At 50.3% G+C, this 70,761-nt stretch overlaps 3 long non-coding RNA genes and 3 pseudogenes across 4 annotated transcripts; 2 read left to right on the forward strand and 4 right to left on the reverse strand.

The window, feature by feature from the left end:
- Positions 1–5,403: 5,403 nt before the first annotated feature.
- Positions 5,404–10,702, reverse strand: LOC123629864. Of its 2 annotated transcripts, none has more exons than XR_006732334.1 (3): positions 10,603–10,702; positions 5,971–6,101; positions 5,404–5,500 (listed from the first exon to the last, which is right to left on the reverse strand). It is a non-coding gene; the product is annotated as an uncharacterized LOC123629864 (long non-coding RNA). The 2 variants fall into 2 exon arrangements; XR_006732333.1 differs by having other exon boundaries at positions 5,971–6,130.
- An 8,080-nt stretch (positions 10,703–18,782) lies between these two features.
- On the forward strand, positions 18,783–19,750 carry LOC123629860 (annotated as a pseudogene).
- Positions 19,751–26,352: 6,602 nt separating this feature from the next.
- Positions 26,353–27,023, reverse strand: LOC123629861 (annotated as a pseudogene).
- A 15,635-nt stretch (positions 27,024–42,658) lies between these two features.
- On the reverse strand, positions 42,659–43,206 carry LOC123629867. Its single transcript, XR_006732342.1, has 3 exons — positions 43,137–43,206; positions 42,912–42,986; positions 42,659–42,791 (listed from the first exon to the last, which is right to left on the reverse strand). It is a non-coding gene; the product is annotated as an uncharacterized LOC123629867 (long non-coding RNA).
- An 11,294-nt stretch (positions 43,207–54,500) lies between these two features.
- Positions 54,501–54,950, reverse strand: LOC123629875. Its single transcript, XR_006732351.1, has 2 exons — positions 54,821–54,950; positions 54,501–54,728 (listed from the first exon to the last, which is right to left on the reverse strand). It is a non-coding gene; the product is annotated as an uncharacterized LOC123629875 (long non-coding RNA).
- A 121-nt stretch (positions 54,951–55,071) lies between these two features.
- LOC123629862 lies at positions 55,072–57,862 on the forward strand (annotated as a pseudogene).
- The last annotated feature ends 12,899 nt before the right edge of the window (positions 57,863–70,761 follow it).

Consider the following 70,761-nt stretch of genomic DNA (forward strand, 5'->3'; position numbering starts at 1 on the left):
TGCTGGGCGCTAGACAGTGTTCTGTTCTCTGTACATTTTTCATCAACTTTTTACCTTTGGTTCTAAGTATGTGAGGATGTTCCCATAGCTGCATTTAGAGATGCACATTGTTCCTTTTTGTCAGCTCCATATGACTCCTTATGACACTGAAATTTACGAAGAGCTTTAACATTTATCATTTCATTTAATCCTCTGGGGAAAAAAGTCCTGTGAGTAGATGGTGTCATCTGCATTTTAGAAAAAAAGAAAAAAAACCCTCTTAATCTGGGCCTCAGATTAAGTTACTAACCCAGCAACACTGAGCTGGCCCGTGGTGGAGCTGGGAATCCCAACGTGACCTGACCCAGATCCCCGACTCGGGCTGCCTGGGCAGACGCTTTTGTAGACACGACCAAACTCTCTGCTCCTCCCCTCTCAGCTCTGTGCACTCACATCCATCTCTGCTATTTCGCCTCTGCAGGGGATGTGTGCACGCCTGTGTGAGCATGTGTGTACACATACGTGTGCATGTGCATGTGTTCAGAGTACGAGAAGATGTGAAATAAAGAACACAGGTGCCTGTGGCATAATTGCATGAGCATGTGTGTGCAAGTGTGTATGGGTGTGTGTTAGCTTGAGCATGTGTGCACAAGGATATGCTTACATGAGCATATGTGTACACACATGTGCTTGTGTGAGCATGTGTGTACACATGTATGTGTTTGTGTATGAAAAGACATGAAGCAGAGAACAGAAACAGTGCAAAGGAGGGCTGAGGCTGCCGTGGGCCATGGCCGCTCCCCACCTGCCTTCCTTCCCAGGCTTAGGGGGAAGGCTCAGAATCTTGGCACACGACGTAGAAGTTGCCACCGCCAAGGCTGTAAGAACAAAGTAACGTGTTCTTTGGGGAAACTTTGGTTTGCCTTTTCTAAAGTGAGTGCCTGAAAGACCCATGCAAAGGTGCAGCCTGGCTTCTGACTAGTAATGGGACTTTTCTTGGTGTGCATCAGGAACTGTTCCACGGAAGGTAAAACAGTCTCTGAAACGCCATCTCCTCCCCAAACCTCTGCCCAGCATAAAAACCTGAGAAATCGTTACATGGAGGACCACACACTGGCAGCTTTCAGCAGTGTTCCTGGCTAAATATTGTTGTAGCCTGTGTTAGTTTTGACAGGATTAGTCATGGAGTCCTGATATAAGACTCCCAGGATCCCTGTTGGCTGGACAGCCTGTTAAAATATTGTTTTATTTCCTTGCAGTTTGCAAGCTCACAGAGTCCTGCGAGACTTTTTTAAGTATATTGTTTCTTGGCCAATGTGTTTCAAAACATAGCAGCTCAGACGGGGAGAGAGGCAGCTGCTTTGCCTGAGAGTGTTTGAGGAGATACCCCACAAAGGTAGACGAGAGACTGCCATATGATGTGGGCAGGCCCAGGGGACACCCCACGGGAGCAGGAACTGGTCCTGTGGGTTGGCCTGGGTGTGGTGGCCACTCATTCCTCACGGTGCTAATGTTTATGCATGTGGAGAGCTCAGGACAGGCTCTGCTGGGCAGCCCAGATGGGACGCAGGCCTGTGGTGGAGGAAGGCTGTGAGCAGCCAGGCGGTAGGAGCTTTAGGGAGTGTGGCCCATGCATTTAAGGCAAGTGCCATGAAATGTGGGCCACGGAGCTATTCTGAAGGCTGGAAGCCAGGCTCCAGACATGAGAGTGGGCTCTTCCACCAGCCAGGAGCTACTGTCTCTGTTTCACTTTGTTTTAGCTTGGTCCAAGGACTGTAGGTGAAACTGGTAGGTGGCTGGACAGCTTGTTGGACCTATGGCTATTCTGGGTAATGTCACTTGTTTTGAACTGTACGGTGCCCAGGTTTTGGTGTCCAGGCCTTAGTGAATTTGGTGGAAAAATAATGCCTTTAATAAACTACTATTAGTGAATGGCTACCTCATCCCCTCTGTTTTTGATTTGTTTACTCTTTTAGAAATGGAGTATCCCAGGCTGGCCTCAAGGATCAAGTGATCCTCCCACCTCGGCCTCCGGAGTAGCTGGGACTGTCGCCTTGTGCTGCGGTGCCTGTCTTCTCTCTATTTTTCACACTTCAAATATTTTAGGCTAATTTAAAAGATCACAAAACAATGAGGCCAAAATTTTACAAGTTTTGTGTCATTTTTTTCCTAAATAAAAGTCTGCTAAATCTTGTTACTTTATGGACTTCAGCCTCTGTTATCCTATACACTTTCCTGTATGTTGTCCCAAAAACCTCTTTGTCCTAGGCTACTCTGATTGTGCCATTGCTTGGTTCCCGATTGTCAGAATTCACCGGAGTTCTCAGCGTGAATGAATGCCCGGGACCGCGGTAGAACAGGCAATGCAGGCCAGTTAAATGCAAGGACGCATGAAGGGTGTCATGGGAACAGCACGAGTGAGTCCTTCCTCCTGGTTCGTCTGCACCTCTCCCTTTCTCTCTCTGCTCCAGAGGCTGCAAACAGGCTGCTACCATGGGACACCCACCCCACAGCCACGCTGGAGGGCATGCCTTTCCTGACCATCGCTGCCTGTAGGGGCAGGGATGGACTCAGTACCCCACAAAGCTCTCCCGAGTCACCTGGTCTACGATGTTCAAATCCCATAACCCCCAGACTTGGGATATCATTCATCCCAGAGGAGTTTGTGTTTTCTAATGTACATGGTTACATACTGTCTTTTACGTGCATTTTACCTGTCTCTGTCTTAGCAGGTCGATTCCTCAGGGGCAGGAAGACAGTCCTTTGTTTCTTCCGTCCCTCCTCCTGGCTTTTACCAGTGATCTGCAGCTCAAAGGTCCCTGATAAACAGGGTGACTATAGCCTCTTGGGACATTTAGCGTTTTTGTTTGTTTTAAATTTACATCTTAATGGCTTTACTCTTGGAAACATAATTCTGCTTTCTGGAATCAATGGAGCACTTAGCAGTTCTGCTTCCTAGCCAGGCACAGTGGCTCACTCTTGCAATCCCAGCATTTTGAGAGGCCAGGGTGGGAGGATCACCTGAGGCCAGGAGTTCGAGACCAGCCTGGGGAGTAGAGTGAGACCCCTGCCACTACACAGCCTACATGCTAAGTGCAAATGGAAAGTAGTCCCCTACCCTCAGGAACTAAGAGGAATGTTGGTGGCCCTGCCCTGCTTTCTGCTTGCTGTCACCGGACAACCTGTGTCCCCAAAGCTTCCTTTCATCTCTTAAGTAGCTGGCTGTCAAATCTCCATGTCCTCCACACCTTCCCCACGTGAAGGAAGCTCTTAGAGGGATCCTGGGAAAGTGTCCCTGCCAGCGACCAGCCTTCCCCTCTGCTCACTCTCTTCCCGGCTGCTTGGCCTCCCCTGGGCCGTGGTCACTCGCGCTCCGCCCTGGTTTGCTGACGCAGCGTGTCAGGGGTGAGTCTGCCGAGGGCCTAAGCTCAGGCCAAATGTTTGAGCCCGGCTGTTCCCAAAGTCCCAGTCCCTGGAGTGAAAACAGAGCGGCAGTGGGGCAGACGGCAGCAGGAGGGAGGGAGGACGGCGCGGACCTTCCGGAAGGGCAGCGAGGGCGCAGGATGCACAAGGCCTCTGGCCGCCCCCCAGAGCCAGCTGAGACGCGGCCGCTGCCAGGGCAGCCTGCATTTCCGGGCAGGAAACAGCGGGGGTCACCTTCCAGCCTCGCCGCCGTGGAACACCAGCCTGTTCGGCCCGCACTGAGCCCAGGGAGGCGGACACCTGGCCAGGGAAGGAAAGGGGGCGCAGGTGTGTGTCTGCAGGTAGCTGCGCAGTGCTGGTTCCAGGATGCTCTTCCCCCCACTGCGCAGGAGCTAAGGGGTGGGGCGGGGCGAGGGGTGCTGGTGCTTAGTGTAGGGACAGGTACCGGGCACCACTCTGCCCCACAGCACGCCACGCACTGAGGCACGCAGTGGAGTTTGGGTCTTCAGTAAATGCCCGAATGGAAGGATTTCGCTTTTGCACCACCCCGCACGCGGTGTCAGTGCTCTAATGAGGTCAACCCGGCTGGGCCCCTTCCTGCAGGGGGTGGGGGTGGGGGGGCAGTCGTGTGTGGGGAGACGGGTTGCAGGCTTGGGGGCGGCGCGGACTGGGAGTGTTGGAGCAGGAGTCGGGAGGGACCGGCAGCCACACCCCCGAGCTCTGGCTTGAGCTCCTTCCTGGACTGTTAACTCAGGTATTGATCCGGTCCCCATTCCCTGGGGCCAGCCACTTTGTAGGCACCGAGGGCAACAGAATGAGCAGGAAAATGCCAGCCCTCTAACTCAGGGCTTGCAACTTTTTTGATCATAATCCACAGTAAAATGTAAAAAATACATTTTTCATGGTGATCCAGCACACACACACACACACACACAGTCACACACGGAGACACAAACACACACAGACTCACACAGACACAAACACACTCACACACACAGAAACACACATTCACACACAGAGACACACGGAGGAAACAAAAGTTATACAAAACAGGCCGATCCATACTATCAATATGTGCGATGCATCCTATTTTGTTCTATTCTCTTCTTTTTCTTTCCTTAAACGCTGACCACAGCTCACTGCAGCGATTTCCTGATGGACTAAGGGCCGAGGAGCAGTGCGAGGAGGCTGCGGAGCCGCACGGGGAGCCGGCTGAGAACCGGGCGGCCGCGTGTGCGGCTCTGAGCTCTGCGGCAGGGGTTTCTCCCGAGCCGGGAGCTGCGGCTGGGGGGCCTGGGGGGGGGGAACCTGGATCAGCCGGAGCAGGGGACGAAGGGTGGCCCGGGCCATTCGGCAGAGGAGGTCGGGCTGAGCCCGGAGAAGAGGCTGGAGGCGGCCGGGAAGACGCCGTGGCGGGAGCGCGTTTGAGAGCCGAGGGTGACGCTGTGTCGCTCCACGCTGTGTCGCTCCACGCTGTGACCCACGGCGCATCTTGGCCTTCTCCAGCCCTCGGCTTTGGCGTTTGTGGAGTGTTTCTTATTTGGGCTGCGTGTAGGAGGAGTGAATATTCACACACGGATCATTATATTGTACGTAACATGCACTGCGCATCGGCCCTCCAGCTGGTGTCCAGCTACACAGTCCCGCACCGCGTGAAAACATTCTGTCAAGGCAGACCACACATATGACAGTGGTCCCCAAGGTCAAAACGGAGATGAATGATTTCTGTGGCCTAGTGACGCAGTGGCGGTGGAGCGTGACACATTAGTCCAACACTGCCAGGGCTATGAAAGCAAAGCGCATGCAATACGCTCGGTGTGCGACACTTGATAAAAATAAACAACTAGGTTACTGGTTTGTATATTTATTAACCTTTTATTTTTTTTTAGAGTATGCTCATTTTACTTACATAAAAAAAGTAAATGTAAAACAGCCCCGGGCAGGTCCTCCAGGAAGCATCCAGAAGGCATTGCTGTCACAGGGCGGCAGCCTCAGGCCTGCTGTCGGCCCTGAAGACCTTCCGGAGGGACGAGGTGTGGAGTGGACGGCAGTGATATCGATGATCCTGACCCTGTGTAGGCCTACTGTGTGTTTGTGTCTTAGTTTTTAAACAAAAAGTTTAAAAAGTAAAAAAAAAAAGTTAAAAATAAAAAAGCTTATAGCGTAAGGATGTAAAGAAAGAAACTCTTTGTGTAGCTGTACAACGTGTGTTTTAAACTAAGTACTATTACAAAACAGTCAAAAGTTAAAAAAATTAAAACAAAATAAAAATGTTACAGTAAGCTAATGTTAATATATTATTGAAAAAATAAATTTTTTTTTTATAAATTTAGTGTAGCCTAAGTGTGCAGTGTTTCCATAAAGTCTACAGACTTTATAAACACTAGGAACGTCCTAGGCCTCCCCTTCACCCAACACTCACTCACTGGCTCAACCAGAGCGATTTCTAGTCTCGGGAGCTCCATTCATGGTCAGTGCCCTACACAAGTGTCCATTTTTCATCTTTAGTGCTGTATTTTCACCATATCTTTTCTAAGTTTAGATATGTTTAGATGCACAAATACTTACCATTGTGTTACAGTTGCCTACAGTGTTCAGTACAGTCACATGCTGTGCAGCTCTGCAGCCCGGGAGCAATCAGCTGTCCATGTAGCCTAGGTTTGGAGTAGGCTGCACCATCTGGGTTTGTGTAAGTAACTCTGTAATGTTTGCACAGCAATGAAATCACCTAAAAAAAAGCACTTCTCAGAACATAACCCCATCATTGCCCGATGCCTGACTGTGTCAAGCTGTACATGGAGTGGTTCGTGTTGTACACTGTGTGGTGCATTGTCCCTCACACTGCATATTGTAAGTTGTATAATGAGCGCATTGATTCGGATGTACTTGATCTGCTCAAATGCACTGATGTTATATAATAATCATACTATATTGATTTTGTTATCACCGTCACCATTAAAAAGTAGCTGAGGAAGAACCACCCCCCAAGCCATCCTGCCTGCTAAAACCATCTGTCCACCTTTGTCTTGGTGGACAGGGGTCTTGCGTGAGTTCCTGTTAGGGATGAGGGCCCATCTGCCCTGAGATCAGGATCAGGTGGGTTCTGAATGTGTCCTGAGGCCGTCCCAACCCTGGGAAAGGGGGCATTGCTCGCTCTGCAGGGGGTAGCCAGGCAAGGCAGCCTCCAAGTCCAGGGGAGCAAGCCACTCCTTCTCTGGGGGCTGCGGGGGAGAAGTAGGCGGTGCATCTGGAGAAGGCGACAGCAGGCACCCCCCGGGGTGACCCAGCTCTCCCCTAGCCCTGCCTGCTCTCCCTCTGGACTCCCTGTCTCAGGGATGGCTTCTCTCCCCTGCCCCCACCAGGCCATGGCTCCCTTGTCCTCACGGAGCACTCAATGTCTCCATGCCACTCATCTAGCACTGTTCATACTAACTATCCTCATTGACTGGATTGTCAGGTGCTTTAGGGCAGGGCAGTGAGGTTTGCACCTGTCTCTGTTCGAGTATGCGGCCCCAGCAGGAGGCAGCTCCTCACAGGCCCTCCTGTTTCAGTAAATTGGTAAATTAAAAACCGTGCACAAGGTGTGTTGTGCCAGTGGCTCCAAGCAAGGCAACAAACAGCAATGACATATGCCCATTATAGGCAAGACAGAGAGCACCAAGGAAGGGCACAGCGAAGGCTTGCCTTTCCCAGGTCAGGTGCTGTGGGAAGACAGCCGGTGCGAGGACCCAGCGGGGGTAGTTGGCGCTCACAAGACACGCTTGCTGTCCTCCAGGCAACGCATAACACAGGCAATGGCGTAGTTACTTCCTTTCTGATTTCCTTAAGCTGTTTTTGTTTTATTCCCAAACATGACATCTCTTGTCTCCCTTTCTCATGGAGTTAGTTAAAAACAACAACAGCAGCAATAGATAGTAAAGAGAATACTAAAGAGGTAGGTGTTTGCCCCAGGCTATGAAAATTAAGTTGGGAAGAAAGAGTAGTACTGTTAGTATCAGTAGTTGTCAGGGAGAGCTATCACTAGAACAGCTCTCACAAAATCTCCACTTCTCAAAACAGCCCTGCAGTGTAGACATTATCCCCATTTTAAAGGGGAGGAAGTGCCAGCTCAGAGAAACTACCCTCACAGGCTGGGAGACGTCCACACTGATCAAGGGGTGGGGGCTTAGCACACCCCCACGTGCCTACAAGCACACACTAGCTGACGTGGACTCTGGAAATGTAATTCAGTTTAAGGTTAGCATATGCAAAAAATTATCAAGATAGCAAAATGCTACCAGTGCTGCAAAAAAAAAAAAAAAAATACATTGGATGTAATACATGTTCAATCCGAATCAAAGCCACTTTTTCTTCATCTGCTGTTTTACAGGATCGGATTTAGCCAGGACTTCACCTTGGAGTGACCTGCTCCACTCATGAAGCAGAGCTGCGCTGCGGAGGCAGGGGGTGGGGAGTGGAGGGCCTGTCTCCTGTGTCAACGCACCTGCCACTCCAGGCCCTGAGGACAGGTGAGCCCAGCCTCTGTAAGATCTCACTGGCCTCCAGGATTTAAGAGCACCAAGGAGGGGCCAGGGGACCAGGGGGACTTTGGAAGTCTCAAGACAAAGAGACGCTCACAGCTCCGGCCAGGTGAGAGTGGAACCAGGCTCCCCTGCTGGGTTCAGGCCCCTCGTGCTCTGCTGAGGCGTGGGAGCACAGGTGACTCTGAGGCTGAGCGGAGAGGAGTGAAAGAAGGAAATGTGGCCCCCACGGATCCTGCCAGGGGGTGGGAGAGGCTTCTGTGCACAAGCCTAGGAAAGAAAGAATATGGGAAACAGGTTCCAACATGTGCTCTGATGGGGACTCAGCACTCAGCGTATGGTGCCACCAACATCTATTTGTCATCTACCACGTGCCAGGGCCTGCGCCAGCTGCTGGGAGCACAATGGTGTATAAGTTGGTCCCTGCTCTCCAATCAGAGAGACAGATACACGACTAAACATGATTTGCTATCTGCTAAGATAGCGCCACGCAGAAGGGGGTACAGGTGACCAGAAGAGGAATTCTTAGCCCAATCCAGAGGATTCTTAGAGGAAACGACTCATGAAGTGAATCTCAAAAGACTGGCAAAGGCCGACCGAGCAGAGACAGTGGACAGAGCACCCCAGGCGTGGGGCCGGGGTCTGAGCAAAGGCCCGGGCAGCACATGGGGAGAGGCGTCTCGGGCCGCTTGGGCTGCCACAGCAAAGAACCGCAGACTGGACGAGTCGCCCGCAGAGACACGTTGTCTCCCAGTCCTGGAGGCCGGCAGTCTGGGATCCAGGTGCCTGCAGGTTGGTCTCATCTGAGGCCTCTCTCTTTGGCTTACAGCTGTCATCCCTCTGTGTGTGTCTGTGTCCTCAGCGCCTCTTATAGGGACACCAGGCACACCGGATTAGGGCCCATCACCAAGGCCTCATTTTGACTTCATCACCTCCTCAAAGACCCTGTCTCCAAATACAGATCACATCCCGAGGTACTGAGAGTTAGGGCTACAACACACAAATTTTGGGGAGGGGGACACAATTTAGCCCACGACAGTGGGGAAGTACAGGCGGCCGGTGCCCCCAGGGGAGCTCAGGTCAGCAGCTCAAGGGACATGCAGAGAGCTCTGACTTTGCTCTGCGGATGGCAGGGCTTTGAGGGTCACAGAGCCGCAAACTCAGCTCTTGCACTGGGCAGCTGTTGAACTTGGGCGTGCTGCTTCACCTCGGAGCCATAGCTCTCCCGTTTGTAAAACTGGAGTAAAACTGTCTACCTCATTGGGTTTGCCGTAAAAATTAAAAGGAAATGTTTCTAAAGCCATCGCACAGCGTGTGACAAGCGATGGGCATGCCGGGTGGCAAATGTGAGGAGAGTGCAGGTTAACAGGCCCAGCATCCAGGGGGCTGTGCAGACGTGACAGCCACTCCCCAGGCGGAAGAGCGGACCTGCCCGGCCGAGCCAGGGTCCTTGTGTGCGGCGGCTCCGCCTGGGCGGCCCGCGTGGCCGCTCCAGAGCCGCCCTGTGACAGCGCAGACCCGGGACCCGCCGGGCGTGACTCGGCCCGCACCTGCGGGGAAGCGGCTTCCGGACGTGAAGGGCGGAAGCACGGAGGGAGGCGTGTGGCTCTCACTGTCCCTGCTTGTCACGCGAGTCAGGGAAGAAGGAGGACTCCCCAGGGGCGGAGCGGGTCGCCCTCGCTGTGCCGCCGTCTCCGCAACACCCGCAGTCCAGCGGGGCGAGAACCGAGAGTCCCCGCGACAGTCAGCCGTCCGCTGTCACCGGGCGGCGGCTCCCCGGGACCCGGCCGTGTGGAGAGTGTGCCACACGCCGCCTGATTATTTGGGGGATTGAGGGATTGTAAGGGACCAAGCTTGTCTCCTTCCAGAAATTTAATGAGAAAAATATTACAATTAGTCAAGCCTGCAGGGCCACCAGCTGACCCGGCCCCTGGGGGTCTTTAATTAAGCTACAGCGATGAGACCCCCCCCCACCAGGTGTCCCCCACAGAGTCGTGACCAGATGAGTTAATTCTCCTTGAGTCTTTAACCTGAGAGGGCCATTAGCTCTCCAGGAAACGATCTTAATGTGAACCGGTCGCCTTTCACTGGGAAAAGGGACGCTCCGTCCCGTTGCCACCCAGCTCGGGCGGGACAGCGGTCGTGAGTCCAGTGGCCGTTTCTCCAGGGTGGGCGGCACAGTGGGGGGAGTTCACAGGCAGCGTCAGTCCTTTCTTCTCTTCTCAAAAAATTCGGGGTCTCCCAGCCACGCCCCCACAGGGCTCCCCATGCGCGCGCGCACTCTGACCTTCTAGAGCTCACCTTCCCGGGGGAGGGGTCATGGGGCCTGTCGCTGCGATCACAGCCTCCCTGAGAAGTGGCGCCAGCCTAGCACCGGGGCCTCTGAAAGCAAAGGGCCTGCGGAGCCGGCTCCCTGCCGTTCGCCCTCGCGGCTCACAAGGACGACGGTCGCTAAAACGCGGATTCATAGTAGACGCGGGACCGGGCAGATTGACTGTGCGGGACCAGACGCCTGTGCCGCCGGTGTTGGCTGCAAACCACAGACGGATGCACACTTTTCATGTCACGCCCAGCGTGGTGCTGGCTTAGCGATGCTTCATAAGCATGAGTCCGGGAGCTTTTGTGTGGAAGGAACAAAATGGCCTTTTTTGAAAAATGATATTCTGCACCTCAGACTTACCAAATCTAGACTGTCCACCCCTCCCTCAGCTTGTCCTCGGTCGGGCATTTACTGCTTCCTGTTCCTGGCTCTGAAGAGGCCTTGCTGTGCCCGTCCAGAGTCCGGGCGGGCGGTGCTGAGGAGGGGCAGCCTCACGCCATCCAGTGTGGCCAAGAGCCATCAGAGACAGGGCGCCGCTGTCGCCAGGCGGTGAGGCGGCAAGGGAGGCTGCCCGGGGGAGCAGCCCTGGCTGCGCAGCCACACGGGCTGCTGAAGACTGGATCCACTCCAACTTCCTCACTCAAGCAGAACTGAAATATTTCCACAACATGCTCATGCTCCAAGGCCAAAACTGTGCCGGGCCCTGTGGAAATATAAAGATGAATCTAGTTTCTGATCTTCAGCCGAGAGACAGAGACACCAGATGTGGGCGGAGGACACAGAAGCAGCCGCAGCTGCCTGTGCTGGCCTTGCGGAAGGAGCCCGGGAAAGGGGAGCGCAGGGAGCTCTGTCCCGGGCAGGAGGCGGAAGCTTTGTCTGGAAGAGGCCAGGCAGTAGCTGTGTTCGGCTGTGCAGGCCACACGGTCTTTGTCCCAACTCAACTCTAACGCTGCACAGTCGGAAGGCATCGGGGGATCACGGCTGTGTTCTGATGAAACTTTATTTATACAAACGGGCGGGGGGCTGTAGGTTATAGGCTGCTGAGCCCCACACTGGGGGAGGGATTATTGTACGTGGTTCCAGTCTATTTCTAGGAAATTTTAGAGGAAAATTGTTATTACTATTTCTCTCTCTCTCTCTCTTTCTCTATCTTCTGATGGTATTAATCCACCAGAATGATAATTTCTTTTACAATGATCATATTTTTCCTTTTTAAAACATTATAAAAGAAATACATGGTCACTATAAAATCACCGGAAAACAGAGGTAAACAAACAAAACAGTCCAATTGCTGGGCTAGTCCTCGTCCTTTACCTTGCCTCTTCCTTTCTCTGTTCACAAAGGTCCCTTGCAGTCCCACGGCCACCCACTGGAGGGACGCTTGGCTGGCGGGAGGGGAGAGAGAGCTTGGTGACCTTAGTGGGTCACTCGGCTCATGGTGAGGCCGACGCGTGAGCACGGGGAGCTCACTGGTCTCTGCTGAAGTTCACTGTCACCTGCTCTGCCCACTGGGCTGGAGTTGTTAGTCTCTAAATGGTGGGAATTTCTACTGCGGTGACTTCGGAAGATAGAACCTGTCCAGCTCAACTCACCTCACTTCATTCCTTCGAGAAGTGTTTGTTAAGAGCCCACTGGTGCCAGCCGGGCAGACCTAGGGGCTTTCGTTCTTGTCGGGGAGGCTGATGATCAACTAACACCGTAACAATGATCACTTCCGCATTGGATGGTAATGGCCGCGAAGAATAAAAAGGCAAGCACGCGGTGGCGGGGGTGGGGTGGGGGACACTCCCTCATGGGGGTCAGGAAGCGATGAGAATGTCGAGGACAGACGTGAGCCCTGCAGGCTGCAGGAGCACAGGCGCCCGGGGCAGGAAGGACCGCAGTCCGGGAGGGACACAGGGCCCCGGGGCTGTGCCGGGCAGCTGGGGTCTGGCTGCAGAGCAGCGGGGAGCCGGGGGGTGCAGGCAGGAAGGCTGTGCGATGTCACCTACACTCACAGAGGATCGCCCTGCTGTGTTTGCAGAACACACTGCAGGCACGGAGGGCAACCAGGAGCCTTGTTGGCAGCCGCAGGGGAGGTGCTGATGGTTCCGATGCCCCCAGAGAGGGGGAGCTGGCAGGGCAAGATGCCAGGAACCCCTCTCCGCAATAGTGGGGAGGTGCCACTCACTGAGATGGAAACACAGAGGAGGTTGGAGCAGGCTGGGGCAGAAAGCAGGTGTGGGTCTGGATGGGACAAGCTGGCAGTGCCTGTTGACAGCAAGGGGGGGCGCTACGGCAAGAGGACGTTTTAACCAGTCCTGACTGGACATCCCCAGTATGCCAGGCACAGGCCGGGTCTGTCTGCAGCACTGCCCAGGCCCTCCTGTCCTCCTGTCTGGGTGCAGCCCGGCCCAGCAACACCTGTGGGCCTGTGACTGTCAGGCCAGGGACTTCATGCCTGCAGCCTCACCCCGTCAGCCCCAGGCAGGAGGTGGCCCATTCCCAGGTCAACAAGGGACAGAGGGGTATAGGGCTCGCCACTGGGCATCTGGGCCCCTGTGTGGCCATTACAGGCCCAACTGTCTCTCTGGAAAAATGCCTTGGACACTGTTGCTGGCAGTCATCACACCCACATGTCATTTCTCGTGTCAGTTAGTGGCAGAGTTGCTATAACACAGAGGCCTGAAAATGTGTGGCCCAGAGCTGGGTCATGCTGCTGCAGGGTGTCATCCAGGACCCAGTTCCTTTGCAGAGGCCTGGGGGGCTGTTCTCAGTCACATAAAGCAGGGGTCACTGAGGGGCAGGCGCCGTCCTTCTAATAATGGGCCTCAGGACTTGCCCAGGGTCCCTTCTACCTGCATCCTTCTCCCAGGCTTCACTCGATGGCCACACTGTGGTCAGGGAGGCTGAGAAATGTCATGTCTACACAAGCAGACGGGAGTCCTGCTAATGCCCAGGGATTCTGTCATCGAGAGCGAGGGGCGATGAATGTGGAAGGACAATTTTATAGTCATTATCTCACTTTCAGACAGTAGCTGACCAAATTTCGAAGTCCCTGGAGCTGTCCTCAAACACAGAGGTGACCCTCATAATAGAATCCAGACAGCAAAGGAAAAGATAGGGGTCGCTTTTGGAAAACTCAAAGAGATGGTCAAAGTTTTTTGGTGAAACGTCTCCAAAATATATACTATTCTTAGATTTTTTTTCATGCCATGAAAACTTCAATTCTCACTATAATCCAGTAGTTCCCAGGATCATGACCTTTTAAAATTTATCCTTTTTGGATTGAACTCTTGCATTTTGGATCTTAGTCTAGAAGGGATTCTTTTTTTAATACAGGAAGTTTGAACAAGTTCCATTTGGCAGATTCTAGAGCAGAGAAACAAAAATCTCTCTTATGTAACATATTTTGGGGTTTCTTTACGTTCAGTTAACTCAGAAGTCACCGAATTATTATGAACATTTGCGGCCTAGGGTAGGCATTGGAGTTCGGGGTTCATGTTATACAAACCACTGCTGCTAAGAATTCCCGAGCACAAGTCTCATCAGCCCCGGACACCTTTGGGCAGCCTTCCAAACAGTACACCTTGCTCTTTCGTTTAGCATATGAAGGGGCATGGAATGCCAGGAACGTAGGTCTGCAAGGCAGGCTAACTGCTGTGCTGCTGCCGGCCGCAGTCTGTCTGCACTTGGTTTTTCCCAGTCCTTTTGGGGCCTCAGTTTCTGACTCTGTGCAATGAGATTGGCAATAACTAGTGAGCATCTTGTAAACTTTGGCTGCCTTTTTCCCCTGGTGGATCTCATTTTTTTCTGTCCCATAGTATAACAGCGTCCTGCCACACCAGAGGGTGTCAGACTGTATTTCGAGGATCCGCAGAGCTCTGCCCAGGCCCCTCGGGTCTCTCTGGCTGGTTAGGGGAGGAGGAGCCCAGGCTCGCAGGAGCAGCTCTGCTTGTACCTGTCTGATAATCTGAGATGTGTGATTACAGTGGAAAAATAAAACATTTGATTCTTTAAAAAAGTTAGCAGGCTACTCTTCCAGAAATGATCTTCAAAGTCATTTCCAGTCCTGAAACTATGAGACTCTGAGAGGTCAGGGAAGGGAGCCTGGAAGATGATGTCTATGAATGGCCACCAAGTGCCCGGGTGGAGCCGGAAAGGCTGCAGAGCCAGGATGGAGGGGGAGGGCGGAGGAGGTGGGAGGGGGCGTTTGCAAGGAGCTGCCGGTGGGCGAGCCCTGCAGGGAGGCCCTCTGGGTTCACATCGAAAGAACCGGACCTCGGAGTTAGGAGGCAGAAGTTAAGAGCCCAGCTGGGCTTCTGTGAGCCAGGTGATCCCTAATGAGGGGCTTTTCCCCTGAGTCTTGGTTTCTTCTTCTTTGAAAGTTGAATTCGGAAGGTGAGGGTGGGAGAATTAGGCAAGTCTGTAACACCCTGTGTGTATTTCCAAAATCCCCCAACCCAAACAAGTCTTTATCCACTTGACACTAACTCATTTGGTGGCACAATCTGACCTGAACAAATATGAGGTTACATATATGCTTTATGTATCCTTTTTAGTGCAAATACGTATCTGTAGATATCTCCACACACATGTGGTTCTGTTTCATTTCAGAAGTGGCCGTGTGTTTAACTGTGGGTGCCCTGGCAGACGCACTCAGTGTGTTAGGTAACACATGGTGCATGCATGTATGATCTTCCCGAAATCTGAGGAATTCTGGAATCCAAGTACATTTGTCCCCAGTGGTTTTGGATAAGGGGCTGAAGCCCTGTAATAATTCCTGACCTGCCCTTCAGGCCTGCGGTGAGGATGCCAAGAGCCACCAGGCGTGAGCACCTGCTGTAAGTCATGACGCGTCCCCCGCTACAAAGGACAACGTTCCTCGAGCAATACTAGGGTCTCTGTGCTAGTCTGCCGGGGCTGCCATGGCGAAGTACCACAGACTGGGGGCCTTAAACAACAAACATTTATTTTCTCATGACTCTGGAGGCTGGAAGTGTGAGACCAAGGTGCCAGCAGGGTTGGGTTCCTCTGGGGCCTCTCTCCTGGGCTTGCAGACGCCGTCTTCTCTCTGCATCCTCACCTGGTCTCTCTATGTGTGTCTGTGTCCCAATCTCTTTTTATAGGGACACCAGTCAGATTGGGTTAGCCCACCCTGATGTCCTCATTTCAACTTAATTACCTCTTTAAAGACACTATCTCCAAATACATTCACATTCCTGTGGGGTTAGGAAGGCAACACGTGATTTTTAGGGGACATAACTCAGCCCATGGAGTCACCTTTTGCTGCAGTCAGTGCTCTTCTCCTGGCTGGGTGTCTAAACCCCTGGCCTTCTTCATTTTTCACGTGTTAACACACTTGAACCCGGACGGACCAGCCTCACCTTTCCTGCCTCCCAGCCGTCGTGTGACTCCCCTACAGCGGAGCATCTGGAAATTGGGGGTGTCCGTTGCAAGAGCACACTGAGGTCCTGACGAATGACCAGAAGCGCGTCTGCTAACTGTGAAATTTCACCCGGGCCCGCCAGGCTGGTGTGAAACTGGTGACCGATCCGCCCACACCAAGCAGGGTTTCCCTTTGTCCGCCCCACCTTGGGCAGGGGGAGGGCAGGAAGGAAAGCAGCAGCCTCCGGTCCCTGTGCCCGGCGGCCTGGCGGAGGCCACTCAGTCTGTGCCCAGTTTCAATGAAGGGCACAGCTGGCAGGAGAACGACCAAAGGGACGACAGCGTCGCTCCCCGACAGACCATCCGTCTGGGTTTACTGTCCTGTGTTTTCTGACGGGGCCACACTGGGGGCTGGCCGGCGGGGGCAGGCACCGTGTGTGTCTGCAATAAGACCAGCAGAGGGGTCTGTCCAGCAACGAGTACCTGCCGGCCTCCTGAGGTCGCAGAGCTCCGGCCGGACTCTCGGGAGCCGCTCCAGCTGCAGCGTCGTTAGTCGGGCAGGAGGAGGCCCGAGTCCTTCCTCTGCCCCCGTCTCTTCCCTGGGCTTTGCTGGAGCTGCGGATGAACCCGGCACGGAGCCCGCGGTCCCCGCAACGCGCGTCCCGCAGTCTGGCACGGACGCATCTCACGCAGCGGGGACGCGTCCCCGAGTGTCAGCTGGGCCCGCTCTCGGCCTCCAGCGGCCCCGCGGCCTCGTGTCACCAGGTGTTTCCGGTGCTACGTCCTCTCCGGGGGCACTTTGCCTTCTAACCGCGTCGGACTCCCGTGCTGCAGGGACTCGCACCGGAGCCTTCCGTGGCCTCCCGGGAGTCACCATGAGGGACGCTGTCCCCGGCAGGGGTTTGCGGCCCGAGCACAGCCTTACGGGAGCTCGCACGGGAGGCGCCGGGGCCATCACAGTGACATGGCTTCTCTTTTAAAAGCGTGAAACGTACCTGTGGCATTAAGGAAAGAGACAGCCTCGGTGACGCTGGGATCATCGCGTGTCCCAGGCTGCTGGCAGCGCGGCTGAGAGAGACAAGGGGGCGGGGCGACAGCAGCCTTTGCTTTCTGTCCCTGCTTCTCCGTGACACAGAGTTACCGGCCTCTCGTTCCACAAGTGATGCATCTTCCAGACGAAAGACCATCCTCTAGGAATAGGCAGCTGGGTGCTGCCAGCCTGGGGGAGCGGGAGGTCCCTGTCCCCGCACGGGACCGGGTGGCAGGCCTCGGCGTGGGGGGGCGCAGGGCCGGGAGTCCGCACAGGCGCCGCCGCCTCACTCAGCTGCTCTTGTCCGCGACCAAGGCCCGGCGGGGACAAGGGCCACCGGCTCCAACGCACACGCCGGTGACCCGAGTTCCCTCCGTGGGGGGGGCTTCGGAGCCCACGGACCTTCCCACGGGGGCGGGGGACAGCCCCTCAGCCCGCCCCTGTGCCGCCACCAGGCCTGTCTTGGACTTTGAAAATGCTCCCAACTCACGGTGCGCTGGCAAGTGACACACAGGGACGGCTCGGAGCATGTGCATGAGCGAGAGCCCATGTGGTGTGTGTATGAGTGTGGCGTGCGGTGTGTGTGATGTGTGGTGTATGAGTGTGTGTCATGACTATGGTGTGTGATGTGTGGTGTATGAATGTGTGATGAGTGTGGTGTGTCGTGTGTGTAATGTGTGGTGTATAAGTGTGTGTGTATGAGTGTGATGTGGGGTGTGTGTAATGTGTTGTGTATGAGGGTGTGTGAAGAGTGTGCTGTGTGGTGTGTGTAATGTGTGGTATATAGTGTGTGTGATGAGTGTGAGGTGTGGTGTGTGATGAGTGTAGTGTGTGGTGTGTGTAATCTGTGGTGTATGAGTGTGTATGAGTCTTAAGTGTGGTGTGTGTGATGTGTGGTGCATAAGTGTGTGTGATGACTGGTGTGTGCTGTGTGTAATGTGTGGTGTATTTGTCTATGATGAGTGTGGTGTGTGGTGTGTGTGATGTGTGGTGTATGCATGTGTATGAGTGTGGTGTGTGATGCATGTGGTGTGTGGTGTCTATATTGTGTGGTATATGAGTGTGTATGAGTGTGATCTGTGGTGTGTGTGATGAGTGTGGTATGTGGTGTGTGATGTGTGGTGTATGTTTGTGTGTGATGAGTGTGGTGTGTGGTGTGAGAATGTGTGTGATGAGTGTGCTGTGTGGCGTGTGGAATGTGTGTGATGAGTGTGGTGTGTGGTGTGTGCAATGTGTGGTGTATGAGTGTGATGAGTGTGCTGTGCTGTGTGTTTGATGTGTGGTGTATGAGTGTGTGGTGAGTGTGATGTGTGGTGTGTGTGTTGTGCTGAGGGTGTGTGTTAGGCTAGAAATTTCTGGATCCTTCCAGCACGTTGATACAAGTCTCGGGTTTTCTCCTATGTTATCTCATTTCATCCTGGCACAGCCTGTCCAATGTGTGTTGTCCCCATTTCACAGATGGAAACTGAGGCTTGTGGGGACTTCAGCATCCCCCAGAATCCCGCAGATGATCGATAGTCGGCAGTGCCAGCCCTGTCTGCTGATTCCCCAACCGCGATTCTTTCCCCAACGTGTCCCCCCACCCAGTTGGCTCAGCTGACAGCGTGTAGAAAAGGTGTCCCACGTCAGTCCACAGCTATCGCTGCTTTGGATGTGGGATGTGCCACCCGAGCCAGCAGGGGAGAGGGGACCGGGGTGTCCCGGGTTCCAGGGTCACAGACCCCCTGGGAGGCAGAAGAAGTGAAGAGCACCCCCCCACCTGCCACCCTCCTGCGTGTCACCCAGGGCCGGGGCACCGGCACTAGGTTTTGTTCCCCAGGCCCCAGTGCTATGGGAAGAAGAGGTTTTAAGTGAGAAAAGGAGCCCTCAGTCCAATAAAAAAACTTCAGAAAAATGCTGATTTTTAAACAGGGGTGTGTCCGCTCGCGTGTTACATTTTGGGGTCACCGCGGGGCTCCTGAGAGCCTTTGTGTCACTGCTGGGAGCTGAGACGTCACAGGGGTGTGTGGGGTCCGGCGCGTCCCCGACACGCAGCAAATACTCACGTGGGACTTTCAGACCCGCCCTTGGAGAACTTCCTCTGCGCCACTGCAGTTTGGAAGTTGCCTTCCCATCTACTCTTGTCGCCTCTGCTGCCTGCACCATGTCGCCTCAGCAGCACTGCCGGTGGCCCGCGACTCTCGGAGGGCTCAGAGCCTTCTGGGGTCAAACAGCCAATCTAGGAAGGGGCAGCGTGGTGCTCCCGGGCCCCTTCTGGCAGGTGCTGGCCCTGGTGGCTGGCAACAAGTGGAGGCGCCACCAGGCACCTGATTCCTCCTCCTCTCGGGCCCTGCGCCTGTATGAACCCAGGTCGGAACAAGACCCCGGGGTCGGGGGCGGCGAAGGCCAGCTCCGGGCGGCGACTAAAGGACGGTGTTTAGACCGAGAAGGCGGCACCATGCTGCGCCCCGTCACCTGCCTCCTCTGTGACACGGACGGCCTTCTTCTGGGTACTGCACGGCTGTGTTCAGTGGTGTTTCGAGAAACATGTGGCCGCTCTGGGAGGAATCACACCTGGGACGTGTAGTCCCTGGCCAGGGGTAAGAAGGCGCCGGAGGCCGCGCAGATCGTCACAGACGTCTTGACCCCCCGCGTCCAAGGAGGAGCCGCGGGACGAAAGCCAAGCGACGTTAAAGGAGCTGTCCCCACGGCCGCACTCATGCCAGGGGCTAAAAACTCGTCCGCCACCTGCGGAAACACAACATACTCTCTGCCGCCGCCGCCAGCTCCGGGTCTGCGTCACTCGAGATGAAGACAAGCAGGAACAAGGAATTCTTTGGTTTGTTTCGTCACCTCGTTTTGGGAGACGACCCGGGAGTGAAGAGCGGGAAGCCGGAGCCCGACATATTCCTGGCTTGTGCCAAGAGGTTGTCCCCACCTCCTCCCGTGGAGCAGGGCCTTGTCGTTGAAGATGCTCCCAACGGGCTGCAGGCGGCCCTGGCAGCCGGGATGCAGGCGGTCACGGCTCCAGACGGACCCCTGAGCCACGACCTGACGGCAAAGGCCACACCGGTGCTGGATTCCCTGCAGGACTTCCTGCCCGAGCTGTTCGGGCTGCCCCCCTACGGGTGAGGGAGGACGTGTCCTGCACTCCCTGCCCACGCCGGGCCACGCTGCTGGGCAGGCGACAGCACCCAGACTGCAGCCTGCATATTGATCCCGGCCTTCCTGTTGGCGTGGCCCACTGCGTAAAGTGTTGATAGAACACGGCTTGGCAGTTGACAGAAAACAAAGTAGAGACAGCCCAGAACAAAGGTGAAACTTGAATGACCATCTGAAAAATCGAGCTGGTGTAGCATGTGATAGACAAGCGAGTAGACATGCTTGCGTGTGTATACCAGTGTGCTAACATGCGTGTAGGCATTACATATATATATATATGAAGGTATATACATATATATATGTATATATATATATGCATGCATGTATGTGTAGAATGTATACCTCTCCAAGACCAAATAAGTTATATTTGTGTTTGTTTTATTTTAGTTTTTCTGAACACTTGACTGGGAAATGTGAACTATGTATACATATGTGTATATGTTTTTGTGTATATACGTGTACACATATATGTTATTTTTTATATATTGTACCTGTTTCACTTTCCCCTGTATTGATAATTAACATGCAGGAACAACTGATGCAGTGAGATGTTAATTCTGTCTGGTTGTAATCTGAGTGGGAAAGCCATGTTTTTGATGAGTACTAAGAGGTAATTGTCCTTATTAGCTACTATTAAAATTCTTTTTGTGACCTCAAAAAAATAAATAAAGAAAGAAAGAAAGAAAGAAAGAATGGTGTTCATCCACAGTCCACAGGAGATCCTCCTGGAGGACGCCCAGGGGTTGAAGTTCTAACAACAGCAGGTGGAGATGAGGACCAGAAAAATGTCCTTCACGGCTGTCAGAGTAGCCCTATTTTTAGCCTCCTTTGCTGTGGCCTGAGGAAACACAGATTATGAAAAACGCATTTTACTCCATGCAACACAGCCGTAGCTAAGGCCTATGACTGGGAATCTACTAGAAGCCATGGCTCTTTCAGGCAGAAGCCTTTTAAAATTTGTCTTTGTATCTTCAAGGCCTGTAACAGGCCCTGGTATACAGGAGGTGCATAATACATGGCGAGCAGAGGGAGGCAGGAAGTGTGTCCTGGCTGGCAGGAACAGTGCTGTCGTCAACACTGTCAACAGTCTCCTGAGCAGGGAAGCCTGTCTGGAGCAGAGTCCCCTGTGTCTCTGGGGGAGCTTCTCCCTCCACCCTCAACCAAGGGGTGGCCCCGGGGGGCGATAAGTGTGCTCCAGTGTGGGCACGTCGGTACGGAGAAGCGTCCTCCTCTTTCTCATTCGGAGAGAGCAGAGGCGGGCTCGGAGATGAGCCCAGAAAGAAAGAGGAGCAGCACTCGCCTGCCAGGAGTTTGCAACCAGGGACAGGAAGATCATGATGTACATAGAGACGGGGTCTCGCTACATTGCCCAGGCTGGACTCAAGCTCCTGGGTGCAAGCGATCCTCCAGCCTCAGCCTCCCTCCCGAGTGGCCGTGGCAGGTTTAGACCATCACCAAGCCCAGAAGGCAGCAGCGCGGGGCAGCCCTGCAGCAGGAGGCCAGCAGCCTCCTGAGGACACAGCTCCTCCAGTCTCCTCAGTGCCAGGGGCCAGGGGCCACTGCCTCTATTCCCACCCATGTCGCTCCCTTGTCTACCTGGACTTCCTTGTCCTGGGGGACGTCATCCACTGTCAGGTCCGTGGGAAGACAACAGCTCTTCTCCTGGTTCCAGATAAGCAGCATGTGGCCCTGCAGACAGCAGGCACACACGGCAGGAGGAGAGGGGACTCGAGGGAGGCAGTGGGAGGGACACAGACCCCACACCAGACAACGGGCTTAAACTGGGACTCCACAGCGTCCCACTGGTGTGACCTTGGGCAGGTTACTGAAGACGCAAAGCTGCCATTTCCACGTCTGTAGATGGGGATTTAGAACATATTTAACGGGTTTTCTCAGGGGTGAATGAGAACGTGCGCAAGACACACTCAGTGAAGGCTGGACCTCTTTGGTGTGAAGGCTGTCACACGGCTGTCCAAACCGTGTGTCCCTGCAGACTGCCGACACACAAGTCAGCCGGGTGGAGACGCTTTCACAGCCGGTCTCCCTACCCCCATCCCCGGTGGCTTCGCCTTGTCTGAGACGCCAGCGCTTGAGCGGAAAAGTCGGTGATGGACACGAACCCAGGAACCACGCGGTCGGGCCTGCTCCCAGGGAGGGTTGACGAGTCACTGGAGCCTCGGCCAGCCACTCACCTCGCCTGCAGAATGAGGACCAGCGCGTCCCCACCCAGCTGAGCTCGTCTATACAAAGATGTTTCTGAGAGTCGCCGTAGACCGCGACCCGGAGCCGCTCGGAGGCGGTGAATAATAGCTCTTCAAGTCTGCAGTAACAAACGGCTCCAGGCCGGGCGCGGGGGCTCACACCTGTAATCCCGGCACTCTGGGAGGCCGAGGCGGGAGGATCGCTCGAGGTCAGGAGTTCGAGACCAGCCTGAGCAAGAGCGAGACCCCGTCTCTACTAAAAATAGAAAGAAATTATCTGGCCAACTAAAAATATATATAGAAAAAATTAGCCGGGCATGGTGGCGCATGCCTGTAGTCCCAGCTACTCGGGAGGCTGAGGCAGGAGGATCGCTTAAGCCCGGGAGTCTGAGGTTGCTGTGAGCGAGGCTGACGCCACGGCACTCACTCTAGCCCGGGCAACAGAGTGAGACTGTCTCAAAAAAAAAAAAAAAAAAAAAAAAAATTGGCCTCCAATAAAACTACATTGCAAAAAATGGGAAAGAAACAGAATGGGAAGAGTAAAAAGGTTGAAGAGGCAGAGCCTGAAGAATTTGTGGTGGAAAAAGTATTGGATCGACGTGTAGTAAATGGGAAAGTGGAGTATTTCCTGAAGTGGAAGGGATTTACAGATGCTGACAACACTTGGGAACCTGAAGAAAATTTAGATTGTCCAGAGTTAATTGAAGCATTTCTTTCTTTCTTTTTTTTTTTTTTTAGATTAAGAAATAACTTTATTTTTTGTGTGTCAATCTCATGATTGAAAAGACATGTTGCTCTCAGATAGACAAGAAGCATAATTTGAAACAAAATTCTTTCTGAAAATTTAGCTTATGAACTCATTACACTGCAAATCAGAGAAGGATCAACAAAAAGCTGCAGCCAACATTTAAAACTGGTAAAACACTCTATCCTAGGCTTAGTAGCAGAAATTTTAAAGCTTTATCAAAAGCACATCAGCCACAGAATAGCAACAATAGAGGCATTAACTGTTGTGCCTTCAACTTAAGAAAAGCATTTAAAATATCATCCCATTTCCTATAAAAAAAGTCATTTCCCAGGAAAGAATTTATTTATTTATTCAAAAGACTGTTAGAACTGGAACACTCTTCTTCCACTTCAGTCTAGGTTTGCCTTTAATCAACATCTCTAGCTAATACTTTGACAGAATTTGGCTTCTCAGAAGTCTGTCATTTAAGCACAGTGTGGAATGGGAAAAAGTGTGTATACGAGGAAACTAGAAGAGTACAAAAAATAGTCACTTCTGAAACTCACTGGTGCTCAAGACATCAGAGGCTCTCTATTAAAGTGGGTCCCATAGGCCTGAGAGCTTTGTGCTTGAGGAAATACTACTTAGAGGTAGCTCTGGTTCTGGTTTATATTTAATTACAATTTGCTGTGTCCTGTCACAGGAAAGTTCTAACATTTTCAGCAAAGTAAAAGCACTCTAAACTTCCTCCTTACCCACCCTATAGCTTCCCCATAGAGAAGGGTAAGAAAAAGCTTAATGTGACTCCACATAAAATAGCAGCTAATTCAGCAATTCATACCTTATAGTTGGCAGGACTAGGAAAGGCAGCCTGGTGCCCCAAGCTCTAGGAGCTGGACCTACAGAAGCATGGAGGTCTGCTGTGTTCACAGCACTCAGGAAAAGGAGGAGAGGGGACTGATTAGGGTGCACATATGGAGAAGTTCTTTTATGCATTTCATGGCACATTCTGCCACAGCAACAAAACAACCAAATCAGGAAGAAATTTGACTGTACTCTTAGATTTCAAAGTCTGTGCCCCTCATCCACTCCCTACCTACACTTCATGCAAGAAAGAATGATCACTATTATCTATTTGAATATAGGGCCTAAGAAGAGGTGGGCCAGTATGGGTACAAACACTATATTCTATAACAAAACACTTTTTGAAAAGATTTATATAACTTTAAGTATGAAAATGAATGCTTCACCTCTATATAGGTATCGTTGTATAGTCTTGCACCAGTCTTGTATAGTCATGACCATGAATATGGTCATGTTTGAAAGAGAACTCAAGCACACACACTGAATCCAAAAGGCAGTTTTACAGGAGATGCGAGTCGCTAATAACTTTGCCCAGAGCATCAACCATGCCACTCTGAGCCTCTCTCCTTGAGTCAATACTCTGAATGTCAAACTGAAAGGGAAAGCATCAAATATTCAGACCAAATTAATTAGGTGCCACAAACTTTAGCACTCAGGGTATCATTTCAATGATACTGAAAAAATACCTACTGCCTAAAGTATTCATTTTTAAGAAGTTAATAAACTGAAAATTTCAAAGGAGAAAGTGGTTATGAGAACCTTCCTCCCACTCCCTCTTCAAATAAATCATTAAATACAGTCATTTTTATCATAACAATATAAATAATTTCCATCATCCTGAATATTACTTTATAAAGGTATATATTTCAAGAGGCTTTAAAAACATTTTTCAACCCAGCATTTGAGAATAAAGCATTAAAAGAGTTTTGTATATAGTAACACATACATGTGATAAGTGTATGAATTTACAACCATACATGATATATGTATATATATTTATATAAAAAACAAACTTGGCCAGAAGTTAAGGCTACCTACAAAGTTGTCCAAGTAAATTATGCTTGTCAAAAAAATTACAAAATTAAAATCACACATACATTTTTAAATCATCCAAACCACTGACAAAATAAGGTTCAGCATCTAAAGTTTTCAAATTAACTGCAAGAAAGTGCTACAGACATTTACATTTTCTTAGTATAAGTCAGTGTTCCCACAAAGTTGCATTTAAATTTTTCACCAGCCTCAAAAGTAATACAACTAAAAACAAACTTCTAGCACTCTTAAGAGAGAATAGGTTGTAAATGGCAGGCAACAAGCATCATTTACAAGTGTGCTGTCTCACACACCAAAGTCCAGTTCATAATACTGTTTGACCTGACACATGGTTGAAATTCTAAGCCTCAAAAGGGACTGAGAATGAACATTTCATTAATAATTACACATATCAGCAACCACATGATAAAGGTTTCAGGCTTTTCCCATTCAAAGTAAATAATTTAAATATGAAACAAAATAACACCAAAATGTAAGTTTCCTCATTTCAAAACAATGAAAAGTCATTCCTGACATTTGCCTAAATATTTAAATCCTTTAAAAAAAGTATTCTGAATAAATGCCTTTTAAAATTAATTTCAGAAAATATATTTATAAATATAACTCAGAGCCTGCAAGCTTCTCATAGAGTTTTAAAAGTACAGAATTCACTAAGAAGGAGAGAAGTCATTTAACTCATGTATTATTTTAGAAAATAAACTGAGATGGCTAAATCTATCTTACTTTTAGTTTGGTATTTTACATTTCCAATTTGCACATCTAAAAGCTATTTTTATTTTTATTTTTTGTCTTCCAAACTTTGTACAACATATATTTTAGGATGAAAATTTCCATCAAATGGTAACAGGAGCAAGATTTTTAACACAATAATGTTTAATGCTAAGGATGTTATGTCTCTGTTGATCAAAAAGAAAATCCTATCTTAGACTTGATTAAAATTTAGTGTTTTAGGCACTATCTTAATAAAACTAGCAACCTCAATTGTTAGCTCATGCCTAAATAGGTTACTTTCAACAAATTACTGAAATAATTTCTCTCTTTTAAAAGAGTTTGTTCCTATTTAAAGATAAAATATATTTATTCACTGAATCAATAGAACATTTTGAGCAACTCATAGCTTTTTTATGAGAGCTGATTCACCAAAAGAAAATCATTTCAATCCTCTACAGCAGAGCTTCAGCTATAGAATTTAGGCATCACTGAGAAGTTAGGACAGGTAAAAAGACATTTATTAACACTTAGTGACATAACAGTTTTTTTAAATAACTTTAAACATTATTTCTCTTAATAATTTTTCAGGTAACAGTGTCTAAAGAATACAATTTTTAAGATTAATATACAAAATCACCTTAGGGAATTACTGCAAGATGCTACTTTGCCAGCATGGCCCAGCATCTGTCTTAGTTTGTTTTCCCTTCATCTTTGCTTTAAAAAAAAAAAACAACCCAAAACTAAAACCAAAAAAACACCTAGAAGGTGAGGCAGGTGATTGTCTTCGTGAGCTATTTGATATAGACTGTGGCAGAAGATGAAGAGAATAGAATGATATATTTAAAAAGCCAACTCAAGCACAGAATGCTTCCCATGTTATGATCCAGTGGAATGCAAGCTAGAAATAGGATAGAATTTAGAAATACGGCTCTGTGTTGATGGGTTAAGGCATTCAGACTCCCCAGTCCTTTTAAAGATCACTTCCTGTTCCTGGAGTTTCCTGGCAAACTCTTCTTCCAGTGTCTTTTTCCTAGGTCTCAATTTCTCTCTCCACTCCTTTAATTTTTGGCTGTGTTCCTCATCTAACTCCTTTAGTTTCTGTGTCTCATGCTCAACCAACAGGTGGCATTTTTCATTCTGCAGCTGATGCAGTTCTCAGACATTGGCTTCACACTGCAACTGAAGATCCCGCATTTGATTTTCATGTTTCTGATGCTGAGCCATTCTCTCATTTTTCTGCCTCTTTTCTTCTTGTGCAGCAAACTGTTTAATTTTGTCGCAGTCCTGATCTGGCGTAGCTGTTGAGTTAATTCTCAAACTTTTCTTAAACATGGCCATTCGAGTCTTAGCTTCACTGTGTTGAATCTTGGGTAATATTGTTCTTTCTTGAGTCTGCCTGTTTTTCAATTCCTCAAATAAGTCATTGATTGTAACACTCCATTTGTTCTGTTTCCTTCTCATGGCGCTTAAGTAGCTGATGTCTTTGTATGAAATATTGATCTTTAAGTTGCTTCAGTGTTTTCTTTTGTCTTCTTGTTTCTTGTAAAGATATTGATCCACTGTCTTTAGTTTTACTGAGGAAGCTAGAGACGGATAAATTCAAGTCAATGCTGCTGTTATCAGCAGTAGAACCAATGCCTGAATCAGCATCATGTTCCTTTTGATTCTCAGATTCTGGAAGCAGCATGGTTTCATTTCTTGACAAAGCACTGATTTCTCCTTCATTTTCTGCATCTCCAGAGTTGATATTAATACTGGGTATTAGAACAGGCTGAGGTTCACTGGGCTGTGAAACTGCAGTAACCTGAGGTTCTGTTTTAATTGGCACTTCATATGGCATTTCTTTTTTCTCTGTATCTATCTGAGTAGTGGCTTTATGAGCATCCTGAGTGTCACCTCCTAAAGCCTTTTGGTCAGCATCAATCACTACATTTCCAACCTCTGTTTTTTCTGTGCTACTTCATTCAGTAATTTCTTCAAACTCATTTGTCCCTAGTTCTTCACTGGTCTCCAATATGTTCTCTGAACTGTTTATTAATTGTTCCTTATTTTTATCTTCTACAGATTTTTGATCTATCTCATTAGTTTCAACTATTTCTTTAATAGAAACTTCCTTAGTACCACCAGCCTCAGGACCCTCCTCAGGCTTGCTTATTAATTTCTGGTCTACTTCAATCACTTCTTCCCCATCATTACTCTGAGTATCCTCAGCACTGTTTTCAACAACCTTCTGAACATCTACTCCCTTGTTTATTTCTACCACATTACTTGTATCGTTGATGACATCTTTTTGAGTTTTGTCATCTTTTCCTAATTTCTCTTGGCTGTCTTCCTTTTTAAGGCCAACTTCACTATCAATTGCTTGAATAGCTGCCTCTTTTTCTCCAGTCTCTTGAGTAACTGAATCTATTGTTTGAATAACAGTATCTTTAATTTCTTCAGATTTTATAAGCCTATTTTCAAATGTCTGTTTCTCTTCCTGATCCCTTTCTTCCTCAGATTTTAGATTATCTTCAATGTTTGTTTCTAAAGTTATCACTGCATTATTCTCTTTTCCTTCACTGACTGAATTAGTGTTCACAGTTTCTTGGTTTTTTGTATCAGGTAGATTTTCAGACTCAGGTCTCTTCTCTCTCCCATTCTCTTTGATTACTGTTGTTCTATTATGGAGTTCAGCCATAGCTTCTAAATGAGCATCATTAACAAGTTCATTAATTCTATCCATAGCCTTTTCAGGTTCACCAGTGGTAGATTTTTCAATAAGAAATTTGTTGTTGAATTTATCTTCAGAAGTATTACGTTCTGTCTTTTCTGAGACAGATTCCAAAATACAAGCATTTTGTGAAAGTTTGTCTTCTTCAGAGGTGGCAATACTAAGATCAGAGGAGGCATGCTTATCTGAAGGTATTGGCAGAGAATTTTCTGCTTCCTCATCATCATCTTCCTCTTTACCATCTTCAACTTCTGTTACTTCAGCCTTTGCCTCTGCAATCAATTCTCAGATTGGTTTATTGGAACCAACAGTAACAAAGGGATGCTGCAGTAGCTGAGATGTATTCCACCTAGCATCCACATTCTTTTCCAAGCATTTCTTTAGAAAGTCCTTAAAATTTGAAAACCATTTTGATGGCTGTGCTCAGTAGGGGGCTCAGATTTTGCTATTTTTAGCAGCACTCGCATTGGATTTAATTCATCATGAGGTGGTTCTATCTCAGCCATTTCTATTAAAGTAATACCCAGGGACCAAACATCAGCTTTGTAGTCATAGGGTCTGTCCTTAGATGTTTCACATGTGACTACTTCAGGAGCCATCCAATATGGTGTGCCAATAAAGGAATCTCTTCTTTGAATTGTCCTCGTGTTTTTAGCTGATACTCCAAAATCTGCCAATTTAATATCTCCATCTAAAGTAAAAAGAATGTTGCCAGCCTTTAGATCTCTGTGGATGATTTTATTATCATGTAAGTAGTTCAATGCCTCCAAAGTCTGTTTGCAAACTACTTGTATTTGGGACTCAGTTAATGGTCTCTCAAGTTCAAGCATCACAGCATCTACTTCTCCACCTGCACAAAATTCAATAAGGATCCAAAGATTATTCTCATAATAGAAGGCATCTAGAAGCTTGACTATATTTGGGTAATCACAAGATGCTAATATATCAATTTCAACCATGTAGTCTTCAAGTTCTTCAGATTTGGTGCCAATCACCTTTGCAGCAGCTAAAACGCTGGTCTCGTTATTCTGGGCCTTGTACACTTTCCCAAAGGCTCCGTCATCCAGTTCTCCTATAATCTCCCTAAACTCCTCGGGGTGCAGGTCCCTCTTCACATGTTCGTACTGCCTCTTCTTCTTCTCACTCTCCAACTTGAAGATCTTATGGAAATTGAAGAAGGACATTTTTCCTTCCAACACAGAGTTCCTTGCACTTAAAGGCTAAAAACAATAAAGGGCAAAGTTTCTCCTCCCTCCTCTCCTGCACGCAGCCAGCGTGGGGTCCCCCGGCTCCCACAGCTCTGACCAGCCGTCCCCCAGCAGGCGGGGCGGCGACTCGGCTCCGGCCCACGGTGGGGGCCGCGCGGGTGGGCGCCTTGGCCCTGGCCCACCCTCTGAGGGGCGGCACCTGCCTGGCCCGAGGGTCCGAGCTGTCCAGACGCCCAAGTCGCGGTGGCTTAGGCCCGTGTCACGGCGAGTCTCCCTGAAGCATTTCTTAATTCTCAAAGAGCTGGTAAAGAAAAAGATGGTACAAAAAGAAAATCTTTATCTGACAGTGAATCTGACGATAGCAAATCAAAGAAAAAAAGAGATGGTGCTGACAAACCAAGAGGCTTTGCCAGAGGTCTTGATCCTGAAAGAATAATTGGTGCCACGGATAGCAGTGGGGAATTAATGTTTCTTATGAAATGGAAAGATTCAGATGAGGCAGATTTGGTGCTGGCAAAAGAAGCAAATATGAAGTGTCCTCAAATTGTAATTGCTTTTTATGAAGAGAGACTAACTTGGCATTCTTGTCCAGAAGATGCAGCTCAATAATTGTGTGCATTGTTTTTTATATATATTTATATATACGCACACAATCTGGGGCTTGGTTTTTGATTTACTAATGTGAAGAAATAACTACATCTAATAAATCAAGTTTGATACATTTGTTTTGAAAGTAGTATTGAGAGAATTGTTGGGGGGTGCATCAATAGCACTGGTTACTTTGAACAAACAAAAGCTTTCCGTAGTTGCTTCCTTTATCAGAAAAGGACATATGATACCATGGTATATTATTTCCTCTGCACTAGAGAACAGCTCTTCTAAATGCTAGGGGAAATTTCCATAGCCATTTTTCAGTCAGAACTTGTGTTTAACTCATGCCTAAGGACCATTCTGGGTTTTTTAAATTTGTTTTTGTGTGTGTATACGTAAAATGCATATGTAAATGATTCTCTTTATTTTTAAACATTCACCGAAACAAAAATCATGGGTAATCCCATGTGTCTGTGATGCTATCATTCTGAGCAACCTAAGAACTGAAAATTTTCCTGAAGCTGTAACATTTCAAACTAAATAGTTGGTTCATAATTAATTGGATAATTTAAAGGCAGCCATATTAGAATCCGTATCTACATGGATATTCATATAAATGCAACATTGTGTTTGCAAAATTCCTAAAAGGAAAAGCTTTATCGCTACCAAAAATCTCCCCACCCAGATGAGGAAACTAGACAAATTCTGGTGTGTTCTAATACAGTAAACGAGACTTAGTTAAATGAACATTAAAGATTCCCCTAGTGAGCAATTCTTTTACAAAAACTTGAAATCCCTGTGCTGCATTGACTAAAAGTTCATGATTAATGGAATAGCTGAGGTTTGGCCCATGGAAACTTATTCAGATGGTTAGAAACGTTGGCAGTTTCAGACCTGCTGACATAAATGAGTGAACAAACTTTTTGTAATCTAAACTATTGACCTGCATGTTTTTTCTTACCCCAATTCATTTCTTACATGTAGGCTCAATCTTTTCAGTATTTGGGTTACTGGTTCTGCAGAAGCCAGGAAGAACAGCCTTGTAGTAATCAGAATGGTATCCAACTGTATACTGTTTATTGTAAATACTGGTGAACAGCGGTCAATAAATATTTTTATATTCCTAAAAAAAAAATGTTTCTTAACTGTAAACCCCTGGACAGCTGTAATAACCTAAGACTGACACTGGCTCAGGGTCTCTCCCCTGCAGGTGCCATGCCCTGCGACTGCCCGTGTCTACCGGATCGAGACAGTCTTCGCCTCGCAGGAGGAAGCGGGGCCCAACCTCTGCGTCATGTGAGGTCTCTCTGCGGCAGGTTGGCTGCTGTCTTTTGTCTTGTACATTCTGTTAAGAGAACATATTTTTAAAAATAAAATCAATCTTTTGAGGTGGTAGTGAGTGATTTGTGGGGCTCTCAGAAACTAACCTCTTCTCCTTATAAGCACTGAATGAAGCCGAAAGAAATAAACTTTTGTTCTCCGGAAGTTGTCATCCTTTGTTTGAGCTGGCCACCTTTCTATTTTCGGGGCTCCTGATAGGGTCTCCAGGAGGTGACCCAGGACGAGAAGTGTCTGAGGAGCTAGTGGTTCCCGAGGGTTCGCTCGAGCGATGCGTGGTGACAGATGGGGCTTTGCTGAAGACTAACCCACATTCTGGGGGGAGCCTTCCTCCTCTGGTTCTCCTCTTCAGAATTCATTCCTCCTTCTACAGGAGCCCACGGACCTTATTTTTAACTTTTTTTTTTTTTTTTTGAGACAGGGTCTCACTCTGTCACCCAGGCTAAGGTGCTGTGGTGCCATCATAGGTCACAGCAGCCTCACACTCCTTTGCTCAAGCGATCCTCCTGCCACAGCCTCCCGAGTAGCTGGGAGTACAGATGTGAGCCGCTGAGTCCCGCCCGTCTGTCTTTTGATTCACCTTTTTGGTCAGTTTGGGCCCCTGACAACTCTAGCGTGGTCTGGTCTTGTCACCGTGCCTGCGGGATCTGGTCACCGCAGACTCAGCGGTCAGGGAGCGTGGGCTCCTCCGACTCTCTGTGGCCCGGGGCAAGTCACCCGCCTTCTCCGGGTCTCCGTCTCCTCACCCACCTCTCAAGTGAAAACAGAACCAGGTGCTGCTCCACTGCTGCCGTGCGAAGGGCATGAGCTGGTGCAGGCGATGTCGCTAGAAGCGTCTGGAACACAGGGCCCCTCAGTGCGTGCCGACGGCACCCGCAGCGCAAGGCGGGAGCCTGGCCGACAGCAGTGTGACCAGGGCCCGCCGCCCTCCTGCCGCCGCCCAGCCCCCCGGGGAGGAGAAGGGCGTCCTGTCCGGTCCTGCCCGCGCTGCTCCTGCCGCTCTGATGGCCCCGGCGGCAGCAGCCCACCGGTCCCCAGGGCAGGAGATTCCAGCCCTCGGCTTCTCCCGCTGCCGTCGCGTCCCCTGACTCTTCCTGGCAGCGTGCCCCGGCTCAGCCTTGAGCCCACCTTCCCACCCCTCGCCTGCCCTGGCCCCACGCCGGGGCTGCGGGCCTCTCTGCTCCTCCTTTGACCTCCCAGGATCTGCTGTCCCGATCCTGTCCCCAGAACCCGCTCTGGTGGAGGAGCCGTGGCCCGGGACACTTGGCTCCACCGAGCCCGCCGTCCAGACCCAGGGTTGCCAGAAAGGGCGGCGGCACCACCCCCTCCAGGGAGCCCCCCGGGCCTGGAGGAAAAGCTGCCGCTCTGAGAGGCCCGGGAGGCTGTGGAGTCGGCAGGGGCAGCCCAGGAGCTCCCGGGCCCCACACGGCACGTGCTGCGAGGGAGGCCAGCGTCCTTCCCTCCCGCCTGTGGCCGGCTCCACCCCGGCCCTGCCCGTGCAGGGCCTCGCGTCTTTGGGCCTTTCTCTCCTTCGTGCTGTGTGGGGTGAAGGCCCAGGAAGGTCGCAGGACACAGGCCCGGGGCTAGGAGCAGCCGCCAGCGTGGATGTGAGCACACTAAGGCATCGCCACACGGCCCAGAAACATCCAGGCTGGACTCACTTGCGTCCCTGGGATGCGCCAGGTGCAGGCAGGGGACACCCGCACCTGACCGGGAAGCAACTGCTACAAACCCTGCTGGGCGGGCCGCGGGTGACAGCTCGCTGCTGCCGCAGTCCTGCCTTGCCTTCCCCGGCTGGTGCCCTGGGACCCTGGGGAAACAAACCGCATGGAGGTTTGTAATAACTTCCGACCGCTGTGAGTGGTGACAGGCAGGTAACTGCTCAGCGACTGGCTGTCTCCTGGCCGCGGCCAAAACCCAGCAGTCTCAGCGGGCGCCGCCTCCCCCATCCGAAAAGAATGGTTTCCGCTTCCCCGTAAGACAAACATCTGTAAACATTTCTCCTTTGATGTCGCTACGCTAGTCCCAAGTAATCCCCCTCCACCCCGGCCAGCCGCAGAGGAAGAGGCTGCTGTCACCTGAAGCGGGGGCGGCCCGGACGCTGCTCACTTGCGCAGAAAGAGCCGGTTCTGCGCAGCCTCCGCGGTGGCCCTGGGGGACCTCGCGCTGCTCTTACTTTTAAACTCCAAAGTCCATCTTGGAGCTAAAGCCCTCTTTCCCCACGAGATGCCGAGGGTCGTGCACGGTGTGAGGGACAGTGTGGACCTTGGACAATGACCCGTAACCCCAGAGGCAGCAGCAACGCTGGGAGCTGCCCGCCCGGCCCGCGAAGCGCTGGGAGGTCCCTTTAGCTCTGAGCGCGGGGACCGAGCCGCCCCCTCCCGCAGCGCCGTCGCAGCTCAGCCTGGGCCTCAGCGTTCTGTTTGTTTTTCCCACAAGCACCCCACTTTCTGATCCACTTGGGTTTGCTAGTGGTACTGTTAGAACCGGTTCCCTGTTCTGCCCCAGGAACAGAATGGCAGAGTCCAAGGCTGCAAAAGGCAAAGGAGTTTATTGGCTGGCTCGAGCCAGGGTCCAAGTCCCAGAGCACCAACGCAGTGGTCTCTTTACGAACTAGGACCCCGCTCAATGGGACATATGCCCTTTTATACTTTTGCTATAGCTTGTTACAAAAGATTGTCCAATATTGATTGCCCAAACCCACACACACCCCCCCTGCACAAGCCGTCTACGTGCGATTAGGAACGTTGTCCTAGCTGTTAGGCTGTTTACGTGCTGATCATGCCTCGGCCCCTTTATCAGTAAGTTGTTTGTAGTCACCCCCCCAGGGCCTGGGCCTTGTTTACCAAGCATTTGAGTAAGCAAGCACCGCTTCTAGTCACCCCCCCAGGGCCTGGGCCTTGTTTACCAAGCATTTGAGTAAGCAAGCACCGTTCACAGAAGCGGAATTTGGCCGTTAGCTATAAGCAAATTATTTTACTTTTCAACACACTTAGTTCAATGAAATAGCATAACACACTTGAAATAGCACAACACACTTGTAGGGGCTGCAAATTATTTCTGCTCTTCAGTACTGTTTAAGCGGAACCCAAAAAAATGTGGGGAAAAAGCTTTAACAATCAAATGAAGGTGTTAATATGAATCCTAAACGCTCACTGTATTACTCTTTGCCTAACGTACACATAAAAGATGGAAGGCAAAACAGTAAGATGGAATCTTTAAAACTCGAAATAGAAAGGTCATCCTCTACAAAGCTCATTTGGGCTGAGCTGCTGCGAAACTCCCTTCTGAGGGTCAACGCTAGTGGGGACTAAAGTTCCCCCCAGCACCGCCTTTCTGTTGCCCTTCTCCCTCCGGACCTCATCACAGGGGCCTTCGGTTCCCTCATCTGCTCCTCCCCCTGTCCCTGTCCCTGTCCCTGTCCCTGGGGGGAGGGTCCTGGCTGCAGGCACAGCAGCAGCAGATGCTGGGACACTGAGTCCTACAGGCTGCCCTCCCACCTCCCACCTCTCCGCTGCCTTCTCTGTCACACGGCCAAGAACTCCTGTCCCCAAGTCCCCTGTGAGTTATCATTTCTCATGATCCAGACACCATGGGGACTCTTCTTGTGGAAGCATCTGATACATCAGAGAGGCTTTCAAACTTCTCTGCTCATGGCCCGCAGTAAAAGTGCATTTTCTATTGCAGCTAAGTGTTCTCTCTCTCTCTCTCTCTCTCTCTCTCTCTCTCTCTCTCTCTCTCTCTCTCTCTCTCTCATCTAAAGCAGGTTTCAGGAAGCAATACTTCCTTTGGCTACCTGCAAAGCCTCCTGTTGCTTTCTATTCTACCCTCCCATGGGGCACCAACCCCCACAGCTCAGCAATGCTGGCTGAAATCCACTAAACTGATTTCCCAGTCCCCCAGCGGTTTATGGCAGCAGTCTGGAAGGCACCGGCCGAGACACTGACGACAGGGCATCAGGGGCCCTCGCCAGGGGGCAGGGGGAAGGAAGGCTTCCTAGCTCTTGTTCCCACAGACGGGCTCCTCTTGCCCTTTGCCCCACCTGCCACCTGCCACTTGCCGGTAAATAGCAGTTTAACACCCCAAGCGCCTTTCATGCAAGGACTCACTGGATTAGGAGGAGCCAGCGGGAGCCTAAAGCAGATTAAGGGGAGACAAAGGAAGCTTTGGGGTTTATCTTCAGCTTTCCTGTTTCCAAGAGCTCCGCTCTCTTCCTATGCTCAGCCCGAAGCACCAAAGGGAGGGACAGAACGGAGGGACGGAGAGAAGGAAAAGGAGGGAACCCTGCCACCCCCCTCACCTGCTGAGGCCAACCAACACTAGATGGTCACCTCCACCCCTAGCCCCACTCATCCTAAGGTGAGCGTGGCCTTCCTGCCGGGGCTGAGACAACCTCTTTTTCTCCCTTCCTCTGTCCCTGCCCCAGCCCCTCCGTCCCTCCCTCCCTTCTCTCTCCCCTTCCTCTCTCCATCCCTTTCTCCCCTCCTCCATCCGACCGTCCAGTGTCCAGTCCTGGACACCTTGGGGAGGTTCCTTCCCTTCCTGGATCCCTGTGGGGCTGAGGCTGGAAGGCGCAGACGGGTCGGGCAAGCAGCCGCCCTGGTGGCCGGGCCTCAGCTTCAGCCAGAAGGTGGTGGCCCCAATGCAGAGCTGCCCTCTGTGCCTGGCTCAGCTGTCTTCGTCCTGGTGCTAATGGTTCGCACACCTCTGTGTCTCCTTTGGTTTTCAGGCCGCAACACTAAATGTGACCCCGACAGCCCTCGGGCTCCCTGTCTCACAAGGCCAGGCTGGGGGAAAGAGGAGGTCCCTGTCAAGAGTCTCCTCCTTTCACCCCCTCCCTGTCTGGGTGTTCTTCCGTCAGCTCTTACATCTGACGCTCATTGTCAACAGGTCCCACGTTGTGTACAGGCGCCGAAGGGACAGATGACTGGAAGGGCGGAGCCCATCCGGCCGACTTTCCCTCCTTCGCTGCATCTCTCTCGGGATTCTCTACATTTCGTGTTTGAAAAGGAGGGCCCTGGGCACTGTCCCTGGTCACAGTGGAAGCTTCGTTGACCCGGAAAGACACCAAGCTCTGTCGTCTCTGCAGCCCTGCTGCTGACTGGACGGCGGATCCCAGGAAGGGAACACGGGAGCCAAGGCCGGCAGGAGAGCGGGGCTGGGTGGGAAGACCTGCTCTGCGGGAGGCTGTGAGGGTTCTGGAAGGAGCCCACCAAACCGTGAGCTCCTCAGGAGAAACAATGAGGTCAGGTCTTGAGATTCTTAGTGTGGGAGGTAGAAAGGGGTGGGTTGGGGTGGGGGCGAGGTGGGCATTTCTCTGCCATTTTAGGCAAAGAAGAAGAGTTATTCACCCCCCGTCCCCCTCCCTAGCCTACATGTGTGCACAAGCACACACACACAAACGGGTAAAAAACAGTAATCCACCAGACTGGTAAACTAGCTGTGGAAAATTCAAAATGGTTTTGGGTAAAGTTCCAAGGAAAGGAGGAGTGTGGCTGCACAGCAGGCTTTCTCCAGAAGGATTCTGGGCCCGTTTACAATTGCCGTCCTTCAGCTTCTCCACAGAAACACCAAAATGGCGTCTGGGTGGCGGCCACACTGGCGTGTCCACGCGGGTCACTGCCGTGCACACAGCAGCCCACCCAGGGGGTTTGTGTTTACTCTGCCGCACGCCACAATGGTCTGAGGAGGCTTTCAGCCAAAATAGATATGGCGACATGCTAACACAGGATTACAGAGTTTGCTGAAGGACAGACATCAGAAAAATGGCAGACTAGGAAGCTCTAAGCTTTCCTTTCTCCACAGAACATTAAAAAATAAAAAGAAATTTTTTGAACCACTTTTGTCTGAGTACTGGAAAACAGTCAAAGGTTTACAGCAACCAAGTGAATGCCCGATCAAGAAAATGCCATCTTCAAAGTGAAAATTTCTGTTGTGTTTTTACTTACCCTGGTCCCACCTTCTTCCCAGTGTGGTGGCTGTATCAGTCTTGAAGCAGCAGCAACCAGCCTCGTTTCCAGTTCCTTCCCTGGTGCTGAAAGAATCAGAGCAGATATTACTTGCAAATTATTATGCACATCTCTTCTATACTGTCTGGGAGATACCTGAAGGACTGACTCACTAATCTGTGTCACATAGCACAGAACACACACAGGTGGGAACACAGAGGGACAATGTTCATGAAAGCTGCAAGATGACTGCAGACTCACCGATGCCTGGGGTGAAAGATTATGAGTAGAGACATACAATAGACCACCTGAGGCCCAGACTGGAAGCTGGAGTGAGACTCTGAGAAATTGGGATATTCAAAAGCAGCTGTGTCTGCAGGGGAATTTACATGCTCAGGGACAACGTGTGCTCACAAAGTTCTGAGAGGACCTAGACTTTCACCTCATGCTGATCCCTGGGCTCTGAGCAAGCTTCACTGATTTTGAAGGAGTGCACAAAGACAGTCTGCAAAGACCAGGAGACCCCTTGGCCTTCAAGGAAATCTCTGTCCAAACATTAGCTGAACACAAAGTAAAGGAACAAAGACTTCAGCAATTACACATGACAAGGAATAGTCTTATAAAAAAAGTTTGGAAAAGTCTCAAACAAATGGACTGCTGCTACATGCTTCAACAATTTTTACAAAAACCAGCAACCCCTGGAGAAGGTAAAGATTCTGAATGTCAGAGTTACCACATTATAACAGTAAGATGCCCAATTCTCTCTCTCTCTCTCTCTCTCTCTCTCTCTCTCTCTCTCTCTCACACACACACACACACACACACACACACACCCCACAATGTGTACAAACAAAGAGGAAAACATGGCTCATTCAAGTAAAAAAATATTAAACAGAAACCATTCCTGAGGAAGCCCAGACATCAGACTTACTACACAAAAAAGTTTAAAACGTGCTCAAATAACTAAAGGAAAACATAAGCAAAACCACTAAAGGAGATCAGGAAAATGATATATGAACAAAATGACAATATTAACAAAGAGATCAGAATTTTTGAAAGTACCAAACAGAAATTCTGGAGCTGAAAGTACAACAACTGAAATGAAAAATTCACTATAGGTGTTCAACAGCAATTTGATTTCAGCAGACAAAAGAAAGATGAGTGAACTTGAAAAAAGAACAAATGAAATTATCTCATCTGAGGAGTAGAAAGAAAAAAGAAGGAAGAAAAGTTAGCAGAGCCTAACAGACCTGTGGGGCACCATCAAGCAGAAAAACACACGTTATGGAATTCCCAGAAGGAGGAGAGAGAAAAGCAAAACAGATGATTGAAAGAAATAATGGTTGAAAATGGCCCACATTTGCTTCTACACATGAATTCACAAATTTAAGAAACTTGACCTCTAAGTAGAATAAAGTCTGAGACCCATACCAATACACATTATACTCAAATTGTCAAAAGACAAAAAAAAAAAAAAAAAGAATCTTGAAAGTAGCAAGAGAGAAGGGACTCATAACATACAAGAGATGCCCCATACGATTATCAGCAGATTAATCATCAGAAACATTTGATGTCAGAAAGCAGTAAGAAGATTTTTAAAAAGAATAAAGCAATGGGAAAGTAGTTTAAAGTACTGAAAGAAAAATAATTTGTCAACTGAGAGTTTTATATTCCAAAAACTGTCTTTCAAAAATATGCAAGAAATTAAGACATTCCCAGATAAACAAAAACTGAAGGAGCTCATTACTGGCCCTATAGGAAATGCTAACAGAAGTTCCTTAAGTTAAAATGAAAGAAAACTAGACAGTAACTCAAAGCCACGTGAGGACAGTGCTGGGAAAGGCTCCTTCATTTCCAACGACTGCCTTCCCTTTGGCAGGGAGGTGAGAAGCCTGGGTGGTGGCAACTAGGGCAGGGCTGGGTCTCTCAAGCCCCCCAGGGCTCATCTCACAGCAGGAACTCGGCCCTGACAGTCCACATCTTCTGGGCCTGAGAGCAGGTGGAAGGCATTTCACTGCAGGGTCAACAGCACACCTGCTGTCACTCCAGCAGGTCCAGTTGATCTCTGACACATGTAAAGCAAGGTGTGAAGATAAAAATAAAAGCTTTGGAAGCTGCGTTTAAACAGGAAGCCAGTCCTACCTTCCAGCACATCCCCACACAGGCACCTCAGAGATAGTGCGGGTTTGGTCCACACCGTCCAAGAAAGCAAACATCGCAATAAAGCAAGTCACACCAATTTTTTGATTCCCGGTGTATGTAAAAGTTGTATCTATACCAGACTGCAGTCTATTAAGTGTGCAATATCACTGTCTAAAAACAAAATGTAAATCCCTTAATTAAAAACCACTTAATTGCTAAAAAATGGTAGCGATCATCTGAGCCTTCAGTGAGTTGCAATCTTTTTGCTGGTGCGGAGTCTTGTCTTGACGGTGATGGCTGCTGACTGATCAGTGTGGTGGTTCCTGAAGGGCGGACGGCTGTGGTAGTTTCTTAAAACAGGACAACAATGAGGCCAGGTGTGGTGGCTCATGCCTGCAGTCCTACCTAGCACTGTGGGAGGCCAAGGCAGGAGGATCACTTGAGGCCAGGAGCTTGAGAGCAGCTGGGCAAAACAGTGAGATCTTGCCTCTTCCAAAAATAAAAAAAAAAATTGTCTGTGCATGGCAGGGCACACCTGTAGTCTCAGCTACTTGGGAGGATCGCTTGAGTCCAGGAGTTCGAGGCTGCAATGAGCTATGATCACCCCACTGTTCTCCAGCCTGGGTGACAGGGCAAAACCCTGTCAATCAATTAATCAATAAAGGAAGGAAGTTTGCCACATTAACTCTTTCTTTCACAAAAAAAAATTCTCTGTAGCATATGACACTGTGGGTAACAGTAGAACTTCTTTCAAAGTTAGAGTCAGTTCTCTCAAACTCTCCTGCTGCTTTATCAACTAAGTTTCTGTAATATTCTAAATCCTTTGTTGTCATTTCAACAGTGCTCACAGCATCTTCACCAGGAGTAGATTCCATCTGAAGAAACACTTTCTTTGCTCACCCGTAAGAAGCGGCTCCTCATCCGTTCAAGTTTGGCCATGAGATCACAGCAATGCAGTCCCATCTTCAGGCTCCACTGCTAATCCTAGTGCTCCTGCTATTTTTGCCACATCTGCAGTTATTTTCTCCTCTGAAGTCTTAAATCCCTCAAACTCATCCACGAGAGTTGGAATCACCTTTTTCCAACCTCCTTTTAATGTTGGTATTTTGATCTTCTCTCATGAATGGCATCTAGAATGGTGAATCCTTTCCAGAAGGTTTTCAATTAACTTTGCTCAAATCCACCACAGGAATCACTACCTATGACAGCTGTGGCCTTACAGAATATATTTCTTAAATAATAAGACTTGAAAGTCGAAATTACTCCTTGATCCACCGGCTGCAGGGCGGACGTTGTGTTGGCATGAAAACAACATCAATTTCCTGGTACATCTCCATGAGGGCTCTCGGCTGACTGGCTGCATTGTCAATGAACAGTGACATTTTGAAAGGAATCTCTTTTTCTGAGCAGTAAATCTCAACATTGGGCTTACAATATTCACTGAAACACGCTGTAAACAGATGTGCTGTCACTGCTGTTTCGCCGACAGAGCACAGGCAGAGCCGAGTCGGCCTAAGTCTTAGGGCCCTGCGGCTTTCACAGTGGCAAATGGCACCGTCTTCAGCTTAAAGTCGCCAGCGGCATTGGCCCTGACAGAAGAGTCACCTGACCTGTGAGGCTTTGAAGCCGGACATTGACTGCTCCCGTCCAGCTGTGAAAGTCCTGGATGGCACCTGCTCCCGACAGGAGGCTGTTTCATTCACATTAAAAATCTGCGTTGAGCGTGGACGGCAGTTACCTTGGCGAGATCGTCTGGACAACTTGCCGCAGCTTCTGCACCAGCACCGGCTGCTTCCCCGTGAGATTTACTAATGTTGTGGAGACGGCTTCTCTCCTTCAACCTCGGGAACCAACCTCTGCTGGCTTCCGACTTCCCTTCTGCAGCTTCCTCTCCTCTCTCAGCCTTCACAGAACTGAAGAGAGTTAGGGCCTCGCTCTGGATTAGGCTTTGGCCTAAGGGAACGCTGTGGCCGGTTGGATCTTCTGTCCCCACCGCTAACACTTTCTCCGTGTCAGCGAGACTATTTCACTGTCTCATCACTTGTGTGATCGCTGGAGCAGCAGTTTTCATTTCCCTCAGGAACTTTCCTTGGCAGTCACAGCTTGGCTGACTGCGGGGAGTTAGCTGCGCTCCCACTCCCCGCAAAGAGGTTTTATCTCTTTCTTCGGATCAGGTCTCTAAGTTGACCGCGCCAGTTTGCGGGGAGTTAGCTACGCTCCCCGCAAAGGGGGTTTTGTCTCTTTCTTCGGATCCGGTCTCTAAGTTGACCACGCCAGTTTGCGGGGAGTCAGCTGCGCTCCCCGCAAGGAGGTTTTCTCTTCCGATCAGGTCTCTCAGGCAGGGGTCATCGCAAAGGATGAAAAAATAGTAGGAAACAGAAATAATAGTAATAATACACAGAGCCAAAGATATAGTTTATAAAGTAAAGGTTTATGAAAATAGATAAAGTAGGGTATCCGGATGCGAATATTTCCTCCTGCCAAAAATATCTCCCAAACTGAAAATCCACACAGGTGTTATACAGGGTAGATACAGGCTCCTGTTGCCCAGGGCAACAGGATTTACATACTAACAGGCAGTTTGCTTTAGGGTCAAAGTCTTCTAAAAGGCTACTACAGATCCTTCAACTAACTCTAACTAGGGGAACAATGAGTTGTAAAATCTTCTTGGGGCAAACTTCTAAGTTTTCTGATAAGGCTATTACTTTAGCAAAAACCAGAGACATCTTGGCTCCGGTGATTGTGTTCTTGGAGACAGAGATGATCTCAGAAGTCAACATGAGCTGTGCTTTGTGTTAATTACTTTAACCGCATGGCTCCTTCTGGGCCCGGCGTGGGCATTAGCATATCTCTCTGATCAGCTCTCATCTCCGGGGGTCCTTGCCAGCTCCGGCAACCCATGGCTCTAGGAAGAGGCCTGCCTTGTCTTTCAAAACAGGTGAGAACCATAGGCCCAGTTTATAGCTGTCTCTTTGAAGTGCAGCTTTTACTGACCAAGGAGACGCCCTCCTGAGACGAGGCAGCTTTTGAACTAACACATTTCTTTTTTCTTTAAGGCAAAGCCTTATGTGACTTCTGAAATCAAATCTTGTCTCCGGAAATACAGGGGGCATTTCTATGACTCAGTATTCTTAGGCTCAACAGCTGACCTCGGAGCAAGCTGTCACCTGTCTTGGCTTCAGACTTGCCTTCCTTGCTAAATTTAATCCTTTGTGGCTTTTGACTAAAAGCGAGAGACATGCAACTTCCCTTCCCTTGAACACTCAGAGGCCCCTGTATGGTTATTAATTGCCCTAATTTCTATTTTTTTATGTCTCAGGAAACAGGGAGGATTGAGGAGAGGGAGAGAGATGGGAGACTGTACTCCCCCCACAACACGACATCAATGCAAAACAGCCCTCGGAATGAACCCCACCTCCAGGGAGGAAGAGCGGTGCTGTGAGATGCTTGGCCTCAGACCCGTCTCCACGCTGGAGCACCCACGACAGTAGACACAGAAGCTGGAACGTGGGTCTCTGTGGAAGGAGAAAGGTGGCAGTCTCGCACTTCCCACCCTCTGCCTGTCACCAGCTAGTGCAGCACTCTCGCTCCCAGGCTCCCTTCTCCCTCGTCACCACTCACCCCTCCCGGCTCACCTCTCCTGTCTCCACTCTTTGCAGGTCAGGACCGGCCCTTTCCCCTCCACCCTCTGTGCAAAGCCCAGAAGAAATCTGAAAGTGACACGGGGGGAGGCAGCTGTTGAGACTGACAGAATCTAGGCAAGAGAACACCCTCCCACTCCACGTGGTTTAGCAAATTTCCAGAGAATACCGCGGGACGACAGCGCCAAAGTGTCACCTTGTAATAAAGTGCTCTCATACCTAGAACCATTCTCTGGGCTCATCTCTCCCAAGAGGCTCAGGAGTTGTCCCCTGGACACCTGGTTCCCGACCCTGCGCTCTTAGGACTCAGCTGCTCTCACTCCCGACACACGGGAACGAACTTCTTTGAACTGGTGACTTTGCAAAGCAACGCTATAGTGGGGTGAACAGAATTGAATTCATACTAAGGTATAGAATATCGGCAGGTTATTGAGCAATTAAGTTAAACATAATTCTGGAGAACTGCAGTTGTGCGTCAACTTTAACCCTGCATGTACAACACTGCGCTGTGAGCCTGTTACTAACTTCCACCCCCGCTGGCCCCCGCCAGTGGCCTGGCCCTGGTTTGCCCAGGCCCATTGCCTTCGTTACCTGTCTCTGTCCTCCTGTGTGTCCCAAGCTGGTCCAGACGAGCCCGGGTGGGATTCGTCTCCCGCGGTGTCTGCGGACTGGCCGGCTGCAGAGACTGTTCAGTTCTCCGTTGCTGCAGCTGTGAAAGTACAGAACTCCCTCCTTAAGCACATGGCACTGTCAAACAGGGTCACAGTCCCGCGCCTGGTGGTCTCGTGCCTGTGCGAAGGATGACAGGCCTGAGAGTTCCCCTGTCTGTGCTCCCCTGAGTGTGCATGTCCCCAAGTCCCCCTGCCGCTGTGAGACGCCTCTGCCAGAGGAAAGGCCCGGCTGGCCCCCCACAGGGTGGACAGAGATTCGCAGACCTGGTGGGCGCCAAGAGGGGACAGTCCACCCTCCCGCCGGGGCCCCCGCAGGACCCGATTGGGCCAAACAGAAGCCTCTTCTCTGGGTGGTTTCCTGTCTGTCCCTCAGTCTCAAATCCTCCACGTGCCACCTGCAGCTCAGACACCAGCGCTAAAAGGTAACTGCTCTGGACAAAAGGCTGCTTCCCCGCAGTTGGGGGTTTACCATGGCCTTTCCCAGCGTTAAGTGCCGGGGACACACAGGAGGATGAGACTGTCAACGAGACCTTGTGAGGAATGATGCCGGAGAACCGTAAGGACCCACCAACTGGTGTTGAACAAGGAAAGCGCCCAAAGCACTGGGGGATTTTCGGTGCCCTCCCAGGTGTCAGTCTCCAGTTCACTCTCCTGGTAGATTACGTGTAGGACGGAGGACCAGGTGGAATCTTCTTTCAGTGTTAGGGGGCTACGCGGTGGCTCACGTGACCTCCAGGGGCCTGAGCCAAGGGGGAGGAGCAGGCAGTGGGTCCCGAGCTGAGTTCATGGGTGGTTGTCTGCTGCGGGGTTAGACGTGGGGAACCCCAAGTGCATCGTTTTATATGCTAGGATACAATACCAGATCTTGTGCAACTAAGAAATTCCATTCCTAGGCCGGGCGCAGTGGCTCATGCCTGTAATCCTAGCACTCTGGGAGGCCGAGGTGGGTGGATGGCTCGAGGTCAGGAGTTTGAGACCAGCCTGAGCAAGAGTGAGACCCCGTCTCTGCTAAAAATAGAAAGAAATTATCTGGACAACTAAAATATATACATAGAAAACATTAGCCGGGCATGGTGGCGCATGCCTGTAGTCCCAGCTGCTCAGGAGGCTGAGGCAGGAGGATCACTTGAGCCCAGGAGTTTGAGGTTGCTGTGAGCTAGGCTGACACCACGGCACTCACTCTAGCCTGGGCAGCACAGTGAGACTCTGTCTCAAAAAAAAAAAAAAACAACAGAAGTTCCATTCCTAAAAACAGTGTGTTGTTACACACTGCTGTTGGAGATCATCTTGAATCGGCTGAGACCTAGAAATCATCTTCCTTCCTTTGTTTACTAAATGCCTAATATGAACTGGTTTCTTATCAGTTGCCCTTCTCTGCAAAAAAGCCCGGTATGGAAAAGGTGGCGTCTGCCCAGCAGTGATTCCAGCCTCCGTGGGCCTGTGTGTGTCTGGGAGGGGCCCGTTTTCCCTGCGGCCTCCGACTCACCCATCCACCACCCTCCTGCTCTTGGTTGTTTCAACGACCGTGGGACGGGCGGCCAGGAGGGAGCGACGTCTGCTTCTGAGCGAGGCTCCTACAGGTCTCCACCCGCCCTCAATGATCATTCGCTTCCTCAACTGCCAGCATCTGATCTAGCTGGGACTCCAGAGGAAACAAGAAATGTTCACTGGACAAGAATAAAGAGTGTGCTAATGCACTGGAGATTTCTCCCTCGCCCTAGTCACTTGTCTCTTCCCCTCCCTCCAGCCTCCCTCCAGCCCCCACTGGCCCTGCCAGTGCTGCGTGTCTGCTTCAGGGGCCCGGGTCTTTCCACATTTCAGGAGGCATCCCGCCGAGCCCTCCTGAGTTCACCGGGGACAGCGACACCTGCTGCTGCTTTTCTGCTGCAGGACAATTTCATTCTCCCAGAAAACACACTTTGGGTCCCTACTGGGTGCCAGGCTCTATTTTAAACACTAAGGCTACAGAAACACACACACACACACACGCGGTTCCTGCAGTAAAGCCAGTTATAGTGTTGTAGGGCAGACGGGTGACTGTAACAGAGTGACGAATGCTGACAGCAGTCAGGACAGGGATGGGGGTAGGATCCCAGAGAGAGGGACATCTAGCCCAGACAAAGAGACAGGCATAAAATTCCTGACACATCCCGCTACAGCTGCATCCTGGACACCCAGTGGCTTTGGCAAGGAAGTGAAGATGATTTAGACATTTATCTTCACTTAGCTTTGCTTGGGGACAAGTGGCCTGCAGACTTGTCTACCTGGCCCAAGATGACTCAGGTAATGAAGACGGCCACTCCGCCCCACACAGCCCCATCCCACCGTCTACCTGGGGCTTGGGTGGCTGCCATTGCATGAATCTGGAAGCAAACCAGTCCCGGCCACTAGAGAGGAGTATTTGCTTCCAAAAAGTCACGTGCCCTCACCCACGCTCTGTAATCTGCCTGCGACTGGCTAGTGGTGAGGGTCCTTTTTCCCCTACGGGCTGAGCTCTAGAGGCACGACAGGCTGGTGAGGGTCTTGTGTCTCAGCCCCACTGCCCCTGGATCCACGGAGGCTACTTTAAGAGGGGGCCGTCAGCGGGCGAGGGGAGAGCTCCTCGGGAGCACGGTGTTCACGCTGTCGTGTTTCCGTGCCTCGGTTGCACCATCCCTCACTCAGAGGAAATGTGCTAAGTAGTTCCAGGAGACAATTAAGGGGAAAATAATTGCACAGCATTTTAGGACAATGTATCAACAAGGGAAAATATCAGCAACTTCACTGGAGGAGGCGGAGGACGGCCCTCTAGTTGGGAAACCAGGCCTTTGGCAAAAGAGTTTAAACTCCCTGACTACATTTTATTGACAAGGTCAGTCTTTATTCTTGCTGCCAAAATTAGAATCTAACCTTTTTTCTCTGTCATAACAACCCCGGTGTTTAATCACCAATTGTGCAGGGTGGTAAAAAAAAAAAGTTGTATCCTTTAAGTCTGGAGATTGACAACACAGAGGAGGGAGCTATTAATTTCCAGAACCACCCTGTCCAAGAACTATTTTCCTTTCCTTTCTTCCCAGATACCCAGATGGAAATCTGCCCTTCAGAGAAGGAAGGAAATGACACAATGGACAAGACTTCTACGAATAAGTAAGCTTTGCCCAGGACATGGACGGAAAAGTAAAGAGAGAGAGAGGGGGAGAGAGAGAAACTCGTTAACCCCGCCTGACGGCGCGTCAGATGCGGTGTGTGTCCCTCCCCATCCCAGCACTGGACAACCAGGACACTGAGCAGCCTATGAGCCTTCTCATGTTCACCACACGAGTTCACGGAGAAACAAGAACAGCGTGCTGTGTTTCCAGACCCTCTGCCTGGCTGCCTGAGGATGCAGCCCCTGCCCACATCCAGCCAGGGCCACGGCTTCGGATGCTCATTCAGGGACCTCACACTGTCGCTAGGACAAGGGCAGCAGGCACGTGGCTGAGCCAAGTCCATGGCAGGACGTGCGAGGCAACTGCGGTGTAGAGGGGGCGAGGAGGTGGAGGGAGGGCCGCCACAAAAGCAAAGCAGGAAAGACGTGGTTTCCTGGAATGAGGGCAAGAGCACGTCAGAGAAGCTCGATGGTCAGGAAGGCTGCGTTCCTGCCCGAGCTAGATGCAGGCAGAGGCAGGTCTGGGATAGAAGGACAAACGCTGCCTGTAACGGGATATGAAATCTCAAGTCCCTGTGTCTCTTTTTTCCTGCCTTAGATTTGGCCCGTCCTTGGCTGGACAGGGAGGGAGAGTGACCCTCCCTGGGACGTGCTGACCAGGCGGCTGGGTCTGCAGGGAGAGCCTTCCTCTCGGCAAAGAAGGGGGAGATACATTCGGTCGTGAACGGCTCAGAATCCTGTTTTAGAAGTTCTTTCTGATTTGACCACCATAGCTTTTTGTGAAAGAAAAGCCAGGAAGATGGCTTTGATGTGAAAGAGAAAGGGGGATCCAGGCACAAAGTGGAGGAAGGTGAGGAAGAAACCAAGAAGTGGAGAGAAACCCCAGCTCTGAATCTGGGAACTCAGTGGCAGCAAGGGAGGGAGTGGCCCCAGCGTGGGCGGGAACTCAGCACTGCAGCAAGGGAAGAGCCCCTGGGGGTGCAGTTTAAATACCCAGGAAGTCCTTCAGCTCAGGCTCTGCCCACAGAGCTCCTGGCCAGCACCGTGCACCCACCCACGTGCACCCACCCACGTGCACACACATGCATGCACACACACCCAGGTGCACCCATGCATGTACACACACACCCAGATGCACCTACTCATGTGCGCACACGCGTATGGACACACGCCCACACGCGTATGGACACACGCCCACATGCACGCACACCAAATACAAAGAAGTCTCCTGGCACCACACAGGCTGGTGGACAATAGCTCATCTGGGCCAGGGGTCGGACTGAGCAGCCTGGGCTAGAACAGTGGGAATCAACACACACCAGGATACGCATTCCTTGAAAGACAAAAGGATTTTGTGACTATCTGAGGTAAAGCAAGTTTGGAGAAAACCGTGAGGTAAAGCAAGTTTGGAGAAAACCGTACACCAAGGTTGAAAGGTATCATGATGCCCCAAAGATCTTGCCTCTGGGACTTCAAGGGCTTGTGGAGCCCTCCCACAATGCTGCGGGGCTGGCGGGGGTGACCAATAGAGTCTGGGGGAGGTGATGCCTCCTGCAGCTTCTGCCTTGTCCCTTGGGGGAAGCTGGCCACCACAGCGGGAGGACCCTGAAGCAGCCCTGTACAGAGGGGTCCGGGGAGAGGAACCGAGGGCTCCACCAATCACCAGCTTGTGGGCCGAGTGAGGATCCCCGGCTCCAGTCCAGCCTTTGGATGACGCGTCACCAGCTGACACCTTGACTGCAGCCTCAGGGGAGACCATGAGCCAAAGTCACCCAAGCAGGACGCTCATAAATTCCTGACCCGCAGATGCCGTGAGTGGCATCTCACAGTTTATTGTTGTTTCTAACCACTGGCTTTTGGGATAATATGTTCTATAGCAATAGATAGCCAATATAAATATATACTAGCATGTTGAAATCTTAGAGGGAGTCCTGCAGTTTCAGATAACGTGTTCAGCTTTCACTCAGTGTTTGGCAAATGCTTTTGTTACACAACATTTCTTTCAAAGAACGCCTCACGAACACCTTAGGGTGTTAATGTCGCACCCGAAGTGTACTTTAGGAAGATCTGGGCTGGCTCTGGTTGTATTTGTGGTTAAAACTTATATCACATACACTTTATGCAATAGTTTGCATGAGATAAAATTGCATCTAAAAATATTTAAATAAAGACTTAATTGTAATTTTAGAAACATAACTACATCACATGCATTTAGGTAGTTCCCCATTTAAAGGAAATCTTGTGTCGAGTTAGCATTTGGAACACGGAAATTTGCTTCCCATCCCATCGTCTTTTAATATTAATATATTGCTTTTTCTAGGCTAGCTGAAGGAAATAAAAAATAAAATAAGAAATAATGTATTGGCTTTTTTGTAAAATCAAAGCTTATTTTTATAACTGTATTTAAAGCATTTGTAAAATGAAAAAATAAAAATAAAAGACCACTCTGGTCATTAAAAACTTTAACCCCAGCTTCTGGTTAAAATGGGAAACCTGAGCTGTTTGCTGCTCTAAGTAGTCTGGTTGTCTGAAGAGGAGAAGGTCGAGGAAGACTCGGCACAGCCCCAGGCGTCCCGGAGGGCTGGGAGGGAAACACTAAGCCATTGTCCTCCGGGCCACCGTGGAATGAGCCCAGGACACTCACCCAGAGAAAACTCATCTCCTCTCTTGAAGGATAAGGGGACTCGATTCTGAGAATGGCTTCAAAGAGCTAGAAGTAAGAGCGGCCTGAAATTCCAGAGCCTTCAAGGTTGTTCCCAGGCAGAGGGCTGCAGCGCCCAGGGCCTCCTTCCAGGCCGGCGGTGAAGTGGCCTCAGACCGAGTCCTGGCCCAGCCCCTGCCAGCGGGGCCACCTCAGACTCCTACTTGGCCTCTTCTGGCCTCACTTTGTTCACTTGGGAAAGGGGGTAGTGACACCTACCGCACAGGACTCCCAAGTGGGTCACGTGAGAACAGGAAGCAGCAGGTGCTCAATTCACCTGCCCCCCACTGTGCTGCTCCCCCCCCTTCCCCCTCCCCCATCTGCCCCTTGGAGCCACGTGACCCCGCTGACCCCAGTGCACTCAAGACCCCCTACGGCAAGGGAAGCCCAATTCACCAGAGGCGTCGATTAGGGGAGATCATTCTTCACTACAAAAGGATTTTTCTCTTTCCCAAAGGATTCACTTAGAATAGCTTGTCGCCTCGGATAGGAACCCCAACTTCCCCGGAGTTTACAGACAAGTAACTGCTTGGGAACCTCTACGCGGACGCCGGCGGGCACTCCACGATCAGTCGGCCGTGCAGCCTTCCCGACACCGTGACGCCAGCCCAAGGCAAATGCTCACGAAAACCAGCTGTGCACAGTTTCTCAGGAACATTCTAATGGAAGCAGACCCGCCACTGCCCGGTGCCCCAACACGACAGGCCGCGGCGGCTGCCCCCGCGCTGGCCAGAGCAGGCCGGTGCCCGGCCACGGGGTTTTAGTTGAGTGAGGAAAATGAGCTATAATTACATTGTCAAGAAGTCAGCTCGTGTAATCTCCTCAGCTTGGGTCTCGAATGCCCCTCACTAAACAGAACGCGCCTGTTCCATTAAAACAGCCCCTCGCACCCTGTCCCAGCGTGTTGCCATGGAGACTCCACAGGCCTGCAAAGCAAGATGCTGGCCGGCCCCTGTCACCCGGCAAGATGAGGGGAGACTAAGTGCCCTCAGGGAGCAGCTGCATGCCCAGGCCACGGGCCTGCTGGGCACATTCAGCCCTGGGCATCTGCCAGGTGGCAGGACCCCTGCAGGAGGGCAGCCCCGGCCCTAGATCTCATGGGGGCTGCCTGCGGGGCTCTGAGGAGCCTGGGGCTAGAGGACCTGGACTTGATGTGGACAAAGAAAATCCCCCAGGTCCCCCTCAGCTCCAGCCAGGAGAATTTCTGAGAACAAGGGGCACAGAAAAGGAAGAAGAAGAAAACACAGGCTATGTCCTCACAGTGTGCAGTCTAGCTCAGGAGCTACATCTAATCCACTCACTGCACGGACAATAATCCAGGACCGAATGTCACGCCTCAGCGCGGCAGGGCTTGGCTGCTGTGTGGCCAGAGAAGTCAACAAGCCCATGAGGCAGGCAGGTCCCACTGGACCTCAGGAACGGAGGAGGACTGCGACCACGTCTCGAAGCTCCCCATTTACCAGACCCTGTGACGAGTGCTTCTCGTGGGACTCTGCACGTCACTCTTCTGCCGACATCGTGCGGGTGCTGGTACCATTTTCATTTTACATGAGGTGACCGGATTCTGAGGGTTCAATGAAGTCACACACATGGTTTTAACACGGATCTCTTTAGCCCCGAAGGCCCCTTGGTCCTAACCTCATTTAGATGGGCAGGAGGCAGGAAGTGTTTGAAAAAGATGAAAGAGGCCAGCACAGCGGCGCACACCTATAATCCCAGCTCTTTGAGGGGCTGAGGCGGGAGGATCACTTGCGGCCAGGAGTTCGAGAGCAGCCTGGGCAACACAGCAGGACTCCATCTCTACAAAAATAAAAATTAAAAAATTAGCTGGAACCTGCAGTCCCAGGCACTCAGGAGGCTGAGGCAGGAGGATCACTTAAGCCCTGGAGTTTGAGGTTGCTGTGAGCTAAGCTGACACCATGGCACTCTAGCCCAGGTGACAGAATGAGACTCTGTCAAAAAAAAAAAAAAACACAAGAGAATCTATTGGTTCTGAAAATGAGAAATGGACCCACAGTTTGAAAAAGTCATCCAATGCGACCTCGTCCACCAAGGTCCCGATTAGCACTGTCTCGTTACTTCACATTCAGATTCATGTACTGGTTTCCTACGGTCTCCCTTGATGTTGAAGCATCTTTCCCACCACGCTCCAACACCCTTGGATCAACCCCCAAGGAGGAAGGCTTTAATCTTGAAAACAACTTTCCACGAGTCATCGTGATCCCTGAATTAATTGACGCTTCTTAGCTGGATGTCTCAGGGCAGGGTGTCTGAGACACGGGTCTCAGGGCTGGATGTCTCAGGGCTGGATGTCTCAGGGCAGGTGTCTGAGACACGGGTCTCAGGGCTGGATGTCTCAGGGCTGGTTGTCTCAGGGCTGGGTGTCTCAGGGCTGGGTGTCTCAGGGCTGGATGTCTCAGGGCAGGTGTCTGAGACACGGGTCTCAGGGCTGGATGTCTCAGGGCTGGATGTCTCAGGGCAGGTGTCTGAGACACGGGTCTCAGGGCAGGTGTCTGAGACATGGGTCTCAGGGCTGGATGTCTCAGGGCAGGTGTCTGAGACACGGGTCTCAGGGCAGGTGTCTGACACACGGGTCTCAGGGCTGGATGTCTCAGGGCTGGATGTCTCAGGGCAGGTGTCTGAGACACGGGTCTCAGGGCTGGATGTCTCAGGGCTGGTTGTCTCAGGGCTGGATGTCTCAGGGCTGGATGTCTCAGGGCAGGTGTCTGAGACACGGGTCTCAGGGCTGGGTGTCTCAGGGCAGGTGTCTGAGACACGGGTCTCAGGGCAGGGTGTCTCAGGGCAGGTGTCTGAGACACGGGTCTCAGGGCAGGGTGTGAGCAGCGTCCACCAGAACCACACATTTGGGCCCCGCAGGGTCTGGCTCGCCTGAGAGGGAAGAGGAAGTGAGTGGCCTGAGTTGGAGCTGCTGATGGGCGGCTCCCGGGTGCCCTCACAGAGTCGAGACCAGCTCTCAGCCCTCGGAGCATGGAACTGGCTTTGGGGGACACCTGTGTGACAGGAGAGTGTGGCGAGCAGGAACCTGTGCAGAGGGATGGTCGTGAGTGGATGGCACAGGGAATCACCCCACCCCAGTGGACTTTGCCAGGTATGGACTAGACGAGGGAAGTTGAGAGAAAGGATAGAAGAGAAACCCTTTGGGACAAACCTCCAAGGAAAGATAAAGGCAGATGCTGGGCTGCGTCTGGGACCGTGCAGTCCGGATCCCTGGGGCGCTGGTGAACTCCTCAGACCTCCTCGGTCAGAAGCTCTTGTTAGGCAGAGATCAAATCTGCAGGTGGCTGATAGAGGCCAGGATGACAGTTCTGAGGGGATGGAGAAGTGGGGAAGGGACTGCAGGAAAGCGCAGCTGACAACCACGAAGAGCAGGGACTTGAGGTCTGAGGCTCACACAGCTGCGGAGCTGCGACTTTGTTATAAGAACACCTGTCAAATCACATGCATCAATCATCTGGTGACACCCACAGTCCCCGTAAGCCCTGCCCCGGACCAGGCCAATCAAAGGAAACCACCTGGGAGTCCTCAACGTCATTCCCCACTCGTGGAGACCGACCCGTTCCTCTCTGGAATGTGCTCTCACTTTGTATAGCTCCCTTCTTTTCTGCAATAAAAGCTGTTTGCATGGAATTGCTTCCTGTCTGTGGTCACTCGGTGGCACCGGCCCTGCTTGTGAATTTTCCAAGCAAGGAGCCAAAGAAGCAGGACAACAGTCCACCAGGAGGCCGGACCTGACACTCTGAGAGGGGGAGAGGAGCTCTGCATTCTAACAGGACCCCAGGCAATGTTGACGGCTCTGGGGAGTGCTTCAGCTGAACAGCAGGGAGGTGGGGCCTTCAGAGAACACCATTTGTGAGCCAATAACTGATCTTAACATGGGCAGGAGGAGGCCGTTTCTCGCCATTTACAGGTGGCTTCACCACAAATAGAGTGTCTAGCTGAGTCAGGGCCCCCAAGACCACCCACAGGTTTGATAATTCTCTAGGGGGACTCCCAAGACTCAGTAGAGAGCTGGACCCATGGCTGAGATTTGTTATAGCAAAAGGATGCTATGCACAATCAGCAAAGGGACAAAGTCACGGGGCAAAATTCCGGAGGGAACCAGGAGCAAGCTTCAAGGTCTCTCCCAGGGGAGCCATGCAGAACATACTGATTTTCCCAGCAATAAGTGGGAAATGCTGCTGACCAGGAAAACCTCGTAGAGGCTCAGTGCCCAGGGTTTTTATTGGGGCTGGTCACATGGGCACCCTCTGTCTGGAGAGAACCAAATTCTAGATCCCAGAAGGGAAGTTTGTACTCCGCCTAAACCATACTGTTTGTACAATTTGTGAGCCACTCATCAGTTAGTTAATGTGGGATCCTCCCAAAGTCTAAGTTCCCGGATGCCAGCCAAGGACCAAGCTTGCAAGCAGGCCTTTCTAAGGAGAGCAATTTCAGATCGCCTGTGTTAACTCTTTCCTGCACACTAGCCAAAACAATTACACAAGAGAAGGAAACAATAACTATAAAAGCAGCAAAGGGCTGGGCATGGTGGCTCACACCTGTAATCTCAGTACTTCGGGAGGCCGAGGCAGGAAGCTTGCTTGAAGCCAGGAGTTTGAGATCAGCCTGGGCAATACAATGACATCCCATCTTTACCAAAAAAAAAAAAAATTTTAATTAGCTGGCTGTGGTGGTACACATCTGTAGTCCTAGTTACTCGGGAGGCTGAGGCAGGAGGATCGCTTGAGCCCAGGAGTTTGAGGTTGCAATGAGCTATGATGATGCCACTGCACTCCAGCCTGGAGGACAGAGCGAGACCTTGTCTCCAAAAAAAAAAAAAAAAAAAAGGCAGCAAAGGAGGCACAAAATTAACATTAAGTTGACCCTTGAACATGGCAGGGGTTGAGTGAGGGAACTGACCTCGTATAACATTTGACTCCCCAAAAACTTAACTACTGATAGCCTACTCTTGGCTGGAAGCCTTATCAGTAACATAGTTGATTAACACATATCTTATATGTTATATGTATTATTAGCTTACAATAAAGTAAGCTAGAGAAAAGAAAATGTTATTAAGAAAATCATAAGGAAAAGAAAATATATTTACTATCCATTAAGTGGAAGTGGAGCCTCAGGAAGGTCTTCATCCCCGTCGTCTCCATGCTGAGCAGGCTGAGGCGGAGGAGGAGGAGGGTGGTCGGGCTGTCTTGGGCGGCAGAGGCGGAGGAGAAACCACACGTAACTGGGCCTGTGCAGTTCAAACCCGTGTTGTTCAAGGGCCAACTGTATTTCCAGACCGTATGGTTGTTGACCTGAAAAAGAATAAGAAAATCAACCGAAAATTATTCAAAATGAAATTTCTACTTGGAGCGAACTAGGCTAGAGCCCCGACCCAGGCTCCTACCTGCAGAGGCCCCGGCAGGAAAAGCTGGAGCTGGCGGGACCTGAATGGAGTTAGAAGCTTTCGCTGTTCCGCAGGCCTGGACGCTCTCATTGTCACCCAGCTGAGATGCACTTGGGGATTTTCTAAGAGAAACCGGAGAAGCCGGAGGGCTGCGCAGGCACAGCCCGCAGCAGGGCGACCTGGCTGGAGGGGCCGCGCCTCGGCCTCGCTCCTGCGGTCCCCCGGGGCCCGCGAAGGGCTCCGGCGACAGCATGTGCGTGGCCCTGTGTCATCAGACATTGCGAAAATTAGACAGCTCAGCTGTCGTCAGTTCGGAACAGTCTCTCACGCTGACTTTAACTCCTGCCTGGTGGCGCTGGGCGGGGCCACAGGACCGGTTCCTGCGCCCGCGGTCAGCAGCGGAGACGCGCAGCGAGACATTCCTGGGAGGCGTCCCAGACCCGGACGGCCACCAGGAGCTGAGCGTGAGGAAGTGACTGTGACCCACTAAACTCAAACCGGATGAGTCCCCACCTCCCGTCAGGGTCCCAGGGATGTGCCATTCAAGCCCTGCAAGGTGACCAACCAACATTTTAACATGGCTCTAAAATGTGTTTTCAGAGACAGGCACGAGAAACTTGGACACAAACAAAAAGCAAAACGCTTATTCAAAACTTATTAAAGCCTAAGAGCTGCTCGGCGCTGGACTCGCCCCCGGGGCCGTGGTCGCGGGGCCCTGCGCGGGGGCGGCCCGGCCCGGCCTTGGGGGCAGCGACCCCGCGGGGCCCTGCGAGCCCCCAGCGCCACGCGCCACGCTGCTGGCTGGGAGGACACTGACTCACCGGCGCTGAGTTCTCGCTGGCGGAGCACGGGGCGCCGCACTTCGCCTGCTTGACGGGCCGCCTGACCCAGCAGCGCCTCTCCAGCCCGACCCCTGCGACGTGGGCCTGGTGCGGGTGCCCCAGCGCAGCGTCTTCCCGGCGCACACGGGCGCGCGCGCTGCCCACAGCCGGTTCTTCCACTCGCTCTTCACCCAGAACGAGCAGCTGCGGCGTGTGGAGCTGTCCCTGGAGGCGCTGGCGTCTGGTGGCCTGCAGCAGATTCTCAGCTTCATCTACACGCCCGAGCTGCTGGTCAACGCAGCCAGCGCCCACGAGGTGCTCAGTGCCGCCTCCTTGCTGCAGATGGCCGGCATCGCCGCGTCCCGCCAGGAACTGCTGGACGCCCGCTCCCTAGGCCCACGGGTCCCGGCACTGTGGCCCTGGCCCAGCCGGCTGCCAGCTGCACCCCAGCTGTGCCACCCTACTACTGTGACATCAAGCAGGAGGCGGACACCCCAGGCCTGCCCAAGATCTGTGCCCGCGAGGGTCCTGACCCCTACTCAGTGCGCGTGGAGGACGGGCAGGGACCGCTGGCGGCACAGTGCCTGCCACCATTGGGCCAGCCCAGCCCTTCTTCAAAGAGGAGAAGGAGGGTGCTGTCGAGGAGGCCGGCAGGCCCCCGGCCAGCTTGTGTAAGCTGGAGGGTGGGGAGGAGTTGGAGGAAGAGCTTGGGGGTTCTGGCACCTACAGCCGCCAGGAGCAGCCCCAGATCATTGTGGAGGTGAACCTCAACAACCAGACACTGCACGTGTCCACTGGCCGAGGGGAAGCCAGGCCCTGGGAGGAGCCGGCCACCATGATGCTGGGCCGGGAGGATGTACTGCAGAGACACTCAGAGGAGGAGGAGGAGGAGGAAGAAGAGGATGAGGAAGAGGAGGATGGTGGCAGTGGAGGAGAGGAGGAGGAGGATCAAGAAAGTGGCAGTGAGGGAGAAGAGGAAGAGGAGGAAGAGGAAGGGCACAGTGAGCAGGAGGAAGAGGAAGAAGAGGAGGAGGAGGAAGGGCTCAGTGAGCAGGATCAAGAGAGCTCTGAGGAGGAGGAAGCAGAGGAGGGGGAAGCTGGCAGCATGCAGGGGCCACCAGGGCGCCGGGGCAGCCGTGCTGACCCCCCTCCCCACAGTCGCATGGCCACGCGGTCCCGGGAGAATGCCTGGCGCCAAGGCACCTCTGAGCCTGAGGAGGCTGGGCCATGTAGTGGGAAGCGACCCAAGCTGTCTCCCAGAGTGGCCTCTGCACCAGTCCGAGGGCCTCCAGCCACTGATGGGCGGGGGGCCAAAGTGAAGCTGGAGGAGAAGCAGCACCACCCGTGCCAGAAGTGCCCACGAGATTTCAACAACCGCTGGTACCTGGAGAAACACATGAATGTGACCCACAGCCACATGCAGATCTGTGACCAGTGCGGCAAGCGCTTCCTGCTAGAGAGTGAGCGGCTGCTGCAGCGGCAGACGGACTGCGAGCGCAACATCCAGTGTGTGACGTGTGGCAAAGCTTTCAAGAAGCTCTGGTCCCTCCATGAGCACAAGAAGATTGTGCATGGGTACGCAGAGAAGAAGTTCTCATGTGAGATCTGTGAGTTCTATACCATGGCCCATGTTTCGCACATGGTTGCCCACACCAAGGACATGCCCTCCACCTGTGAAGCCTGCGGGAAGTCCTTCAAGCGCAGCATGTCCCTCGAGGTGCACTCACTGCAGCGCTCCGGGGAGAAGCCATTCAGATGTGACAACTGCAACGAGCGTTTCCAGTACAGGTACCAGCTGCCGTCACACATGAGCATCCACACTGGCCACAAGCAGCTCCTGTGCCAGTGGTGTGGCCAGGACTTCAACATGAAGCAGTGCTTTGATGAGCACACGAAGACCCACACAGGGGAGAGGCCGGACATCTGCGACATCTGCGGCAGGAGCTTCCCCAGCCGGCCCAGCGTGAAGCGGCGCCGGCGCCGCACACGGGGAGAAGCCGGAGCCTCGCGACGTGTGCGGCCCGCGCTGCCGCTGCCCCGACGTGCTCGAGGCCCACAAGGAGAAATGCTTCCTTGTCAGCCGCCCGCGGGCCAGCGACCGCCCGCCCCGGCCCGGGCCTGCCCCCCGCCCAGCCTCAGGCCCGCGCTGCCCCTGCTCCCCGGGCTCCCCCAGACCCCGCCGCCCCTCGTCCCCACCGCTGCCGGCACTGGCGGGGCATGAACGCCACCAACTAGCTGCCGAGCTACACCTGCTGCGACCTGGAGCCCAGGGCCCGCTCCGGGGGGGGGACCCCGCTGCCCTCCCCCCTTGCTGGGGGGCAGCAGCTCGGGCCTGAGCCGCCGCCCCCTCCTCCAGAGGTGGCTGGATGTGCTCCGCCTGAGACCCCGACCCGGGGGGCGCGGGCCGGCAGCCCCCAGAGCCGGTGGAGGACGCCTCCCTGGCAAGTGCCCCCCTTCTGCGGCTCCCTGAAGCCTTTACTTTTTGGGTTTTTTTTGGAAGTGAAGGAAAAAGAAAAGAGAGGAAACTGTTTGCAGCACCCCTCCAGGCGAGGGGGGTGCTGGAGGCGGCAGGTCCGGCGGGGACGGAGGGGCCCGGGGCAGGTGTAGTGGCCGGTCACGCTGCTGAGGCCGGAGCCGGAGAGGGTTGGTCAGGCCCAGCCTGGAGCGGCCTCAGCGGTTTAGCCCCACGTGCTCGTGTCCCTAATTTGCTCCTTCTTCTTGCAGGGTTTGGGGAAAAGTTGGGGTGCCGCCCCGTAGAAGAGTTGTGGACCCAGTCTGAGGGCTGTGGACACCCAGCCAGGGCTTGAGACTGGACACTGGCGGGTGCGGGTGGGGAGCGTTGAGCAGCGGGAACTGCAGTCCGGGCTCTGCACCAAGTAGTGTGGGGGAGGCAGGGGCTGGACCCCAGGGGCTTGCTTTCCCCACTCACATCCCTGCCGGCAGGCCCGGGGGCCCCCAACCTGCACCAGGCTGCACCGTGGGTCTTGAGTCCCGGCGATGTCCCCCGAAGCTGCTAGGCCTTGGTGCTGTGGGCCAGGCCCTAGGTGGGCAGACAGGTGCCTCCCTCAGCACCAGCTCCCAGGGGCTGGAGTCAAGGAACCCCTGCAGACAGGCTAGACCCCAGGGGCAGGGTCCAAGGAGGACCACTTGGACAAGTGTTTTGGGGTTTCAAGGTGCTCTCGGTGGGACAGGGGGCAGGGCTGCCGCTCACAGAGCACCTCTGCCCCTCACCAGCTACCCTGGCCCTTTCACACCAGAAGGAGACGTGTGTGTCTGTGTCCGTCTCTGCTCCCCTGTGGCGGCACTAGGGCAGCCACAGCCTGTCCCTGGCCGGCTCCAGCATCCTGGCTCCTCCCGGGCCTCTGCACAGGTGGGTGGGCCGCTCACAGCACTGCTGGTGAGAGAAACCCCCGGGGACAGGGGACCCCAGCCTGTGCCCGGTGCTTGCCCTCATGAGGCCTGCACTAATAGGAAATCCTATTTTGTTGTCATTTAATGTCTTCATTCCTGCTTTTAAGATGGAGTGGAAGGTTCCGTAAACTACATGTTTCCTAGTTAAGCTCTTTCCTCTTGTGTTTATACAGTTTTGTTTGTTATACTTTTTGCACCTTAAACTCCCACTACTCCCCCACGCTACCACCTTCCCAGTGTGGCCGGGGTGGGAAGAGGCCTGGGCCCAAGGGGCATAGTTGGGGGCGCTGAACCCTTCTGACCTCCTTGTGAGGCCCATGGCCCTGGGGCAGGGGGCTGGGGACATTTTAATCATCAATAAATGAAGCACTTTATTCTGAAAAAAAAAAAGCTTAAATATGCCATTATCACTATAATTGAAAGATGTTTTGGAACATAATTATATATTCCTGATTTGGGCATATATAAAAAGGACTTTATTTTCTCATCTTTAAATTTATTAAAAAGCTTAGAGGAAATCCACATATAAAATTAATGGCATATGAAACAAAAGTGACAAATAGAAGCAAAGAAATTGATAAAAATTGTTCTAACATCAAGAAGGAAATTGTAACCAAAACAAATTTCAGATCATACCAAAAGCAATAATTCATTAAACAGGAAAAAAATAGATCAATAGTAGAAGTAATGAGTTATGATGAATAGGCTCTTGTGTTGGGTGATAATTCAATTGGTGAAGAGGAATCAATCACGATTCATTGGAAAAATATTTAAATTTTTTGTTGATTTAACACAAAATGGTGGCATCAACATAAATAACAAAAAACTCCTAATATACTATACACATAGAGGGATATCCATGACAAATCTGTTAATAAGTTCTGTCAAAGTAAAGGATACTCAACATTAGCTACTGCACAAGAAAACCTGAATTGACCAGTAATAAAGAAAGAATTTACTGTATGAATAAATATTAAAAAGAAGAGGGAACAAATTAATTTCTAATGATTTAAAACCCTCATTTAGTTTGCCTGTTTCACAAACAAGAAAATTCAAAATTAACATGCAGAAATGATTAACTCAATATCCTTCAATAAATACAAATTACAACCAGTTAGAAAATATACTAAACAGGAATTTACAATAGCAAAAAGAAAATCTACTTGGAAATAACAAGAAATAGGTAAGATCTATATGAAATAAAAACTTTAAAATGTTATTAATACTATTGGACACATAATAAATGTCCTGAGCAAATAATAAGGCATAGCATATTCTTGGAATGGAAACATCATAAATGCCATTTTTCCTTTACTCTATAAATAGCTCATAAATTAAAAAATCCCAATAAAATAATGAGGTGTTTTAAGTAGATAAGCTGATCCTAAAAATCATATGTAGAAATAAACAAGCAAAATAGTCAAAAAATTTCTGGGAAAAAAAAAGTAATAATGGGTCAGCCCAGCCAAATATTGACATTTTACAATTAATCACTGAAATAGTAGGATACTGATAAATAGATAAATGGGACAGAATATAAAATCCATAAATAAATCCACACATAAATGAAAATGTAGTATATGAAAAGGACAGCACTTCAAATTAGTGCAGAAAAGATGCTTCTGAAATAACTGGATAACCATCTGGAGGAAAACATGAATTTGAATTCACACCTCACTAGGCAATATTGAAAAGCAGATGGAAAAAGGAAACAAAAAAACAGAAGATGAATTCACACTTCACATCTTATACCAGGATAAATTTAATATGGATTTAAATTTTTAATATAAAAAATTAAATTATGAAAGTGTTAAAAGACTTTATGGGAAAAATTTTTAATAATCTTAGTATTGGCTGGGTGCAATGGCTCACACCTGTAATCCTAGCACTTTGGGAGGCCAAGGTGTTAGGATGGCTTGAGGCCAGGAGTTCAAGACCAGCCTGAGCAACATACTGAGACCCCATCTCTACAAAATTAAAAAAAAAAAAAAAAAACTTAGCCAGGTGTGATGTTGCACTCCTGTAGTCCCAGCTACTCAGGAGCCTGAGGCAGGAGGATCCCTGTGTTTGGGGCTGCAGTGAGCTATGATACGCCCCTGCACTCTAGCCCAGACAACAGAGTGAGAAACTGTCTCAAAAATAACAACAATAATAATCCTGGTATAAAGAATATCTTTTTAACTATGAAACACAACAGACACCATAAAGGAAAAGATTGATTCATTCAACAGTATACAAATTTCTTAAAGTCCCTGAAGCAAACCAACGCAAGTAAAACTAAATGACAAATGAAAAAATACATTTGCAACTCACATCACTAACAAAGAGCTAATCTGGCCTAATATATAAAGTGCTCCTTGTAAATAAAAAGGAAAAAATAATGTAACCCAATAAAAAAAGAGAAATGGATACGGGGGGAGCAAAATTCCTCCAAAAGAATATGAAAATAGATTTTAAACATACAGAAGGATGTTGAAATCCACTTATAACACGAGGAATGAAGATTAAAATTTCAATGGGATACCTTTTGTTTTTTTTACCTACAGGATTGCAAATGACAAAAAATTGATTCTTATGGTGGGAAGAGTGTGACAAAATGTACAATTACATTAACACATTGTTGGTGGACATGTCAATTAGTACTTCAGTGGAAGGCAGTCACGTGTCCATCAAACTCTCAAAGCTCACATCCTTGTAGCCAACAATTCTTACTTGTAGGAATTTAACCTGCAGCTATACTCATGTGGATGTTATACATTTTATATGTATGTTATAATGGGAAAAATTTGGAAAGGATCTACATGACCACTAATTGGAGACCAATTAGTTAAATCACAACCAGGGATACCGTGGATACCATACAGTCGCAGAAACAAGGAGGAGGTTCCTCATGATAGGAAATGATCTCCAAGAGATATTTTCAAATAGATGAAAAAAGCAAAGTACAATGGTATCTACGATGTACTAGAATTTTTTTCCAAAAAAAAAAAAAATGACGAAAAGTATATATGCCTTAATATACAGAGACTATCTCTGGGAAGATACACAGGAATCGAGAAACATCGGTCACCTCTGGGAGGCATCATGACGGGGGGCTGGAATAGCAGGAGCCCTATTCATTGGGTCTTCTTTGATAGCTTTGATCTTTCAACTACAGAGTGCATTGTCTACTGAAGGAGTAAACGTTAAAGAAAATAAGCAAATAAGAAACAAGTAAATGCAGCCCCCTCTGGAGAGCAGAGGAGGAGTCAAGACCTTGCCTGGGGGGAGCAGGAAGAGGAAGCCCGGAGGTGATGGCAAAGGCAGCCAGGCAGGGGCGTCGCACATCCAGCCAGAGAGAGCGGCCTCCAGCGGTGGAAGAGGTGAAGGTTCCTGGGGATCTGGAACCCCACGACTCCAAAGGCCATGGGGGTGGGACCCGAGGGTGGGTTTCCAACTATTTCACTGGTAAGGGCTGAGACAAAAGCTTGAGTTGTTTTGTCATCATCATTATTATTATTTGACTATTACTATTAGGACCCACATTCCCACTTCTTATCTGCAGAAAATGGGTTCTCTACATTCAGGAATTCCCTCCCATCCCCATCATCTGGAGCCCGACTTTCTTAACACTGCTGTTTCCCAGTCACTTCCCTTCGTGCAAACTTTATGGCAGCTCCAGGCTACGCTTGCACCGTCCTTGTTGGCGGTGAGACCAGGCCTGGGCCGAGCTCCCTGAGAGAAGGGAGGCTCTGTCTGTCTGAACTATATTCTCCACGCCTTGCAAAGTTCCTGGCACACACGTGGGATTCATAAAATAGTCACTGAAAACACAGATGAATAATCCCAAACACCTTGTGTGCTTCACCCTCCCACCTTGCTCCTGCCCCTTTATCTGGTGCTCCTTGTGTGCGCGCCCTGGTTCGCGGCGCCTGCTTTCCCCAGCACGTCATTCAGGAACGGCATGTCAATATCGGACCAGCAGCAGCAGCAGCGTCACCACTGTTGCCTGTGCCACCGTTTATGGGCCACCACCTTTGTGTCAGTAATGTTACCTTGGATTCCTGGGGGCTTTGAGTGACTACAAGATCATCTCTGAGGACACCATGTCACTGTGTCAGTGAAGAGACACAGGAAAGAGCAAGGGAGTTCAGCACAGCTGGCAGTGTCACTGGGTCTGGGCAGGTGACTTAATCCTAAACCAGCCCTAGTTCCTGCCTCAAAACGGTTGGCTCAGAATCCAGTTTGCCCAGGGCAAGCATAGCCAAGACCAGCCAGGGCTACAGTCATCCTGCCACCCCCGAGATTTTGCACAAATCTGCTTGAAGAAGTTCCTCTTAAAGTGTCATCCACCAACCAGCTCACCCAGAATCATCTGAGGCGCTTGTGGAAAACGCAGATCGTGGGGCCTCGCCCCAAACCTCCTGCAGCAGACTGCCTGCCCTGGGCCTGCTGAGTCGAGTCTAAACACACAGCAAATTCTAACGCAGACAGCTGGGAAACACACCCCAATAAACATGGTCCTAGGAAGCCCATATCCTGTGATTTTTATTTTTTAATTTTGAAATAATTTTAAATTTTAGAGAAGAGATTCATAAATAATACAAAAAACTCTCTTATCCCCTTCACTCAGCAACTATTCACATTTTGCCACATTTGCTTTCTGCCTCTGTCTCTGTCTTTATCTCTCAATCTCTCTCCCTCTCTCTCAATATGTCTCTCTCCTCTGCCCCTCTACATATATGGTGTCAACCTTAAATAATTGAAAGGATCAGAACACAGTTTAAAAGGGTTTATTAAAGCACAAAGCTGAGAATAGCCATTCAGGTAACACAGACTCCAAAGAAATGGGGTCAGTACTCTGAAGTTTAAAGTTAAGGTCTTGCTTATATAGGCAGAAAACAAAGGAATTTAGTGGGATTGTGACAGAAGGGCCTGAAACAGATCAAAATGTATTACAAGTTGTCTCTTTAAACCCTGCCCCTACTCTTTTTGGGAATTAAAACCTGCGTTCCTGCCCAAGGCCAGTAGTCAGAGGGGCAGGGAGTGTCCTTTGTTCTTTGCACCACAAGAGACAGCCCAACTGAACTGCCGGGCAGAGGTCAGGACCGTCTTCACCCAAGGTGCTACAGCTACACAGCGATAGCCCAACGCTGAAAACTCCTTTTAAAGGCTCTGTATTTCTGCTTATAGGAGGACAATGATTGTTTAAGATGAAAGTCTGCGATCCTCCTCATTTGCCAGCAAATTAATAAACTTCTCTTTCCTTTTCCTTAAACCACTTGTCCTCATTCTTCTGATGCAGCCTTGGGGACAGGTGTGAACTTTTTCTAACAGTATTGTGACATTTTCTATACAGGCTTGTTTATGAGTTACAGCAATTTAATTAGTTACAGTTTGTTTTCTTTTCTTTCCAACTTAAAAGACTGTATTTAACATTCCATCTTAGACAATGTGATAGTCACGAAGTGTCTGGGTGAGAGTCATGAGGACTTTGGGAAGTTAATCAGGTAAGAGGGAAGTGGTCTTCCTTGTCACCCTTCAGTCATTTACAACATTTTACATAACAATGTAGGTAAGGAAACAGCTAATCTATAAACAATCAGAGAAATAAAAGTTACAGCTGCCTGTTGTGGCTCATAATATTTTAAAGTTTCAACAGCTTAGATTTTTAATTACTTATTTTCACAATATGTATAATAAAATTTTGTGATTTCTTCCTGAACCATTTGAAAGTGAGTTGCAGAGCCACCATTCCCCATCCCCCTAAATATTCCAGCATTTCTTTCCTAAGAACAAGGATGTTCTTTCACATATAACAGTATGATTTTCAAACTCAGGAAATTTCAAATAGATACAATTATCTACTCTACAATCCATATACCAGGTTCTTCAATTATCCAGTAATGTCCTCTGTAGCAATTTTCCCCAACGCAGAATCCAATCCAGGCTACACATCTCATTTACTGGTCATGTCTCTTTAGTGGGGACGATTCCTCAGCCCCCTGCCTTTCCTGACATGGCCACGTGAGAACGCAGGGCAGAGGTGCTGCAGCGCGTGCTCTGATTGGGTTGTCTGCTGTTTCCTCCTGCAGAGACCCTCCAGAGCAGCTGGGAGGACAGAAGATTGACACGCAGAGGACAAGGACTAAAATCCAAGACTCTGAGCCTGAAGATATCTCTCTGCGGTGGTCACAGCTGTCCATGGTGCCAGAGCAGTGGACACGCGGACCTGCTGGCGGCTGGCTGGTGTGTGCAGACACCAGGCTATCCCAGCACCCGCTGCCCAGACAGCTACAGGAGAGACAAGGTTGCCAAACGCTTCCTTCTCATGAATAATTCAGCCTCCCAGACTCCAGTTCACGATCTTAAGGAGAGCCCATTTCAGCTCCACTGGAAGCCGAGGATCTTCCCCCTTCCTTTCATGGCTATAAGGACAATCGCTGCAGCCGGTAGCTGTCTGCCCACCCCATGCACCCCCAACCCCCAACCCACTTCTTTTTTTCCCCTTCTCCACTTCTACCTTTGTTGCTATTTTCCTCGCATTTTCACTTCAAGACCAAAGCAGTGGGACTCTCTCCTAAAAACTGTTGCTCCTGGCCTTTGCACAGGCCCTTAAAGATAAGCATATCCCTGTTACTGAAAGTTCAGTACTTGTCCCTGAGGCCAAATGAAGAATGAGGACAATTGGTTTGAGGAAAAGGAAGGAGAAGTTTATTAGTTTGCCAGCAACTGGGGAGGGTGGCACTCTCATCCTAAAGTCTCAAAGAATCATCATCCTCCTTTAAGCAGAAACACAGAGCTCTTAAGGGGCTTTTCAGCTTCAGGCTGTTGCTGTTTAATCACAGCGTCTCCAGTGAGGACGGTGACCTCTGTCCAGACAATTCTGCTGAGCCATCTCCTGTGGGTTAAGATACAAAGAACAAAGAACATTTTTCTACCCCTTTGATTACTGGCCTCCAGCAGGAATGCAGGTTTTAATTCCCAAAAATGGCAAGGCGTTTTAAACGGTGTGAGCTAAAATGAAATCTGTAGACTCCCCCCACCCCTCCTACCTGCTGACAGAATAGATCCCCTCTTGGCCAAGGGGATACCCTAAAACTGAGCTGGTGGCCATGAGAAGAGAGGTCAGACCTGACTCATCACTCCCCCTTCCCTTCTCGGGGACATCCTCTGTAGCTCATTGACAGGCCTAAGGCTGCCCAGGACAAGCCTGCAGGGCCTCAACTGACACAAGTACAGAGCCAGTAGCTTATCTTTGATTAACAGACTTTCTTCTCTTAACTTAAAACATTCCAAGCCTTCAGACAAAGCTTCATTTCTTTAACCAATTACAAGTCAAAGAGTCTTTAAAGCCACCAGTAACCTGTGAGCCCCCACTTTGAGATGTCCCACTTTTTCAAGCCAAACCAATGTATGCCTTCCATGTATTGATTTATGACTTTACCTGTAATTCCTGTCTCCCTAAAATGTATAAAACCAAACTGTAACGCAGCCACAGCGAGTCCACTTGCTCAAGACTTCTTGGACGTGGCTCTAGGTCATGGGCCTCAAATTTGGCTCAGAATAAACCTCTTTAAATTATTTTACAGAGTCTGGCTTCTTTTCCATTGACAAGAGACAACTTGTAAAACATTTTGCCCTTTTTCAGACCCTTACTTCTGCTACATCCCCAGATTTGGTGGGAGGATCAAGTTCCAGCTGCCAGCTGCCATTACCAATGGTTTCAGAAGACAGCAGGTGACAAAGGAGCCACTCATTCAAGGAGCTGCTGCAGGGGACCTTCCAGGGAAATCACAGGGGCCTGGAGGTAGGTTTCTGGGAAGCCAACACAGCTTAAGCTTCTGGCCAGAACCTGGGAGGAGCTTGAGCAATGCATTAACATAGTCATGTTTGGGGAAATTTTTGCAAAAGTAAGATATTTTGTATTTTTCCCTTATGTTGGGCCACAGAAACTGACACCCCGCAATACAGTACTTGGGCATGCTGAGTGCTTTGAACTGAAGAAAACTGAAAGACCTCAGAAATAGGCCTTAGAGCCAGGTCTCTCTGACCTTCCCCCGACACTCCCATTCCCTCCGGCCCCCACTGTGCCCTCCTTTCCTGCACCTGGAGGAACCTGCTCCAGAATTTCCTTATCTGACTAAGAAAGCTTTCTTCCAAAAGAAATGCGATTGTCTTAAGAGCCCCTCCCTAGGAATCTCATCAAATAACCAGGAAAGATGAATGAAAGAACGAAAGTCATCACCAGGCCCAGACAGACTTTCCACCTACCAGAGACGACCTGCAGGACTTCACCTGCACAGTCAGACGGCCTTCGCTCCCAGCGCAGTTCTCCTCCCCTGCCCACGGCCTCCGCGGGGCTCAGAGGATCCCTGTCAGTTACCCACGTGGCCCAGGCCCTGCCCTGTGGAGGAGGGTGTGCAGGCACCTGGCCCCCACGGGGCACTCGCTCCTGCAACTGCCCCTTGCTATGCCTGGTGAATAAGCCTGTGTGCCTTTTGCTCCTTTTAATCTGACTTTTATCAGTTCATTTTCAGTGAATCTTCAGAGGGAGAAGTGTAACCGGCCCCCACTGAACAAACCTCAGTGACCCCTATATAATCCTCTCCCTTCACTACTTGACCTTTGGAGTTGTTTCCCAGAAATGGTGGGTTTTCTGCAGGACAAAGGAACGGAGATTCTGAAGGCCCCTGGGCAGACTTCCTGATGCCAGGACCCACTGTCCCCCACACGCTGCCCCCAGTGCCCGTGGCCCCTTGCCAGCTACACCACACCCGCCGGCCTCCGAACGCCGGGGCCTCCCCCAGCTGGGGGTGGATTTGAGGCAGCTTCTCCCCTTCCCCCGACAAGACAAGACATCTGTCACATGGAAAACTGCGTTCTTCCCTGGCAGTCCTCCCTGTCTCAGTACTGCAATGGGCAACCGGACCTAGACTGACACCGCCTTGTGGTTTCAACAGCAGAAGGGGAAGCTTGCCCTCTTCGACCCTACACTGAAAAAGGGCCACCAAATTTTATAAGCTATGACACCTCAAAACTATTAGTCACCTGAATGTATTATATATTTATATACTTACACTAGATACATATATACTACATACATATATATTATATACCATATATTAACATTATATGCTTGCATATACAGTATATATGTGTATGTATATAATAATAAAGAATCCTCCAATGAGTTCTTTCAAGGAAAATAAAGATTTAAATAAAGACTATTATTTTTTACATTTTGATTTGTTTTCAAACAGGGGCTGAAGGTGGGAGGAGCAGCCTTGCAAGAATAACAGGAAAATACCCCCCCCCCCCCCCCCGTTTCCCCAGCACCAGTTACAGACCACTCCTGCGGGTTCTCTTGCTAAGGAACCGGCAGTTCTGTTTTGCACAACCTCTGAAGAAAGCTGAATGAACAGAAAAGAGACGTAACTCTCCCTCTTTCAAACTGTTTTTTGAGAATCTGCTTTACCAGAGGTCCTGAGTAAACAGCAGGAGAAGAGCTCCAGCCTCAACCACGTCTCAGGATGAGGACAGAGTCGCATCTCCTGTGAAAATCCCTTCTCCAAGGAAAGGCAGGAAACCAAGTCTTGGACTTTGACATCCTTGCAGTTTTTGTCATCCACCTGCTGCCGCTTTTGTTCTCCACCGACGGCCATCACTGTTTTTTTCTCTCTTCATCCCCCTTAAAATCAGCAGCCACCCGGCCTCGCTGCTGGAGCCTCTCCTCTTTCTTTGGGCTGCCACGTGTTTCCCTGCCCTCTGTCCCCCTCTTCTCTCTTTCTCCCTTTCTCTCTCTCTCTCATTCCCACTGTCCTTCTAAAAGACAAAATAAATTTTACTTTTTTGTTTAATCTCTGAGTGAGAAATCTTCCTCCACCCGCACCGTGAGCACCTGCCAAGCTTTCCACCCTAACAGAAGGAAAACCAAGCTGAAGGCCTATTAGCAACTCGCCCCGAATCTTCTGAGCAAAGTTCCAGACTGAAGGAAGCTTTTACCCTTTTCTTTTTTGGTTGTTTTGTTATTGTTGTTGTTAGTTTTTTTTTGGGGGGGGTGTTGTTTGTTTGTTTTTTAACATTACTAGATTCTTCCTGGTTTTTCTAATCCAAAACTTCCTTCTCTGGCTTTCTCTTTATGGGACACGGCATAAACCCCACGGTCAGGGTGGTGCCTAGGCATGCAGTTGAAATACAGCTGAAATGCACAGTCTTCGGCCGAAGGAAGAGACGGAAAAATAGAACTAACCCAAGGCATGGCTTAGAAATACCATATACACACAACATGCTGTTGGTCCCATTTTTCATATCCATTTCTGGAATGTTAAATCAAGGAACAAATATTGTTCAAGTTAACTGTCTTCCAACCTAAAATGACGTTTATTTTGTCCTATTCTCTAACATGCTGCCTCACTCAAGAAAATAAAAATCATTTTCATCCTCAGTTATTCCATTTAAAATATTCTCTTCCTAACTAAATTGATCAAGTGTTAAATAAAGCTGTTTTCCAACATTTCTAGAATAATCCAAAGAAAAATTTTGTGTCTCTTCACTATACCTTTTCTTAGAAGAATTTGTAGGCTATGAGCAAGTTATTCTCATTGCTCCCCTTTCTATGGAGAGCTTATGTTTGCTAGGCTAGGTAACAAAACCAACGAGATAGTGAAAACCCAGGCAAGAACAAGACCCTAAGAAGTTACACAGAAAGGCCTCCCCATTCTGGGGTAGCCTACAAGCCACGCTGCCTCCCCCCTCCCACGAGAATCTCAAAGCTTGACAGGACCGAGAGCAACATAGGACCTTCCCAGAGCCGAGCTGGAGGTCCAGAATCCGCCGCTGCCGTCCAAATGCAAACCTTTGGAGCTCCAGGGCCAATGTTATGTGAAAGACAACTGGACACTTGAGCAGCGTCTGAGGAAGTCGTTGTCTGCTCTATTTCTACAAGAGAGAGGAGAACCGGAAATAACAAGGGCAGCTGGCATTTACTGAGCAAGGCGCTATGCTGCACTAAGTGTTTTTCATACATTCTCATCGGACCCTCAAAACAAAATCCCAGGGAACTATTACTAAAAAAAAGAAGAAGAAAATAACAAGTGTTGCTAAGGATGTGGAGACATTGGAACCCTTGTGCATTGCTGGTAGGAATGTAGAATGGTGTAGTTGCTGTAGAAAACAATATGGTAGATTCTCTAAAAATGAAACATTGAATTACCATATGACCGGCCCAGCAATTCTGCTCCTGGGTATATACCTAAAAGAACTGAAAACAGGGACTTGAACACATGCTGTTACACCCAGGTTCACAGCAGCGTTATTCACAGTAGCCAAAAGATGGAAATAGCCTAAGTGTCCATCCACGGATAAATAAAATGTGCTGTGTCCATACAGTGGAGGATGAGTCAGCTTTACAAAGGAAGGAAATTCTGACACGTACTACACCCTGGATGAATCTTGAAGATGTTTCATTAAGCAAGATAAGCCAGTCACAAAAGGACAAATATTGTGTGATTCCACTTGTATAAGGTACTTAAGAGTAGTCAGATCCACACAGACAGAAAGTGGAGTGGGGGCTGCCAGGGGCTGGGGAGGGGGAGATGGGAGTTGGTGCTCACTGGGTACGGAGTTTCAGTTTGGGGAGATGAACAGAGTCCTGTGGATGGATAGTGACGACCGTGTACAATGGGAATGTACTAAATGCCACTGAACTGTATGCTTAAAAGCACTAAA

The sequence above is a fragment of the Lemur catta genome, unplaced genomic scaffold (assembly GCF_020740605.2).
Source record: "Lemur catta isolate mLemCat1 unplaced genomic scaffold, mLemCat1.pri scaffold_55_ctg1, whole genome shotgun sequence".
In the NCBI taxonomy this organism is placed as follows: Eukaryota; Metazoa; Chordata; class Mammalia; order Primates; family Lemuridae; genus Lemur; species Lemur catta.